The sequence below is a fragment of the Lactuca saligna genome, chromosome 7, assembly GCF_052625555.1.
Source record: "Lactuca saligna cultivar CGN05327 chromosome 7, ASM5262555v1, whole genome shotgun sequence".
Lineage (NCBI taxonomy): Eukaryota > Viridiplantae > Streptophyta > Magnoliopsida > Asterales > Asteraceae > Lactuca > Lactuca saligna.
In genome coordinates this window covers 172,188,372-172,260,460 of record NC_136423.1, presented here as the reverse complement: position 1 = coordinate 172,260,460, position 72,089 = coordinate 172,188,372, and positions in this window count along the sequence as shown.

The window sequence follows — 72,089 nt, the reverse complement described above, 5'->3', positions numbered from 1 at the left end:
AATATTCGTACCATTGTTCTGTTTTTGTATATTTGATGTGGTATAGTGTTTTTATAGGAAACATTTAATTATGACATTAAGATACCCAATGTTTGATCTATAACGATATTATTAGTTTATACAATATATCATTTTTAAATCCTTATAAAAATTTATATCCTTGGCCAAATGGTTTAATAATTGACACATTTGACTCAAAATATTTATTTGACAATTTCAGCCCCTTTTTCACATGAAATTTACATTTTCAACCCGTTCTTAGTATAAAATGACATTGTTAGTCCTTTTTATTGAAAAATGACATTTTTAAGCCTTTAAGTCATTTTACTTGGCATTTTCGGCCTAATTATATTTTAAATTAAAAATTTGATCCAAAAATACATTCATTGACATTTTCAGCCCTTGGTTTGTAAGAATTTACATTTTCAGCCCTTATTTTATAAAATTGGTATTTTCGGCCCAAATTTCATAAAATTACATTTTGACCCAGTTTCGAATTAAGTATCATTTGTCAGCCTTTATTTTTGTTCGTTTCAAGTTTTGAACTCAATCTTTGATTTAAGGACATTTTAGGCCCTAAATTTTGTATTTTTCGCATTTTGGGCCCCAAATCGTAATGTCCAAACACTTAGGCCCAATAGGCTAAAATTTACACCTTTGGTCCTTTAAAAAGTGTGATCATCATAAAAACTCTTTTTTAAACAAATTCACTCTTTTTGATCCTTTATAAAATCATAAATGTCACTTTTTGCCCTTATCTTTTGTTTTCTTGACAAATATGACCCTTAACAAGATTTTTGCCTTGATTTTTCATATCTTAATTATGTAAATACTTTTAACTTGATAATATGATGTATAAGGTGTCTTAATTCATGGATTTTCACTCATTGTTTCTTAAGATGTCGAGATGTGTTAAGATCTAAAACATTTTTACAAGATAAACCAAGAAATCGCACATATCAATCATATAACACACATATCTACACATTTTACTTGTATCTCCCCTAAAAAATCATGTAAAAACCAAAAAAAAGTGGTATGAACTCACTTTGGGGTGATGGATCGGTTTTGATGAAGGGATATGAGAAGATGATGTTATTTCCAGCCTTAGCAAGCTTTCCTTGTATGGTTTTCGAGTTTAGAAGGTTTCTAAGAGTATGATCACAAACAAGTGTTTAGAAGGAGTGTTCTAACATAAAATTGAAATTTTATCACTTGGATATGTAAGGACTTACCAATTATGGTTGAAAACTTGGTGTAGACCTCTTGAGGTACACTCTAATTCTCAAAAATTTAGAGGAAAAAAGGAGAGTTCTTAAATGAGTTTATGAAAGTATTTGAAAAGATGAAGGGTGGTGTGATGGAGCTTGGCCGAAACCATTAAGAAGAGAGGGAGGAATGGGATTTTTGCATGATGGATAATGAGTTTCTTGATACATGTGATTAGCTTGTTATTTGCTAGATAATTATGTGTTGTCATCCCCTTATTTCATCATCCACTCATTGTTTCTATATAAAAAAAATTAACATGGGCCGAGAATGAGTAATTATGGGGAAGCTTGGACCTTGTCTTGGTCCTTGCTCAAATTTATGAAGCCCATAAGAAGGTTTTCGGCCCATTGGGAACTTAAGTGTATTCACGGCCCAATTTGACATAAAAGAATGGATTTATGGCCTATTAGGGTTAATTGGATTAGTTGTGGCCCAATAAGGCCCATTAAGGGTAAACCAATTTATTTTTGACCCATTATGGCCCAAAATGTTAAGTTTCATGAAAGTGGGTCCAATTAGAGCCCATTTAAGGGTCCTAAGCTCAAAATAGTCGAATCAGAAGATTATTGGTCCATTAGACCCAATAAGGAAATCCTAGTCCATAATGGACTTAAACCGAGATTCTTAGGGTTTCTAATCCTTAGTTGACTATTTGAAATGTTTTGTATAGAGTTTTGAATTTTAATTGTAAATCTTGATTAGGTTAGTTGTAATAGAATGAATATAGTGTATAATCTCTTGTTAGAACTACAAGTATTATCATGGATGATATTTACATGATCATAGAACTTCCCGGCTAAATTGCTAGTTGTGACATCATCCCCCCGTTAGAGAGAATTTGGTCCCGAAATTCTTTAGAAAAAAAAACTAGGGTTACGAAGTAGAGAATGATTGAGTGTACTTTTGCTTCATTTGGTCTTCACGTTCCCATGTGAATTCTAGCCCACGCTTAGCGTTCCGTCGAACCTTCATAATCAGAATGCGACTTTGCTTCGTACACTTTACTTCCCTATAATCTCAACTGGTTCTTCAACAAATAGGAGATTATCCTTTATCTCAATCTCTTCCAAAGGAACGACAAGGTTTTCATCTGATAGACACTTTTTTAGATTTGAGACGTGGAACACGGGGTGTACGTTGCTTAGCTCGGCAGGTAGCTGCATCTTGTAAGCCATTGGACCAATCCGGGAAAGAACCTCGAATAGTCCAATGTATTGCGGGTTCAGTTTTCCCCGTTTCCCAAAGTGGATCATTCCTTTCCATGGAGTCGTCTTCCCTTACACTAATTGTTTACAAAGGCATATTGTGAGGACTCAAACAGGCTGGGATAAGTTTGATAAAGAGTTTAGGCATATAACTATATCAACTGTTTTAGGAAAGCTTCAACAATATGAGGGTTTGCACCCTATTTAAACAACTTATCCCAGCCTCTTTTGTCCCTATCACCCCCATAAGGCAGTATATCAAAACCATAGCCTTGTTTGTGTGCTCTAAGGCCATTTTGGTGTATTTTGGTGGGTTGTGAAGCTTGAGAAGAGGAAAGGAGCTTGAGAGTGCAAGTTAAGGCTTAAAGATCCAAAAGATTTGTTCCATTTTCAGTTCATTCAAGGTAAACATATCTTGTATTGGTCTTCTATGTGATTATTCGTCTTTGTAGTTGGGATTTTGGGGGCTTTGTAAGCCATTTTCGGATTATGAAGGGATTGAATGGGGTTTTACTTCAGATCGGGGCCTTAGGAGAAGTCTCATGGCATAAAGGTGCCAACTTTATAGCCATGAGAGCCCCATGCCTCTTGTAGGTCACTTTTTATGGCTTTTTTAGCCAAAAATCCCTTGCATGTGCATCAAATTCGGGACTTTACGTGTAAAAAGGGCATTAGGAGGCCAAATCTATGGTTTTGATGTGTTGAGACCCTTTTAGATCGATTGTATGGTGATGGTCAAGAGTGAACTCAGAGAGTTATTCTTGGGGCTTGACGAGTCGGAGCCTAATAACCATTAAATCCTTCTGTCGAAGGACCAGATGAGACCAAGGAAGGTCCCTTAATTGTTTAAGCTCATTAGAGGGCCTGGGAGTCATGGGACTCAACGAGTGCTTGGAGTAGGCTCGATGAGTCCAAGGGAATCTCCTAAGGGCTCGATGAGTTCTTCATATAACTCGGCGAGTCATAGACTGGACGTGTTCATAAGAAGGAGGTGGGCTTGACGAGTAGGGATCCAAATGAACCAAGATACTCGCGAGCTACTTGGGATCGGATCGTTAAAAGCTCGACTCAAAATCGATTTTAAATGAGCCCGAGCCGAGCTCGAGCTTAATAATAAGCTCGTTTCTTAAACGAGCTCGAGCTCGAGCCTATGTCATTAAGCTCACTTAGGCCCGTGAGCCTAAACGAGCCTTTATATAATACAATTTATTCTTATTTATATATATGAAAATAAAAACATATTCTGAGACTTATGGATTTAGGGTATTAGTAAACGAGCTTCTTAACGAGCTCGAGCCAAGCTTAAGGTTATTTAGGCATGTCAGATAAAAAGCAAGTCGAGCCCGAGCCCAAGCCGAGCTTGTATAATTCTTTACGAGCCCGAGCTGAGCTCAGTAAAAGAAAGCTCGAATCGAGCCGAGCTTGAGCTCGAGCCTCATATAACTTAAATGATCCCGAGCCGAACCTGGCCAGGCTCAGGCTCGACTCGGCTCATTTGCACCCCTATCGGCGAGTCAGATGAAGTTGGCCCTGAGGGTAAGATCAAAGAAGAACCCGTCGAGTTCTTGCTAAACTCGACGAGTGGAGACGGGGATTTGCATCGAGTTGATGGGTATGGACTCGACGAGTTGGTAAACCAACTCGGTGAGTCAGCTCAACTGGAAGTTGACTTTGACCAATTTTGACTTTGACTAGATTGGTATGACCCCGGTTAGGGTTGCATACTCAAATGAATAACTTTGAAGTATTGTCGTGTAGAGATCGAGGGGTCGTAGGTAGTCGACTTGTATGCCAAAGAGAGTTCAGACACTGCACTACATCGATGTGAGTTACCTTCCAGTAGGGGTGGGTCTAAGGCCACAATGCTAACCCACCATCAAGGGTATTTGGTGGATAATTGTCTCTGTGATAATTATCTTCATATGTTTATGTGATATGGTTACAAGATATGCTTGTATGATATGCAATGTGTATGTTAGTTGTAGTAGTAGGGATAGTTTTTCCCTGACATCGATCGTTAGGATCTAAGGGTAGCTCAATACCTAGATATGCCTGACTGTATGATTATATCTTGTTATTGTATGATAGTAGTAGGGGATTAAATAGTCCCCGATTACCGGTTGAAAGATACCGATGGCAGGTCCCGTTTGAAAGATATCGATGGCGGTTACCGGTTGAAAGATACTAATGGCAGATACCGATTGAAAGATACCGATGGCAGATACCGGTTGAAAGATACCGATGGTAGGTACTGTTTGAAAGATACCGATGATATGATATTGTATGTGATATGATGGGGGAACTCACTAAGCTTTGTGCTTACTGTTTTGGTTTGGGTTTCAGGTACCTCTTCGTCGAATGGGAAAGAGCCAGCGGTATAGCAACGCATCACACACACACACATGGTTTCCGCATTAGGTTTTTGGGATTGTACAATAATTTTCATTACTTTTGATGTCATGGGTTTGGATACAACATTATGATTTTGTAGTGTGTTGCTCTATTGATAATATTTTGGTAAAATGTTTTATAAAATATTAATTCAAAAATGAAGTTTTTGGTCTTGAAATTTAGGATGTTACAAGTTGGTATCGGAGCCCTGGTTTGAGGGATTTGGACACACCCTCGGGGGTGTCTGGAGTCAAGCTGAGGGACTAAAAGATTTTTCACAAAGAGAATAGTTTTCTGGAATTTAAAATCAAGGAAATTTGAGAAAGAACTAGGTGTGTTATGCGTGCGACCAGTCGAGCTCTAGTAAGTTTTCCCCAAGATACCTATACTTATTATGTTACGTTATATGATTTATGATTCTATGAACTGCATGCTAGATTAGGGCTAAGGATCTAGGAGGATACCTTTTCTGCCTGATATATGATTCTGAGAATTGCATGCAAGATTAGAGCTAAGGATCTAGGAGGATGCCTTAAATGCTTGTTGTGTGAGCTGTATGCTAGGACTGTCTAGTCAGCAGTAGAATAGCCTGATTAGATTATGCTTGATGTGGTTACTTAATACATGCATGATGCTTGCTTTGTGTTATAGGGGTCTTGGCTAACTTTAACTAGCTAGTGAGCGAATATGTAACAGTATTCGCAAGCAAGTTAGGGAAAGGAAGTAGGGACTCTTAGTGCAACTGATGGTAGAGAGTAGGTCGAAAGGTGCCCTAGGAAAGCATAGGACGAGATTAGTGGAAAAGTGTATTGGAAAAAGCACTTGGTGAAGTCGAAGCAATCCTTGAGGAAAGTATGGATATATGTGGAAGGTAGTATGGGTCCGTACTACTGGAAGAAGAGAAGCGTACTCGAGTCAAGGAAGGCCGATATGGAACCAGGAAACTTGGATGATGTGTGAGACCTCTCGGGAGTATGTATGATCCTGAAATTTATGTGTTTATTTTCAGTATGGTGACCACACGACATGGAGCAGGAGGATCAGGATCAAGCTTGGGGGTAGGATCCGAGCAAGTTGTTGACGGGCTACACGAGTTCATCGCGCCTGAGATCACGAGAGGTATCCATGAGTCAACCCCGATCATTTTCAGGTTAATCAAGGAGGGGATTATCGAGCTGATGGAGGATCGCCTTTGCTTATTTAGGAGTGATTTGGCATCGAGCCAGATGGGTACGCGCATACTATCCTTCAAAGACTTCAGGGGGAGTGGTGCGCCAGACTTCCATGGGGTGAAGGACCCCACTGCTGCTAGGAGACGGATCACAGACATCGAGTCTGCTCAGTTGTGATAATGTAAGACCAAATCTAAATATAATTTTAAAATCCAAAACAAAAGGAAAAATCTAAAACTTCTTTTTCTATTATTATTTTTGGAACTTTAATTACCTAAAAAATAAAAAATAAAACAAATAAAATAAGTTACGTTTTTTTTAAAGTATGTGAAGTATTCTAATACAATATCACACTGTAAATATTTTAATGTGATTTTTAGAATGTTAGATATTATACTAGATTTGTGCGATATGTAAAATATTCTAATATTGTATTAAAATATGTAAAAAATGTATTTATTTTATTTTCTATTTTTTATTTATTTTTTTTTAGAAAATATAAATTCCAAAAATAATATTTGAAAAAAAAATTCGAAATTTTTTAATTATTTTGCATTATAAAATTGTTTTTTAATCTACTAAATGAATGGCGATGATTGCATGTCACGGTCTTACAAAATTAGATCGTCTCATATATATATATATATATATATATATATATATATATATATATATATATATATATATATATATATATATATATATATATATATATATATATAAGGAAATGATCAAATGAGAACACCTAAAAGGTTGAGAACGCGAGAACAGGTATAATCATTTGTGATTCCATGTATTCATTTATGGAGAAATGATCTATTTTTACGCGCAATCAACATAAATATGTTTTTTCTCTTCAATTGAAATTAAAGGCGTAAAAATTTATCATTTCTCCATAAAAGAATACATAGAATCACAAATAAATATACTTTGTTCTCGCGTTATCAACCTTTTTGATGTTCTCATTTGATCCTAGTCGTATATATATATATATATATATATATATATATATATATATATATATATATATATATATATATATATATATATATATATATATATGATCCGGTAAGAAATTTTTTTTGGTAGGAAGGTAAGAAATTTTTTTTTCTACATATTTTTTTGACGAACAAAAAAAATGAATCACTAGATGATTCATTTGTAAGATGATTCACAAGAAAAAATTCTCAAAAAAACATCTATATGATTCATTTTTAAATAAATTAAGAAAAAATCCACTTTTATGACAATTTTAGTGAATAACAACAAAATCATTATATAAATGAATCATCGAGATGTTTTTTTGAGAATTTTTTCTTGTGAATCATCTTTCAAATGAATCATCACATGATTCATTTTGTTTGTTCGCGAAAAAAATATGTAGAAAAAAAACTTCTTACCTTCCTACCAAAAATTTCCTTCTTATTTGATCTTGACTCTCTCTCTCTCTCTCTCTCTATATATATATATATATATATATATATATATATATATATATATATATATATATATATATATATATATATATAGAATATTACCTTTTTGTTACTAAAGTGGTTGAATGTCGATCTAGATTTGGTTAGAGCCTTAGAGGTGCGTAATTGGTCTTTGGGTCGGCTCAAGAGCCAAGGGTAGCTAAGTTCCAACCCGAAAAGATGGTCCTCCTACCCTCACATGTGCCTTAAGAGTTAAAGACTTTATTTCTATCTAGAATATCCATGTCAAGGTGACCATAAAGCCCAATCCTTAAACTCTGCCTCTTATACTTTAATGTTAATGCAAAACATTTATTTAGGTGGTAGTATTTAAATTTTTTAGTCCAATTATTTTTTATATCTAACTTAGAGGCAATAAGGTATATTTTTTTCTTTATAAAGAAATTTGAGGTTTGTTTTAATATATATATATATATATATATATATATATATATATATATATATATATATATATATATATATATATTCAATAAAGAACCATAATTATTAGTTCTCCGAAGAACCCAATATTTTTTTTTCATGTTTTAGAGTTTATTATTTATCGAAAAAAAAAAACTAAAAATAACTAAATTCATAACTGAATATTGTGAATGTTAAATATATTTTTCGGATTCATCGTGTGAATTTAGATCCACATTGTGAATTTGACGATTTTTTTTCATTGAATTTGGTATCATTGGAATAAGAATAAAAAGTTATGAATTTCTGTATTATTTTTTTGATAAAAAATAAGTTCTAAAAATTGAAAAAAAAATTGATTCATTGGTTCCTTGGTTAATTATGGTTCTGTATTGAACCTCACCGTATAAATATATATATATATATATATATATATATATATATATATATATATATATATATATACGGTGAGGTTCAATAGAGAACCATAATTAATCAAGGAACCAATGAATCAATCTTTTTTTTCAATTTTTATAACTTATTTTTTATCAAAAATAATATATATATATATATATATATATATATATATATATATATATATATATATATATATATATATATATATATATATATATAGAAAGAGAGAGAGAGAGAGAGAGAGAGAGAGAGCGGTTTCGTTGATATTTTAAAATAAAATAAAGATCTTCTAATTTAACATCAGCCACATAATTCACATTTTCCGCTCTAACTCTCTGACGTAACGACGATGCGAGTCAATTATAATCATAGATGATTATGTAGTGTCGTCCGTTTCTTTCACTACCGTCAGCTTCCTCATCACCACAATGATCACCACGAACACCACTATCACTACCATCATCTCTGCCACCAGCCGACCCGCCACCTCCCTCTCTTATACCACCGCTATCTTTGCTACTAGCACATCTTCTGACATCAACTTTTATAATCATATATGATTCATCGATATGTCAATTCACACACACATACACACACACACATATATATATATATATATATATATATATATATATATATATATATAGATAATCAATTATGATTAGACATATTGGTATAAACCTGTATAATTATATATGATTATACCTATCTATTAGATAATCATTTATGATTAGGCATACCCCGCTGTTGCTGGTATGTTGGAGCATTAGCTCGGAAAATAAGAAATATCTGGTTGAGGTTGAATCTTAAGATTTCTATTTTTTTTAATCTCTAGTGAACCGTCCCATATATATATATATATATATATATATATATATATATATATATATATATATATATATATATATATATATATATATATATATATATATATGATCAAATGAGAACACCAAAAATGTTGAGAACGTGAGAACAATGTATATTTATTTGTGATTCCATGTAATCATGTGTGGGGAACTGATAAATTTTTACGCATTTAATTTCAATTGAAGAGAAAAACGCATATTCATGGTGATTGTTCGTAAATATTTATAATTTCACCACAAATGAATGCATGGAATCACAAATGAATATACTTGTTCTCGCATTCTCAGCCTTTTAGGCATTCTCATTTGATCCTTTCCCTATATATATATATATATATATATATATATATATATATATATATATATATATATATATATATATATAGAGAGAGAGAGAGAGAGAGAGAGAGAGAGTGATGTTCCGTTGAAATTTAAAATAAAATGATCTCTAGATTCAACATCAGCCACTTAACTCACATATTTTGCGCTAACTCTCCAACGTACCGACTCTGCGAGTCAATTATAATCATAAATGATTTTGTAGCATCGTCCGTTCCTTTAATCTCCGCCACCTTCCCCATTACCACCAACACCAACAACACTATCATCACCTCTGCCACCAGCCGACCCGCCATCTCCATCACTTGTTCCGCTACTGCCTTTGCTACTACCACCTCTTCTGCCCTCAACTATTATAATTATACATGATTAATCAATGTATGAACAGACATATATGTATATATATATATAATCATTTATGATTAGACATATATGTATAAACATATCTGCTATATAATCATTGATGATTAGGTATACCTTACTGTTGCTAGTATGTTGGAGCATCAGAGCATCAAATGAGAAATCTCTGGTTAAGGATGAATCTCAAGTTCTCTATTTTTGTTTTAATCTTAAGTGAACCATCCCATATATATATATATATATATATATATATATATATATATATATATATATATATATATATATATATATATATATATATATATATATATATATATATAGAGAGAGAGAGAGAGAGAGAGAGAGAGAGGATGTTTCCAAAATTTACCAAAAAAAACATTGTCTGACCACATAACTGTTTTATAATGATTGGATGGTTATATCAACGGACGTGAGTGACAAAGGTGCATCAGCTAACTTTATATCTTTTCCCAAGAAATCAATGAAGCAAGGGCATTATAGGTTTTTTGTTAGAGATTGTGTGTTTCTCATTATGTTTACATAATGTCCTTACTACTCACTTTTGTTTTGATTTTCAGGTCAAATTAGCAAGGATTGAGGATATGGCACATTAAGGATGCATTTGATGGAGCTGTGGATCTAAATTAGAGCATGAAACTAGTGGAGGATGCCATGGAATGCTTGGAAGCTACTTTAATCAAAGAAAAGTCGACATTTCGGTCATAATTCAAGAAATTCGATTGAATTAAAGTTTCTAGGATTTATTAGTTCATTTCCAGTTGAAGAAAAAAAGAAGACAAAATTGCAAAAAATGGTCCCTGTGGTATGCATTTTTTTGGGGTTTCGGTCCAAACCCCGACTTTTTTGGCTTTGTGGTCCTTTTGGCCATGTTTGTACGTAGATTTGGTCCCTAGTAAAATTAAAATGACTAAATTGCCCTTATTAGATTTATTTTCTATTTTCTTTTTTTATAAGTATTTTTATATATTAAATACAATTTCTATCTCTGTGTGTGTGTGTGTGCACCAGACAAGCCTTCATCTTCCCTCTTTCAAACCTCAATTCCGTATCAAAATTGCGACCCAAAAAAATCGTGATTTACTCATATACACACTTGAGAAATCGAGGTCCCTCTCCACACTTATAAGAACATGTTTATGTGAAAGGATAAAATTGAAGAACGGGGGAGAGTTCCCCTTGACTCTGATTCTGCTGGTGGGTCATCTTTGTGATGGGTTTGGGATGAGATGGTTAAGGTTTGGGTTTTGCATATAATTGAAGAGAAGATGACAAAGGTGACTGTTAACAAAGCTCACATCTTTTTTTCTTCACTGAGCCTTTGTAAAAAAAGGAGGATTCTCCCCTGTTCATCAGCTTCTTTACATAAACTTGCAAGACTCTCAATTTTTTTGGCTTCCTTTCTGTCAATCATCAATCGATACCTACAGAAAAAAAGAATCCAACCTTTTTTTGGTATTTCACTGAAAACTAATTGGGAAAGTAGTACCTCTGTTCTTCATTTTTCTACAGCCTTGGTGGGGTTGATTGGGGGTGAAACAAGACACATTAGGTGGTTCTTGCTCTTCAATTTCGTTTTATCCATCCCTAGTAATGGAATGAGATGGTGGTGATTCATTACTGCTGTGAATGACGGTACTAGGTTGACGTAGGAATGGTGCTGGCGAGCCTCAATCAGAACAGTGGGTGAAAAAAAACACGATCCCCTTTGGTCGGTGGGTGGATTTGTGTGTCACTGTCGATTTGAATTAGATTTTTTGCTTGGTATTCAAATTTATAATCAGAAAATTTCTTCTAGGTTTGGTCTGCAAAACATCCGAGATTGTGAAGAGGCTGCAGGTGGTGGAGGAAAGAGCTCCGACAGAAACAGTGGGGTGGGGATGGTGGTTTCCGATGGGGAAAGGGGTGGTGGCAGCGGTGATGCTATGGTGGAGTAATGGTGGTTAAAGGTGGAGAAATGAGAGGAGGGTAAGGGAGGTTTTACGGATTTTTAAAGAAGAAGAAGAAGAAAAAGAAGGGGAGAGAGAGAGAGAGAGAGAGATGTGGGCCCAAATTAATTATTTATTTTCTTTTTCATTTAAGTTAAATAAAAAAACAATAAAAAATATACCAGAAGGGCATTTTAGTCATTTTAATTTTACAAGGGACCAAATTCACGTCCAAACATAGCCAGAAGAACCACGGATCCAAAAAAAGTCAGGGTTTGTAAAACCCCAAAAAAATGCATACCAAAGGGACCATTTTTGCAGTTTTGTCAAAAAAGAAAGCAGAAAAAATCGATCGAATAAATTCAATCGAATTAGGTCTTCGATTTCAGGAATTCGAGAATAATTAGAATACTTGAAATTCGAGCAAAAATTCGATCGTGCCAGAAAAATTTTGATCATGCCAAAATAAATCCGATCGAATTTATAACTCGAATTTCACAGATCTTATACATAATCCTGCTTAACATTCCTACAACCCTAAATTTCGATGATTTGTGATTCTAGACGACAGAGAGTTGATTTTCAGAGGTTTTTTTAGTGCCAACCACACATTCGAAGAACACGATTCGAGTTTTATTTTTGTTTACTAAGATTTTCAAATAGATTTCATTTTTATTTCGTGTAATTGTATTTTAGACATGACATGCTAAAAACCTTAGATTTCAGTTTTGCAAACGAATCGACTTTTTGTATAAGTAATCATTAGGCACAATTTTTTACTATGTTCACTGTTTATTTTGATCAGTTTTATACTTAATTGAACATTTGATTTTGATTTAATTTTTGTTGGTCACTTTAATTGTTAATAAATCATTCCAGTTATCACTTATCTGATTCGTTAAGATCTGTATCTGTCTTTATTAATTAGTAAAAGTAACAAATATTAGATTAATTATGTGGTATGGTTAACTCCAATAGAAATTGATCAAATAATTCTTTATTATTCCAAGCTTGTGAGAAGTATTGGACTTTACTGAGAATTTTTACACTATGCTTAATGTTACTTTTCTAAATTAATTAAGAGCTTATTTGGTTAATTCAGGAAAAAGTAAAGTTTAATTCAAAGAGCTTGTTTTGGTTAAACATTTTAGTAAAAGAAAATTGTTAGAGCTTATTAATGATTATCAGTACCAGTTTAAACAGTACACATCTCAAGTATGGTGTTGAAGGTTACTTGTACGATTAGGAGAGTCACCGCAAAACTGAAATTGCTTTTACATTATGAATTTTATTCTAGTGTTTAAATTGAGTTTTCCTTTTATAAATTTCTATTAAAACTAGTTTTAATCAGTCAATAAATCCCCCATTTTAACTTTTGTTAATTTAGTGAGTGGTTTATGCAAGAGAGGCATAGACCTTAGAACGTGTCCATGTGGATTCGACCATGCTTTCCTATACTACCCCTTAGTGCATTAGAGTAGTATTTTTATTTATAAAATTTGTATGTTATGCATTGCGACACGCTGTTAACAGTTTTTTCTTAATATTTTGCATCTTACCTCAATTAGATCAATCATATGATTTTGCATCTACCTCTCTTTTTTCCAATTAGAACCTCATGTCACTATTTTTCAATCATACTCTTTCGATTCAGAGGACGAACAAGAAAACTTTTTGATAGATGATTCAAATTGTTCATCTGATTCATCATAGCTAGAGAAGAATGAGATGTGTTGAGATATTAATCTCTAAGATCATTTAGATCTTTCACAGGTTTAACAAAACAATTCAAGTAAAGAAATAAACAAGAGATGGAATCAACAATATGCTTAATGATTCAAATGATTCAAGCCTCAGCAGAGCTCGAAAAAGAACTTCCACTGTAGAGGCTTTAGGGTTTACAAACTAATGAAGACTATATGATTATCTCTAGAATCTTACGTACTAAGACGCATGCAGTCATATATAAATACTCAAACCCTAACAAAATAAGTCACAGATGGACAGGCCCAATCCGGATACAAAATAAGGCTAAGAGACGAGCCCAAGACGCAACACCATATACCCAACAATCTCCCCCTTTGCGTTCATTGGGGCGAGACCTCACTTCGGCTTGCTTGCACCTGCGGCACCGGCTTTCTTCACGGTCTTGAACAGACATGGAATAATAGCTAGAAGTGTTTGTCGAAAGTGAATATACCAATTGATCATGTCGTTGAAGTATTTATTATCACTCTCCGAATTCTGCTTGCACCGATTGATGATTCCCAGAACATGCTCCAAGCAGGAAGTGGTGTAAAGATGTTTGTCAGCCAAAGCAAATAAGCATTTCTGACCTTCTGCCCTGGTGAACATGACTAAGTTTCGTTTTGGTTCAATCTTTCCCATCTGCATTCTATTTAAATCACTTGCAGAACCGACTGGAGTGATAGTAGGCTTCTTTCTAAGAACATTTGCAACTTCTTGATCCAACTTGGCAACCTCCAAAATATAGCACACCAACATCCTCTTGAAATGATCTATGATCGGACCATATTCCATTTCATTGATGAGAAGAATGTTGTGCAGGATTATCCAGTCATGAGGATTTAAGTTGGGAAGATCGGCTAGAGAGATGGCATGCTCGGTTTTGTCGGATCCCCGCAAGACCTTGAATCTGATGTTAGTGAAGTTACCCTCCCGAACGGGTTTGAGGACCCGAACATTGATAATCTTCTGTGCGCTCCACGTCTGATACTGAGGTTGAGCTGTCCTCAGATAGAAGTCTATAAGTTCTCTATCGACCTTTGGGTGAGGATGAGGAACTTCAGCTATGTGGGCGAATGCATGGAAGATAAAAGCTTTTCTGGTCAAGGGTATGTCAAATTGGGAATCCACCGAATTGACCCGGTCCAAGGAGATCACAGATTCAAGCCAAAGAGTGCTGGGGGACTCGATAGCTTCTTTAACAAGCTCTTCAAGAGTCCAACGAGGAAATAGAGTTTTTCTGATTTCAAGGAGATCATGAGCCTCCTTTACCTTCCTCTCATTGGCTTCAGCCTCTCCAGCAATCCGAGCATTTTCATCAAGCTCCTTCTCCCTGGCCTGTTTCTTCAGAATGTTGGCAATAGGTTCTTTTGTTGGAATAGTGTCTAAGCCCGTAACTATATTTGGTATGTACTTGACCCGGTTGTGCATGGTCCTTTTGGGTTGCCTTCTCCAAAGCAACTTGACAAGGTAATTTAAGGAGAAAGAGAGAGCATTATGGTTTATTAATATATTATAAGAGTAATATATTAAAGGAGAAATCATATTTTTGAATTCGTATTGGTCATAAATTAATTGAGAATTAATTTAGTGGTCAAAAGAGATTAACTAAATAAAGGGGTATAAACTGTCAAATGTATGATAGTTGAGTTTTTGGTTAAGGAAACCTAATGGGCTTAAGGGGGAACGAAATTATGATGGGTAACCATCATATTTTCGTCCAAGGGCCTTATTCCAGAAGGTTCCATGGGCTGCTTGATGGCTAAGCTGTCCATTAGGGTTTAGATTGAAACCCTAGTAACCTGTAAGTATAAATATGACCCCAGGGCTTTGAATTCGGCTACCACTTGATTCTAAGAGTACCCTAGGCCGATTTCTAGCCTCTCTATCCCTTTCTCATATTGCCTTCTTGCTTGTGGGGTTTGTGAACCATTAGAGGAGTTGCATTTGTGACTCTAGGCTCAAAAGAAGAAGAAAGAGAAGATCTAAGCCAACTCTTGAAGAGGTAAACATCTAGATCTGATTCTATATGTTAATTTTGTTGTCAATATGCTAGATTAGGGTTTGTAAGTCTTGGAATCAAAGCATGTTCAATAGTGAAACCTAGATCCAAGCATTAGGGTTTGTATGAGCACATAGGAATGTTTCTTATGTATAAAACCCATCAGTGGTATCAGAGCCTTGAATGGTTTCAGTTGAATGTGATGCTTAACTGCTTTATTTGCTGAAAATCGATTTTTTGGTCCCTGCCCGACTCAACTCGGCGAGTCAGTATCTGGACTCGGCGAGTTGACCCCTACTCGGCGAGTCCAGGTCTGACTCGGTGAGTCAGTTCGTCAGAATTAGGGATTTTCGGTTTTTGGCTGCTGTTTTGACTTGGACTTGATGCTTAATTTGTTTTATAAAGTTAAAATCCGAATTTTATCTTAATTAAGTGTTTATCCTTGCCAAACTAATAGATAATTTCAAATCTTTTAATATTAGTTGTTTATGTGATAAATATGGATTATTTAAAATTATTTGGTAATTATCTAATGACTAAAATTAAGATTAGGTCAAATATAGATAATTATGAAATTAATTGATTAATTTGAATTATTTGTTATTTAATCCCTTATGGTTTTGAAAAGTTCAATTCTTGGCCTTGAGTTTTGAAATTTGAATTTATGATTAAAAGTTTAATTTTGAGTAATTTAAATTTCAAACCCTTAGAATTTTGCAAGTTTAAAATTCGACCCTATACTATTATATTATTACAAGTTTAGTTAATATATATATATATATATATATATATATATATATATATATATATATATATATATATATATGTATAACTTAAAATGTTAGTCTTACCGTTAGTAGGCCTCATTCACGAAGCCAGTCTATAAGGTGGGTATAAGGTTGCTGCCTATAAAATGGCGCTTAATGGGTGTACACTCACACCTACCGCTTGCTTGACTGGTGGAGGGTCGTTAGCCGAACGGGTAGGATAGGGCAACCCTCTCCTCATTAAAAGTATAATGTTAATTATAAAGTAACTACATGTTCACAAATTCCCATTCCTAGTTACTTTAGGGTAAAATGTGAAAATGATGCTAATCCATGGAATTATACTTCGTACCCTTGTCAAACGTTGATGGAGTGTGTGTGGTTAACCGGCACATCAATTTGGGGATGACATTAGTAGCGAAGGGTGACTCGATGTTTGTCATAGATCAATGGAGCGTGTGTGGTTTACCGGCACATTGATTAGGTGATAAAGACATTGAGTGCACCACGTTGATTCGCATGGTTATTCACAAATTTGTTTGCGATCCTCGGCATCCTAGTCGCAAATTTGAAATGCATATCGAGATTTAAACATGCCATTGAAAAGTTCAATGAATCTCAAAGATCTAGGAGTTTTCAATACATTTAAAACCTAAATTGTTTTTTCGTTTTTCATGGTGAGAATTAGTGAATCGTCATTCACTTACCTTCAAATTATTTACTTTTAGAGTACAGCATCCCTTTCTAAGTTGTAAATAATGTTGTTGGATCCTGGCCCTAATTTCTCATCTGGGTGTTTAATTAGGGATTCATTTCTAATCAAACTTTGTTCCTTTCTTGTTCAGATGTCTGCAAACAACAACAACAACGCTTCTGGGTCATTCTCATTGATGAACTTGTGTCAGAAAGTGACATTTGATGGTTCAAACTTCAACGAGTGGATGAGGTATATTCGCATGATCACACGCTACGAGGACAAGGAATATGTCCTCGATGAAAAGCTTGAGAAGATCATCCCAAATGTTGCTACTCCCGAGGAATTGGCCGTCTTTGAGGCCCACGAGCGTGATGCCACGAAAGTTCACTGCATCATGCTGGCCACCATGAACCTCGAACTCCAAAAGTCCTATGAGGACATGTATCCATATGAAATGCATCAGGATTTGCTGGACAGGTATCACCAGAGCGCGAGGCAAGAGCGCTATGAGATCAATACTAACATGATCACCGCTAAGATGGGGAGTGGAGAATCCCTAACCTCTCATTTGCAGAAAATGCAGAGGTATGTTGATCGTCTTCTCAAACTTAATGTTAAGTTTGACGAGGATTTGGCTATCGACATAATCCTCCACTCCTTGCCCTCCTGCTACAATCAGTTTAGGATGACCTACCATATGAACAAAGAGGAGGTCTCCTTGAGCAAGCTCCAAGGACTCTTGAGGACTGTTGAGAGCAACCTCAAAGACAAATCCGTTGCACCGTCCCCTGCTGTGGCCGCTCCTGTGATGGCGATAGGTCAAGGAAAGGGTAAAAAGAGGAAGGCTCCATGTAAGAGCCACCATAAAGGAAAACCCCGTGATGGTTCGTCCTCAAGTGGGACCAAAGCTGGCCCTGCTAAACCCTCTTCCGATCCAAAAGAAGCAGAGTGCTTCTATTGCCACCAAAAGGGCCACTGGAAGCGAAGCTGCCCACAATATCTGCAGGACATAAGAGATGGGAACATCAAGCCCACATTTGCAGGTATGTATTCTATTAAATCTAATAACTCATCATTTGCTACTTCATGGGTTCTTGATACAGGGTGTGGTTACCACATTTGTTCTGATATGCAGGGCCTAAAAAGAAGTAGGGAGATGGAACATGGGAAGATGAACCTGATTATGGGAAACAGAAGAACGTCACCTGTGACCAAAGTCGGTGTTTATTCTTTAGTGTTGGGTAATGGGTTAGGAATAGATTTAGAAAATTGCTGTTATTCGCCAGATATGGCAAGAAACATTATTTCTTTTCACGGGTTGTTTAGACAAGGTTTCAGATATTCTTTTGATAATAGTAATGGTTCTATTAACGTTTATTTGAATGGTGTTTTTTATTTCAATGCATTACCTTGTAATGGGATTTATGAATCTGTGATGATTGTTGATAATTTTGGAAATAATGTTTTGAATATTGATTCGTCTACTAGTCTAGACAAAGCATGCTTGTGGCATTGTCGCCTTGGCCATGTCAACAAGAAACGCATAGCCCAACTCCAAAAGGATGGAGTGTTGGAGTCATTCGACCTTAGGGACAATGACACGTGTGAGTCTTGTTTACTTGGGAAGATGACCAAGTCACCCTTTACTGGCACTTGTGAAAGGGGTGAGGGTTTATTGGATCTCATACACACCGATGTATGTGGGCCATTTAGATCCACCACAAGGGATGCTTGCCGCTTCTACGTGACTTTTACAGATGATTATAGCAGATATGGATATATCTACTTGATCAAGCAAAAGTCGGAAACCTTTGAAAAGTTCAAAGAGTTCAAGAATGAAGTGGAGAATCAGCTGGGCAGGAAAATCAAGATGCTTCGGTCAGACCGAGGAGGAGAGTACCTAAGTCTTGAGTTTCACGACTATCTAAAAGAATGCAGAATCGTTTCGCAATTGACGCCTCCACGAATGCCACAATTGAATGGTGTGGCTGAGAGACGTAATCGAACCTTGTTGGACATGGTTCGTTCTATGATGAGTCGGACTTCGTTACCAATAGATTTCTGGGGGTATGCCTTGGAGACTGCCGCCCACATACTTAACTTAGTTCCCACCAAGAAGGTTTCCAAGACTCCTCACGAGATGTGGACAGGGAAGGCCCCCTCGTTGGCACATATCAAGGTTTGGGGTTGCGAGGCTTTCGTAAGACGAGAGACTCATGACAAACTAGAACCTCATAGTGAGAAGTGTTATTTCATCGGCTATCCGCAGAAGTCTTTTGGCTACCTTTTCTATAGACCGAGTGACAATGTTGTCTTCGTTGCTAGAAGAGGAGTTTTCCGAAAAAGGGAATTGATAGGCCAAGAAGACAGTGGGAGGCAAATTGAACTTGAAGAAATTCAAGATCAAAGCGATGAAGGAACCTCTGACACTGACAATCAACTTGAGGAGGAAACTCCTGTTGAACCTGTTGACGAGTCCTTACCTCTTCGACGTTCCATTAGGGCTAGTGTTCCACCCCAGTTTTATGGTTTTCATATTACCACTGAAGGGGATACATTTATTAGTGATAGTACAATAGTAAATTTGGATGAACCTAGTAGCTATAAGGAAGCCATGGCAGGCCCGGAGTCTGCAGAATGGAAAGAGGCTATGGACAGCGAGATTCAGTCCATGTACGACAACCAAGTTTGGAATTTGGTTGATAATGTACCGGGTCGTAAGACAGTCGGGTGCAAGTGGATCTTCAAGAAGAAGACGGACATGGATGGGAAAGTGCATACTTATAAAGCGCGATTGGTTGCGAAGGGCTTTACTCAAACTCCCGGAGTTGACTATGATGAGACCTTCTCACCAGTTGCGAAGATAAAGTCTATTAGGGTGATGCTCTCCATAGCTGCGTTTCATGATTATGAAATATGGCAGATGGACGTGAAAACCGCTTTCCTTAATGGAAAGTTGGCTGAGGATGTCTACATGAATCAGCCAGAGGGTTTTGTCGATGCGAAGCATCCAAATAGAGTATGCAAGCTTGAGAAATCCATTTATGGATTGAAACAAGCATCTCGCAGATGGAATCTTTGTTTTGACGAGAAGGTTAAAGAGTTTGGCTTTTTGCGAAGCGAAGATGAATCTTGTGTGTATGTCAAAGCCAGTGGGAGTATAGTAAGCTTCCTCGTATTGTATGTCGACGACATACTACTCATAGGAAACGATATCCCAACCTTGCAGGAGGTAAAGTCCTGGCTTGGGAAATGTTTCGCTATGAAGGACCTCAGAGAGGCTGCTTATATTCTGGGAATAAGAATAGTAAGAAACAGGGAAAAGAGACTGATAGGACTCAGTCAGGATACATACTTGGAAAAAGTACTAAAGTGTTTTAGTATGGAAAATTCCAAGAAAGGGGAGTTGCCAATCCAAAGCAATACCAAGCTGAGTAAGACTCAGAGCCCGAGTACAGAGACAAAGATAGCTGATATGAGCCGAGTACCTTACGCTTCCGCAGTAGGCTCTATCATGTACGCTATGACCTGCACTCGCCCTGATGTGGCCTTCGCTTTGAGCATGGTCAGTAGATATCAAGGGAATCCTGGTAGAGCTCATTGGATTGCAGTTAAGAATATTCTTAAGTACCTTCGGAGGACCAAGGAATGGTTTCTAGTCCTCGGTGGGAGTGATGACTTAAGGGTACAAGGGTACAATGATGCTAGTTTTCAGACGGATCGGGATAACTTCCGATCGCAGTCAGGCTGGGTCTTTACCCTAAATGGAGGAGCAGTGACTTGGAAAAGTTCCAAGCAAGAGACCGTAGCTGATTCAACGTGCGAATCAGAGTATATTGCAGCAAGCGAAGCGTGAAAGGAGGCTATATGGTTGAAGAACTTCATTGGAGACCTTGGAGTTGTGCCATCCATAAATGAGCCAATGGAAATTTTCTGTGATAATGAAGGAGCGGTTGCCTTGACCAAGGAACCGAGAGATCATGGCAGATCTCGACATATTGATAGAAAATACCATTTCATCAGACATCGGGTAGAAGAGGGACTCCTCGTTGTGAAGAGGGTATCATCAGAAGAGAACCCAACAGATCCCCTTACGAAGGGACTGAGTAGGGTCAAACACTTGTAGCATGCTAGGAGCATTGGGGTGAAGGATGATATAAGTTTGGTTTAGATAGGAAATGTGTAATAGATAGTTTGTACTTGACATTTGATGAATAAATAAATTGTGTTATTTATGAGTAAAGCTACTATCTTATGTTGGTTATTTATCTATTGTTTCCATTTTGCATGTTTTGACTTCCTGAATGATATGATTATTCAAAAAGGTCCACAGTCGGTCATATTTTGGAAGTAGATATGAATGAAGACTATCATGAATTGGTTGTAGATTGTCTAAAAGGTCTTAGACATAGCAAAGGTTTGCTACAAAGTTCATGAGTGCTTATGAATATGAGTTGAGCATTGGATTAAACCCGAGTTTGCTGTATCACTTGGTGGTGTTTTATCTTAAGTGATCACAAAGCGATAACATCATATAGACTTAAAACTTAGATATATGGTTGTTGTTTGCTGGTTGGTTATACATTGATAATGTGCAAACGCATCAGTATCTTGATGTTATAAAACACATTATTGTGTGTGATCCATTAGTAAATAATAGATGCATATGAGTCGAAGTTGATCTGTTCCTTTTATTCTATGAGAATAAAAGTGATATATTGGCCACTTGATGATTTGGTTTGACTTATGTGCCGGGCCCGGTCAGAATGAAGTTGATGTGTTCAACTAAATTCTATGTCAAACAAATCGGAAATCAAGGAACTCTTGTTGGACAATAAGCATTGTCAGCATGATATCCAGAACAGAGGATTATACGATCCCTTATCTAAAGGACAAGTTAATCAGAGTTAACAGCGAAGTATAAGAGCTACGATTGCTAATCGGATTCTGAAGTCATATGTGAGATATAGTTACTAGACTTATCCGAGTGGGAGACTGTTGGAATAGTGTCTAAGCCCGTAACTATATTTGGTATGTACTTGACCCGGTTGTGCATGGTCCTTTTGGGTTGCCTTCTCCAAAGCAACTTGACAAGGTAATTTAAGGAGAAAGAGAGAGCATTATGGTTTATTAATATATTATAAGAGTAATATATTAAAGGAGAAATCATATTTATTTAATTAGTATTGGTCAAAAATTAATTGAGAATTAATTTAGTGGTCAAAAGAGATTAACTAAATAAAGGGGTATAAACTGTCAAATGTATGATAGTTGAGTTTTTGGTTATGGAAACCTAATGGGCTTAAGGGGGAACGAAATTATGATGGGTAACCATCATATTTTCGTCCAAGGGCCTTATTCCAGAAGGTTCCATGGGCTGCTTGATGGCTAAGCTGTCCATTAGGGTTTAGATTGAAACCCTAGTAACCTGTAAGTATAAATAAGACCCCAGGGCTTTGAATTCGGCTACCACTTGATTCTAAGAGTACCCTAGGCCGATTTCTAGCCTCTCTCTCCCTTTCTCATATTGCCTTCTTGCTTGTGGGGTTTATGAACCATTAGAGGAGTTGCATTTGTGACTCTAGGCTCAAAAGAAGAAGAAAGAGAAGATCTAAGCCAACTCTTGAAGAGGTAAACATCTAGATCTGATTCTATATGTTAATTTTGTTTTCAATATGCTAGATTAGGGTTTGTAAGTCTTGGAATCAAAGCATGTTCAATAGTGAAACCTAGATCCAAGCATTAGGGTTTGTATGAGCACATAGGAATGTTTCTTATGTATAAAACCCATCATCTTTGTCCTCACTTTCATCACTATCATTGAAAATCTGTTTGTCTTTGCTTTGAGCACTCAACCTTGATGCAGGAACAGTTGTTGGTTTAGGTGCGCTAAGAGGAACTAGTGAAGAAAGTGGGAGTGATTGAGATTGAGCTTTGGGAATCGGAGGAGGTTGTGATTGAGCTGTGGCCTTCGTTTCTCCCCCTTGTTTCGAATGTTCCTCCTGCTCAGGAATCCCTTCAATTTGGCTAAGCAAGGCAAGGGCGGGAGCAAGCTTCTCTGCAAGAGTGCGACTCACCGAGTAGTTAAGAATTAGATCATGGGCTTCAATGATGTTGGATAGAGCCCCGTGAACATCCGAAACACAACTCTTAACCACAGCTTTCTCAGACCGAAGAGAATCGATCTCCTTCTCTGCTTGGGAGAGCTGATGACTTGCAAGATGGAGCTCAGAAGTTTTACGAGCAAGCTCATCCTTTGCATTAGAGTCTGCGACAAGAGTTTGTTGGAAGCTGAGTAGACGATCCGCAACAGAAGACTGAAAGGACTGATTGTCTTCTTTGAGGGTTTGACGGAAGCTAGAAAAGTGTTGTTTTTCTGTTTCTAGTGAAGTGGCCAGCTTCTCCACAACCGTGCGAATTTTTTTGGTATTAGTTTCGGATGCCCCCTGCAAAGACTCCTGAAAAATGTTAGTGTCTTCAAATAGTTTTTCTACTTTTTCGGTCGCTGCAGCACAAGCCTTTGTAGAGTTGTCAATAGCAGCAGCATCGAAGCTAATTGAGGCTTCATGTGCTTTGGTGAAAGTTTCCACCATTCCCTTAATGGCGGCCTCCGAGATGTGAGATTTTGAGGTAGAGGAGGAAGCCACGAGATTATTAATCTTCTCGTGGAGTTCCTTGATGTGCTTTTTGGTGATAGGGGCATCATCATCATCATCACTTTGAACTTGGTAGGGGCTGTAGTAGATGGAATCGAAGGTCATATCTTCCCCTCCCAGAAAGGTTTCAGTTTCAGCAGAGTGAGTGGGAGATAAGGGTGTAGCGGATGGTTCGGTAGTGGAAGTGGGTTCGGGTGCTGAAGTAGGTTCGGGTGTAGGGGTATGTTATGGTGCTGAAATATGAGCCCCCGTATCAGATACGTTGGTTCGAACTTCAGTGGTTGTTGTAGTGGCGTCGGATAAAATGGGTGGTAGTATAGGAATAGTTGTGGGTGGAATGATAGTAGAGATAGTTATGGGGGGAATGGAAATAGAGGAGGTTATGGTGGGAATGGAAATAGATATGGTAATAGGAGGAGAAGAGATAGGTTCAGTGACAATAGGTACCTCATGAATGGGAGAAAGTGTTGGATTAGTGTCTAAGTCCATAACTATTTTGGTATGTACTTGACCCGATGGTGCATGGTCCTTTTGGGTTGCCTTCACCAAAGCAACTCGATTGGAGAAATAAATAAATAGAGGTTATTATGATTTATTAATATGTTATAAGAATAATATATTAAAGGAGAAATCATATTTGCTTAATTAATATTGGTCAATAATTAATTAGGAATTAATTTTGTGATCAAGTGTAATTAATTAAACTAGAGGGGCTGAATTGTAATTATGTGATAGTTACAAAATATGGTAATGGTTATCCTAAATATGGGTTGAACGAATTCAAGGAGATAAGGATCCTTGAAATCGTCCAAAGGATAAAGGATAAGGGTTTTCAAGGCTTATCTTATGGTTGCTTTGTGGATAAGAAACTAGATAAGGATAATGACTGAAACCCTATCTCTACACCTATATAAAGACCCTAAGACCTTAGAATTCGTGTACTTGTTCCCAAGGAGTCCTAAGGACGAATTCTAACCTCTATCCTCTCTCTTTATACCTTCTCCATTTGCTCTTGGTGTTTGTAAGCCATTAGAGGAGTGACACTTGTGACTCTAAGCATTCCAAAGTCAATTCAAGGAGGAATTAGGATTGTTACTGCTCCATAACAATCAAGGTAATATCTTAAACCTAATTATATGTTAATATTGATTTCCATATGCTAGAATTAGGGTTTATAGTCTTGGATTCAAAGCATATACAATAGATAAACCTAGATCCAAGCATAAGGGTTTGTATGAGCACATAGGATGTCTTATGACAAAAAACCTATCAGTGGTATCAGAGCCATTGGTTTGGTTTCAATTGTATGAACTTGATATATTAGGGTTTATTGCCAATAAACCCTAGGACGCTAGGGTTTTTTGAGATTAGGGTTTGCAAACCCTAATTTGCAAGAGTTTGAATAAGATCTTCAAATCCTTTCCTTAAACCCTTAAATTTCGAAATCTAGGGTTTGTTATAATCCCTTGATTTTCGAAATTTGCCTCCTCCCCAAGATAAGATCCTAATTTTTAGGGATTTGGATTATCCCATATCTTGTAATTATCCTCTAATTGTTATATATGGTAATTCAAGGTCTTGCATTATCCATCCATATTTTCGAAATCTATATAGATATTTAAGGGATTAGGATAACTTAAATGTATAAATGGTAATTATCCTCATTATTTAGATAATCCCTTATGATTTAATAATTAAATTAATAGTCTAATTCAAGATAATTATTAAATCAAGAGTTTTAATATTTAAAATTTTAATTTAAATGTCATAAATTCGAAATTTTAAGATAGATTAAAACTAAATTGTTTTAAAATGTTTCAAAACTTGCCCTCAAGTTTTAGAATTTAAATTTTGATTAATTGTTTAATTGTGATATAATGTTAAATTCTAAAACCCTAGTAATGTTTTGAAAAAGTTCAAATACACCCTTATGGTTTTATTAATTAATTAAGGAGTATAATTAAAAGAGATTTAATACATCCATAAAATTTTAGGTTAACCATTTAATTGAATTAAAAGTGTAATTGTTAAAGTTAACCGCATAGTATTTTAAAAGTATAAAATACACCCTATACTATATATAACATTAAAAGTCTAACATTATATATATGTATGAGTAAAAGTTAGTCTTACCGTTAGTAGGCCTCATTCACGAAGCTGGTCTATAAGGGGTGTTTAAGGAAATTTCCTATAATATGGCGATTAAATGGGTATCCACTCTTACCCACCGCACTCTTGACTAGTGGAGGGTCGTTAGCCGAACGGGTAGGATAGGACAAAACCTTCCATTATAAGTATAATGAAATACAAAGTAACTAAATGTTTTTCAAATTCCCAATCTTAGTTACTTAGGCAAAAGTGAATTGATGCAATTCCATGAAATTACACTTTGTGCCCTTGCGAAGACGTTAGTGGAGTGTGTGTGGTTTACCGGCACACTAAATGGTTCTAAGCAAAGGTAGCAAAGGGTGACTCAATGTTTGTCATAGTTCGGTGGAGCGTGTGTGGTTTACCAGCACATCGAATAGGTGACCGTAACATGTGAGGGCACCATGTAATTTTGCATGGTTATTCACACCCACTTTGTGATCCTTGGCATCCCAGTCACAAACAAGAGGGGCATATCGAGATTTAAACATGCCATTGAAAGTTCAATGAATCTCAAAGGATCTAGGAGTTTTCATAGATTTAAAACTTAAATTTCTTTTTCGTTTTTCGTGGTGGAAATTAGTGAATCGTCATTCACTTACCTTCAAACATTCTGCAATTAGGGTTACGGCATCCCTCTCCCGAGTTGTAGAATATTGTGTTGGGTCCGAGCCTTAGTATTTCATTTGGGTGATTTACTAAGGACTCAATCTATCAACTAACTTGAATTCGTTTTTCTCCCGTTTTGTAGATGTCAAAGTTCGACAACTATGGTCTTCCCAAATCCCGTGGAACAAGCATTCCACATGAAGATGATATTCCACGATTCGATCGAGGAACAAGAAATCATGCTTCACTTCCTCCTCCTCCTCCAATTATTCTTCCTAACCCACAAGTTCAAAGGCTTGAAAAGTTCAAGATCACTCAAGCCCTTTTGGCAAGTGAACATAAAGAAGGAAAGTCGGTGTGTGCACACATCCTAGGGATGAAGTCACACATTGATAGGTTAAGAATGTTGGGATCCATTGTTGTGAGGAAATGGCTGTTGATTGGGTTCTTCAGTCACTTCCTAACTCATATAGTGAGTTCGCAAGAGAGTACTATATGATAAACCACGACGTGACCCTTATAGATCTCACCTATATGCTTATTGCTGCTGAATCAACAATGGTTTGGCGTAATAGAAAAGCAAAGTTGATTGGTGAATCTGCCTTCAGGACCTCTATGGATATAGACAATGGCAATGAAAGACATGCAATGATCGAAAAGTTTGATCATAAGAGAAAGGCGATGTCTGAAGTAGTTCCATGTGTTGTTCCAAAAGAGTCAATTTTCTTTTATTGCCAAGAGAAGGGGCATTGGAGACGAAGTTGCCCTATTTACCTAAGAGATCTAAGAGATGGGAGAGTCAAAAGTATGACTACAATTCAGGTAAAATCCACTATCTAACTCCGTTAAGTTCCTATTCATTGATTCTTATACATGATGTGATAAGATTGCATTTGAATGTTTTGAAGGATCGGTGAAAAGAAAGGAAGCTTGATAAGAGAGCAAGATGAATCTAATCACAAGAGATGGATCTTGATCGCATGGACTTGAAGATTGGATTTTGAGCTTAGATAGTTATGATAGAGTTGTTAGAAATTTTCCTTTTACATAGTTTTCAATAGATTTTGCATTGTAAGGACAAATGTTTTTCCGCTGCTTTTATAAATAAAATAAATTTTGTTTGACTTATTTATTTATTTATTTATTTCCTTGCGATGAAATCGTTATGAAAATTGATGTTTGCATATTTCTACAACGAATGGATATGATTCTTAGTTATGTTATTTATGGAAATGTCGAGAATTTACCAAATAGGGAGAGTTTCGCATCGCCCAAATTTCAATTGGACTGAAATTTGGAATCACGCAACTTGGTTGCATAATGAATGAGAAACTTCATATTTGGAAATTAGACAAATTCGTTGACAAAGTGTCAAGTGAAGGACTAGGAGATCAAGTACATAAAGTTGTGTGTTGATCAAGTTCACCATAAGAGTAACAAAGATATTCGTCATGATTTACTAAAGGCTTAGTAAATATGATTATACTTACAAGATTAAGTGTAATTCTAAATTGATTAAAGGGTTTAGATCAATAGTAAAACGAATAAGAAGAATCAAGTAGGCAGAAAGATAAAAGTTTCTCCATTCTAAGAAGAAGGGAGAGTACCTTTTATGCTTTATGATAGGTCTTAATGATTAAGAACCATATCTCAATTGATCCTCTAAGTAAGTCTTAGTACAATTGTATGTTTGAGAAGAGGAATCAAGAATTGAAGAAATGAAAAAATCAAGAAGTCTATCATACTTCGTTCCAATAACAAGTCTTAAAGTTAAGATTGTGGCAATGAGTGAAAAGTATTAAAGGTTTATAACATTCATAAAATGTGGAAAGTTGTGATGTCTTGAATAAGACAAAGACCAACTTGGACCAATTTATGAAGTGTTTTGATAAAAGCTATACTAACTCTTGAATATTTGATTGTCAACAAATGTTTATTGACAAGAGAATCTTATATGTCAAGGAGTCAGTGGGAGTCTTAATGGTCTGGAAAGGTTTCAAGAACAAATCAAATAAACCTTATCGATCATCACTAGCACACGAGTTGAGGTTTACAACCTATCGTGTTGAGAATATTTTGATTCTGTGCTGTTCCATTGAGTTAATTATGCATGTGAGTCCTATGAGTACTCATTTTGAATGCATAAAAGGCAAAGCACCTTGATCAATGAAAGGTACATTGATAGGAAAAAGGTGAGATGCTTAACTACTTGGAAGACGTGGTGGGCAGCTGTGCTACCATAAGGCAAGAAATCAAGATTAAAAAAGACTCGGTTCATATGAGTTTGAATTTGTCGTAAACTTTGGTTTTAACAAATTCACATGGATAGGAACAAATACACCATTTAAATCTAAGTGTCATAAGATTTCCTCCTTCATGAAAATGATTGTGATGAAATGCTTTCACTAAGAAAGATTTTAAGAAGATAGTGATTGTAAAATTGCATTCTCGAATTCGATCATGGTTACAGTATCCCTTTCCATAATTTGAATTGTGAGGTTTGGCAATTAGTCTTAATTGTTAAGACACACATATGAACTATCTAAGGAAAAGGTGTATAAGTTCAAGAAGCCTTGATAAAAGATTATCAAAGCACTAAGTATTAGAAACATGGACTTAAGAAATTCAATAGGTATTGTCTTTCTGAAAGTTAAGATGTTTATGAATACATGTCGTAGCTAGTGGGAGCATAAGTGTTATGTTTTATAGTAATCATCATGAGAGTGGGAGCATAAAAGTTATGATTGTATGATTATTATGGAAAGTATTGCAAGTTGGCAATATTAATTATAGAAAAACAAGAGATATACCTTGCAAAGTCGTAAGGGTTGTAAAGTTGTTTTGCTATAATTAAGGGAGAGAATATTATGCTTCATTTCAAATCTAAAAGATTAGGTTGTGAAACGTTAATAGATTTAGTCAAAGGTACATAGTGTGTTCCTAAAATTTCGATTATGATTACGGCATTCCTCTTCACAATTCGAATTTTGAGAACATAGCAAATAAAACATTATGCGTCGTGTCCCATACGCTTCGGGTATAGGATCGATTGCAAATGCTTTAATGTTTGACCATTCTAAAATTTTCAAAATGTCTAGCGCATTTAGAGGGAAAAGGGACTAGAATTGGTTTTGACTAAAATAATTAAACAACTATCAAAGGACAATCCAAAGTTCGAAGAGGATTGGTCACTTGTGAGTAGTTGGAAGTATAGTATTGGAAAATATGGAAATGTTTCCATATTGGATGGACCATATCGACATCATTACAAATACAAAAGATTCTATTAAGAATGAGTTGTCATGAGGAAAATATGGAAGCGTGTTCATATTAGGAAGTAAATATTGAAAATCTATGTCAAGATTAGAAACTTTTATGCAAAAGGATGTTCAAAGGAATGTACTTTGAGTGAGAGACATCATATCTAAGGAATTGTCTTGTAACAATCTCCGATAGAGGACTTTGTAATATCATTGACAATAGTCTTTGTGACTTTGGTGCAGTGACATTACGAAAGAATCATTGCATAGTATGTTAGAATCTAGCATATTCTATAAGTAGCAAGAATTTGATATTCTTTCACTTATGAAAATGGATTTGGAGTTGTGAAATGAGAATGATTGGAAATGTGTGCAATTTGTCTATTTCACAAAAGTAAGAACCATAGGTAAACATTGTGTGCATGCTAGGTGCATGGGACAAGTGTAATAATTCAAGTAAGAAGTTGATTACCCGAAACGACAAATAATGAGTAATCAATATGGTGATAAATAAAAGGCGTTTTATTTATACTCAAAGGTTTGAGGCCATATGGGATTAGTATTATTCTTGTGTTTCACATTTGCATGTTTTGACTTCCAGAATAATTGAGTTTATTAAGAATAATCGAATTATTCGAACGGGCCACAATCATTCATATGTTGGAAGTAGATATGAATGAAGACTGTCGTGAATTGGTGTGTGGATTGTCTAGAAGAGTATTAGACATAAGCAAATGTTTGCTGCAACGTTTATGAGTGCTTATGAATATGATTTGAGCACTGGATTAAACCCACACTCACTTTGATTACTCCATGAATTGTATCACGAGTGATTAGTGAGACGATAACATCTTATATTCTTGAAACTGAGATGTGTGAGTTGTATCTTGCGAATCGGTTGCACATTGATAATATGTAAACGCACTAGTAACTTGGTGTTATAAAACATATTGTTGTGTGTAATTCGGTGAATGAGTGCAAGCAAGCATTGTATCAAATTTTATCCATTCCTTTTATCCAAAGAAGGATAAAAGCGATATCTTTTGGGCCCCTCAATGGTTTAGTGATGACAAACGTAAATGTTCGGCCGGGCTAGGGCTAATTTGATTTGTTCAATTAGTCAGTCATCATAAATCAGAAATCGAAAAGTAGTACAAAGAGAATGATTAGAAATCATATCTCATACGATATCTAGAATGGAGGAATATATGATCCCTTATCTAAGGACACGCGTATCTGATAGGATCAGAGTTGACAGCGGCTTTGGAAAGCTACGATTGCAGATCAGGATCTGAAGTCATACGCAGAATAGTTATTAGACTTATCAAAGTGGGAGACTGTTGGATTAGTGTCTAAGTCCATAACTATTTTGGTATGTACTTGACCCGATGGTGCATGGTCCTTTTGGGTTGCCTTCACCAAACCAACTCGATTGGAGAAATAAATAGAGAGAGAGGTTATTATGATTTATTAATATGTTATAAGAATAATATATTAAAGGAGAAATCATATTTGCTTAATTAATATTGGTCAATAATTAATTAGGAATTAATTTTGTGATCAAGTGTAATTAATTAAACTAGAGGGGCTGAATTGTAATTATGTGATAGTTACAAAATATGGTAATGGTTATCCTAAATATGGGTTGAACGAATTCAAGGAGATAAGGATCCTTGAAATCGTCCAAATGATAAAGGATAAGGGTTTTCAAGGCTTATCTTATGGTTGCTTTGTGGATAAGCAACTAGATAAGGATAATGACTGAAACCCTATCTCTACACCTATATAAAGACCCTAAGGCCTTAGAACTCGTGTACTTGTTCCCAAGGAGTCCTAAGGACGAATTCTAACCTGTCTCCTCTCTCTTTATACCTTCTCCATTTGCTCTTGGTGTTTGTAAGCCATTAGAGGAGTGGCACTTGTGACTCTAAGCATTCCAAAGTCAATTCAAGGAGGAATTAGGATTGTTATTGCTCCATAACAATCAAGGTAATATCTTAAACCTAATTATATGTTAATATTGATTTCCATATGCTAGAATTAGGGTTTATAGTCTTGGATTCAAAGCATGTACAATAGAGAAACCTAGATCCAAGCATTAGGGTTTGTATGAGCACATAGGATGTCTTATGACAAAAAACCTATCAGAAAGGGGAGGAGAGTCGCCTCGGATCGACTCTTTAGAGTCTGAAATTTCAGCTTCAGAATCACTCGAAGAAGCAAGAACCAGTTTACGTTTCAGTTATGTTTTCTTCTTCTTCGGTGGAGGAGATAGGGCCGCTTTTGACAACTTTCGCTTCTTAGGGGTAGGACCTTTCGCCCCTTTTGCAACCTTCTTTATTTTCCCCTTCTCTGGTTTCTTCCCCCTTATGGCCAGTTTGTCTGCATCGTTAATGGACTGAATCATCTCAGGGGTCAACTCTCTCGGTCCCGAAGGAGGAAACTCCTTGTAAGCTTTGAAGATCCTGCTCTCCTTGGATACACCGGCGGACATGGACTCTGGAATGGATCCAAAAAAATAATTTTGGAGTAATCAGTCACAATAATCTTGGTGGTATGAAACACACCAATTGAGGAGAGAGGAGAGTTGGCCACTGTAGGGACATGTTATTTGTCCATGGCCTATTTGGTGACGATCGTCCAAAACCTGGCATAAGATATTTCAGTATGCCGAGAGGAGGAGCCAAGGCTTTGGATCAACTGTTGCCACAAAATCGAACCATAATCAAGATTGATTCCAGTATACAGACCATAAAGAATAGTCATGAATAATCGACTGGCCCCGTCAGAACCTGCACTTCTTTCAGATAAACCCTTGAAGAGGATTGTGAAAAATCCGTTCCATTGAGGAGGAAGGCACAACTTCTTGAATTTAGACATCGTCGTAAGGATTTCTGTGTATCCCATGTTATAAAACATGGAAAAGAGTTGACTCATGGTGATTGAATCAGGGTTAACCCTCGATTCGTCAGGTTCAAACCCTAGAAGCCAACAGAAGCGCTGCTTGGAGATAGAGGATTTGTTGTCCAGAATGTCGAAGTAGATCCGATCAACTGATTTGTCGTAGTGGGCGGTGGAGAAAATATATAAAAGGCACTCCATTGGAACGATTTCAACCTTTGATAGTGTTGGGCTGAAGATTATTTTGAAGATTGCGTCTTTTGGGCTCGATAGTATAAGTTACTTTGCATTCCGGTTTGGGCCTGTCCAACCGAGAACCTTTTATGTTTTGTATATAAGTTTACGCTTGCATGCATATTAGGTTAACGTTTTTAGAGATCTACGAAATAGCGATTCATCTAGAGTATAACAGGTTTCTTTAATCGTTCTTGTAACCTTCCAATCCTCTACAGTTGATGTTCTTAATAGAGCTCTTCTGAGGATTTTGTTTAATCATTCGACACGTTTGATTCCATCTTGACTTGTTCTTATTATTGAGTTCATACTGTTTTATGTTTATATACTTGTTCAAGATCTAATCGATCTTTGTAGATTAAAGGTTAGTTTAATCTCAACAATTGGTATCAGAGCGGGAGGCTGTGTAATCAATACACATCTTTTCTGTGAAAAAGATTTCCATTAGGGTTTTTCCGCAATTATCAATATTTATTGAGCCGTCATCTCTTTATTGACGTATCTTGATATTTATTGTTTTGCCCAAATCTGCTTTATTACAAGTCTGATCTTTGAACAGGTTTTTACGATCATAATGGACGCGACGCAATCAAACCTTATTAATATTTCCAACAGCATCGGTTCGACGACAAAGATTCCAATCTTATACACCCATGACTATGAAGTATGGGCGCATCACTTTGAAGACTACGTGATTGGATCGGAGGATAATGGGTACCTCATATGGGAAGCTATCATCAATGGACCGTTTTCTCATTCTGCAACGTCCAGAATCATTAAGACACAAAAGGAGTACAATGATCTGCTAAAGGACGTGAAGGATATTGCACAAGATGAAAAGGACAAATTCCAGTGCAATATTAAGGCGTTAAGGTTGATCAGATTCGCCCTTCAGTCCGACACATTGAGGTTGGTCAACTCATGCACGACGGCAAAGGAAGTTTGGGATAGACTTCGTGCACTGTATTCTACAGACGAGGATCTTGAACATTCTATTCAAACTTTTCTTTTATCTGAGTTTGGAGAATTCAGGCAAGGGGCCGAAGAAACGGTGACCCAGACGTTTGATCGCTTCAATCATCTTCTCAGCAAGATGATCAAACATGATATTGAAAGGAAGCTTATCGAACAGAAGGTTACCTTTTTGAATGGACTGAGGTCTGAATGGAGAGCAGTGGTTTCCACAGTCAAAGCCCATGAGCAGTTTAAATCATACTCTTTGGCGAAACTGGTGGGTATTCTCAAGTCCCAAGAGAAGATTGTGTTGCAAGAAAAGAACGTCGTTTCTAGTCTTGGTTCGTTGGCCCTCCTATCTAAAAGTAAAGCTGTGATGGAGGATGAAGACCTCAACTTGGAGGAATATGATCTCACGTCTGAGGATTATGCCATGATGGTGTCCAATCCCAAGAGGTTCATAAAGAAGAGATTCCCTAGCAATAAAAACCGAAACTGGCAGGGGAGTTACTGCTCTGAAAAAGTGAACAATGAACCGAAGGCTGAGGAGCCCAAGAAGGAACCGAAGGTGGATGGCGATTCCGGAGTAAGCTGCTTCTACTGTGGTGGGAAAAACCATTATGCTAAGGACTGTGTCCTTAAGAAGATGGCTGAAAAGGATAATGGAAATGATGAGGAAGCCGTGTTGCAGAAAAGATTGGACGATTTGAGAAAGAAGAAGCCTACCGCTAACCCTTCTATTAATGCTCTCATTGTGCAGGGTTCGGTTAATGATGACGAGTTCGGTAGCACGGAAGTTTGGTCTACCGACTCAGAAGACGATGAAGTGAGGAAGCCTACCCATGGAAAGGCTTATGTGGCTAAGGAGGAAAGCAGTGGAGGAATATGCTTCATGGTGACTGATGTATCTCAAATGAGGGGATACAACACCAATGGAGGAAGTGATGGACCGAAGGTACAGGAGGACATGTGCTATACGGCCAAACCACTCAGCCAGCAGTTCAATGAACTCGATGAACTGATAAAGAAGGTACAATCTGTTTTTATTTCATCCAAAGTACCACCATCCTCATATGAGAAAGAACTAAAAAACGTTAATACAAGAATTTCTCATATAGATAGTAGCTTAACTCAAACTCGAGTCACCAATTCTAACCTAACTGATCAATTAAGCAGGGTGGCGTCGAAGAGTGAGGAGTGGAGAATGTGGATCGAGTTAAAGGAGTCGGAATTAGTTAAAGCTAAAGATGAAAACATTTATTTGCAAAGAGACAATTTAAAATTGTTAAAACAGTGGAATGTTTTTTGTTTAATTGCTAAACGTTTGTATTCTAATATTACTCAGCTTCACTTGGATTGTGAAATAGGCCAAAAGATCCATCGCATGATTTTGCCCTTCCTAGAGTTTAAGGAGGATGAAATCGATGCCGAAGCCTACAATTGTGAGAGTGTGATATCGTCTGATGATGTCAATCCGACCTACATGTATGGACTGGACAAAATTGAATCCTTCATTAAATCCAAGGACCACAAGGACATGCTTAAAAACCTTTTGGATGAAAATGACAGACTTAAACTGAGAACCGAAACCATGCAAAAATTTGACTCTCTAAACGCCAACGTAAGCTCAGAAAACAAAATTGATGTTGAAAATGCATCTGAGCTTAACGAGGACGAAAACATGAGTGAAATTTCTGTAGAGGACACGGTTGACTGCTCAGAATTTATTAAAAACGAACCTGAAAACCACAAGAATCTTATTTCTGAAAATTCAGTGGAGTTCGCTCGATTGTCCCATCAAAAGTCCCCAATATTAGTTGAGAAAGCAGTTGTGTATCAAAAGGTCAGGACCACTCCGAATCAAGTATACAAGGTGACAGGAGTAACCGAACATCAAACAGCTGAACTCACAGCTATTGTAAACGAAGACAATGCTGACGGCTGTGATGAGTACTTCTGGGAAGCTCCAATAGATAATGCAAACGAAACCATTGGTTTATCTGAAAGAACCTCCTGGAAGAGCAAAGGAAGATACATACCTGAACCTTTGAATAAGCCGGACAATTTCGATGAGCCAAGCACCAGTGGTACGAAAGATATTCCTCAGGAGGATAATCGTTCAGCAAAAGAAAACGCTACCTCTACTCCCTCAGCTCAAAGTGGAACTTCTACATACATTCCCTCTGCTCCCTCGGCTCAAAGTAAAACTTCTGCAGTTCAAAAGGAACCAGCCAAGGAGACACCGAAAACAAAAGCGAATGTTCATCATCAACCTAAGCAGATGAGGAATAGGAAGAGAGAAAGGAACCAAAGATACAGGAAGAACCTTTCTGAAAGGAAACAATTCTAGCATTCTCAGAATGCATACTTCTCACACCAAGACAAGAATCTGAAGTATGAAAACAATCCTGTAGGAAAGCCTGAAAGTCACAACAACCGAAAGCCAAGGTTCGGTTCACGAGAAAATATCAACCGAAGGCAAAGGTTCGGTTCTGAAAAAGACTTCAACCGAAACCAAAGGTTCGGTTCCAAGGACAGCTCCAACCGAACGCAAAGGTTCGGTTCTGAAGTCAAAAGAGAACAAGACTCTAAGGTCAGTCCCTCCAACGATCAAAAGCAAAAGGGTCACCTAGAGTCTCCAGCCAGGAAGTCCTCTCAATCCAAATCCTCTCATTCTACTTCTTCTCGTTTTTCTAATTCCTCCACTTCCACCGATTCATCTCCATCTTGCTCTAGAGCTAATTCCGCTTGTTCTCAAAAATCTCATTCGTCAGCTGAATAAAAGGGAAAGCAGAAGGTCAATGAATCCAAACCAGAGTCCAAACCGAACACACCCAATCCTAACAAAATAAAAGTTTTTACCATTAAAAGGAAAGATGAAACAACTCTTATAAAACGAACATATCTAGTTGACATCTCTCTTACTGTTCCCGTTTCCATGAAAAGCTCACGTGGACCCAAGAAACTTTGGGTTCCTAAATCTGCCTAATTTTTGCAGGTTATAAGTGACGAGCAATTCGACGAAGAATGGTACATCGATAGTGGCTGCTCACGTCACATGACAGGGAGGAAAGAGGAGCTTAGGGAATACAGATCTCTTGAAAATGGTGGCAACGTCAAGTTTGGAAATAATTCTTTCGGCACCATAAAGGGATATGGGATGATAACAAATGGGGACTTTACTATAAGGAAGGTGGCTTACGTGGAAGGACTCCAACACAACCTCATCAGTGTATCTCAGCTTGTTGGAGGTACAGGTCTCAAAATCTCATTCGATGATGAAGGTTCAGAAATCATAGAGAAAAAGACAAAGAAATTGATTCTCAAGTCAGAGCGAAAAGGTGAAATGTTCCCCTTAAACCTTAAACCCATCAAAGGAAACCCAGCTATATGCTTGTTATCAAAAGCTCAATCCGACGAAAGCTGGTTGTGGCACCGAAGATTCTCTCATCTCAATTTTAAAGATATCAACCGACTTGTCACTGGAGGTCATGTTAGGGGTCTTCCATTGCTCAAGTTCGACAGAGATCATTTGTGTGCTGCATGCGAAATGGGGAAGCAGAGTCGTCAAAGTCACCCATCTATAATCAACACAAAAGTTGTTGAACCACTCGAATTACTTCATATCGATTTGTGTGGTCCTTCATCTATCGAAATCATCGGTGGTAGCAAGTATATTCTTGTTATTGTTGATGACTTTTCACGATTTACATGGGTATTCTTTTTAAAGCTCAAATCTGAAGCGACTCAAAAGCTGAAAGTGTTTATCAAGCAAATTGAAATACAGCTCAAGAAGGTTGTCCACAACATCAGGAGCGACAATGGTCTTGAATTCAAGAACAGGGGGTTTGAAGAGTTTCTTGCAGAAAAGGGAATTAGTCACAATTTCTCAGCTCCCTACACACTGCAACAGAACAGAATAGTCGAAAGACGAAACCGATCTTTGTGTGAAGCTGCTCGAACTATGCTAAGTTTCGCTTCCTTACCTCTTTATTTTTGGGCTGACGCTATTTCGGCTGCTTGTTTTACACAGAACAGGTCCTATCTCAACAAGCGATTCACGCTCACTCCATATGAGTATAAACAACAGAAAGTCCAATGTGAAATTTTTCCATGTGTTCGGCTCAAGGTGTTTCATCTTTAACTCTAAAGAACACCGCAACAAGTTTGATGTCAAAGCCGACGAGGGAATTTTTCTGGGTTACTCGCTCACATCCAAGGTGTACAGGGTCCTAAACAAGCGTTCGAGAAGGATTGAAGAGACATACTATGTGACCTTTGACGATAGCTATGTCAAGAAGCTACAGGCCAAAGAAGACACCGCTGGGGAAATCTTTCCTCTAACTGGCCAGGACACAGTCTCGGTCGCTAATTTATACGAGAAATTTCTGGAGCTCTTTGACGAACCGGAGAAAGCTTCACTCTCCGAAGCAGGTGCAGCAGACAACAAAGTTGATAATATGAAGCAGATTGTCGAAGATGCTGCAAGAAGAATGCATGAAGGAGAATCGACCTCTAATGACTCTCCATCCAACAACGCTTCAGTCCAGGGGGAGCCAAGCTCTCATGTCGAGGGGGAGCCAAACTCTCATGTCGAAGGGGAGCCAAGCTCACAAGTCCAGGGGGAGCCAAGCTCACAAGTCCAGGGGGAGCCAAGTTCTACAACTTCAACCGAAGGTCCTTCACCAACCGGAGGTGCTTCTCCAACCGAAGATACCTCTCCAACCGAAGGTGCTTCAACGCCTGGCAGCTCAGCACCACAAGAAACTCCTGAACCTCATGTTTCTCAAAGCTCATCAATTGAGGGGGAACATAATGATATGACGCTCGATTATGATAGCCAATCTGAGCCAGAAGAAATGATTAATGCTGAACTAGACCCAACCTTTGATCCGAATTACCCTCCTCTTATCAAATGGACCAGAGATCATCCTATTTCTCAAGTAGTTGGTGATGTATCTGAAAAGGTTCTGACCCGATCACAACTGAAGGCAAAACAGACATCCTTATTTTCAAAGGTTGAGTTTTGTATGTTTAACTCATTCGTATCAAAAGTTGAACCGAAGACAGTTAACACTGCCCTAGATCACTCTGATTGGGTTCAAGCACTGCAAGACGAACTGAACGAATTTGAAAGGAACAAAGTCTGGCGCCTCATTCCAACTCCTCCAGATGCTTCGGTTGTTGGTCTCAAATGGGTTTTTAGGAACAAAATGGACAAGGAAGGTAATGTTATAAGGAACAAGGCTCGTCTGGTGGTAAAGGAATACTGTCAGGAGGAAGGGATAGACTATGAAGAGACTTTCGCTCCAGTAGCTAGGCTAGAATCTGTTAGAATATTTTTGGCTTGTGCTGCTCACAAAAACTTTGAGGTTTTCCAAATGGACGTCAAGTGTGCATTTCTCAATAGAGAACTCGAAGAAACTGTGTATGTGGAGCAACCTCCTGGGTTCGTGAACAAAAAGCATCCAAATCATTACTATATTCTGGATAAAGCTGTGTACGGCCTCAAACAAGCTCCGAGAGCCTGGTATGAAACGCTTACAAAATTTTTAAAGATGTCTAAATTTAAACAAGGTTCGGTTGACCCAACCTTCTTTCGTAGAAAGGAAGGTAACCACCTTATGATAGTTCAAATCTATGTCGATGACATCATCTTTGGCTCCACGAATCCCAGCTTAACAGCTGAATTCAGAAAGCTGATGGAGACTAAGTTTGAAATGAGCTCAATGGGTCCTATTAACTTTTTCCTTGGTTTAAACATAAGACAGGGACCCGAAGGCATCTTTATTAATCAGGAAGCTTACACGAAGACTCTCCTAGCAAAGTTTGGCATGATGGGAGACTCAAAAGTCAAAGTCCCAATGGCATTCGACACCAAGCTTACCCCATCTCTAGACAAACCGGCTGTTGATATCACGCTCTATCGTCAAATGATAGGCTCACTGATGTATCTAACTGCTAGCAGACCTGATATCATGTTTTCTGTGTGTTATTGTGCTCGATTTCAGGCAAACCCACATGAACCTCACATGCTTGCAGTGAAGAACATCTTACGCTATCTCAAGCGAACCACCTCCTTAGGTCTATGGTATCCATCCAACTCAGGCTTCTTCGTTTAAGCCTATTCTGATGCTGACCTTGGAGGATGTGGACTCGACCGTAAAAGCACAACTGGTGGCTGCCAATTCCTCGATGGGAAGTTATTTAGCTGGTAGTCCAAGAAGCAAACCTGTGTGTCACTATCTACTGCTGAAGCGGAATACATTGCCGCTGCATCCTGCACATCACAAGTGATTTGGATCCAGAGTCAACTTCGAGACTATGGACTCAATATGAAGAAGATCCCACTATATTGTGATTCTGAAAGTGCAATTAGGATCTGTCATAACCCAGTACAACACTCTAAAACCAAACACATAGCACTGAGGTATCACTTCATCAAAGATCACGTGGAAGATGGAAACGTCGAAGTACACTTTGTTAGAACCTCTGATCAATTGGCCAATGTCTTCACCAAAGCTCTTCCTGAAACGACCTTCAATAAAATTCTACAAGGCTTGGGTATGATGGTTGCAGAGTCGGTCCCAAATTCTCAAATCTCCATTTAAGAATCAAGAACCGAACGAGACAGACCGCTCTGTTGCTCTCTGCTCTGGCGCTTTAACGGAACCGAACGAGACATACCGCTCTGTTGCTCTCTGCTCTGGCACTTTAACGGAACCGAAGCAAACAGACCGCTCTGTTGCTCTCTGCTCTGGCGCTTTAACGGAACCGAAACAAACAGACCGCTCTGTTGCTCTCTGCTCTGGTGAAATAAAGGAACCGAAACAACCAGACCACTCGGTCTCTCTCTGCTCTGGTGAAATAAAGGAACCAAAACAACCAGACCGCTCTGTCTTTCTCTGCTCTGGTGTAATAAAGGAACCGAAGCAACCAGACCGCTCGGTCTCTCTCTGCTCTGGTAAAATAAAGGAACCGAAGCAACCAGACCGCTCGGTCTCTCTCTGTCCTAGTTATTTAAAGGCACCCACGCAAACAGCACGCTCGGTCTCTCTCTGCTCTATAGTATTACTGAACCGAACGAGGCAGACCACTCGGTTCCTCTCGATTCTGAAACTGTCACCGAAATACACAGATCGCTCGGTCTATCTCTGCTTCCTAATTTTTTTTATGTTGTACAAATTTTATCTTTCTGTTTTTATTTATTTTTCAGAAAAATCCCAAAATTACAAAAACATTTTATCTTTCTGTTGTATTTATTTTTCAGAAAATTCCAAAAACATTTTATCTTTCTGTTTTTATTTATTTTTCAGAAAAATCCCGAAATTACAAAAACATTTTATCTTTCTAGTCGGTGTACGTTTTGCACAGGTGAATACAAGCATCTCCTTCTGTAGTGTTTACCCAGGTATGTTTTATCTTTATCAGACTAGTTAGACGTCCCTAGAAGCATGTTGCTGTATGTTGTCGCAAGCCTCTATGACCTCGAGCATGCCTTAATGATTCGATCAACACCTATCGTTTCTTCCCAATCAGGCTATTCTCTCACACTCGGTCTAGAGCTACCTTCCTCTACTCATCTGAAACATGAGTTGCTCTGCTTTGTCCCTATTCTGTAGCAGAAGGTACGTTCGGTCTCTTAACCCTCTCCTCATCTTCTTCATTTACCTTCAATTCCCCAAAGTAACCCTTGATGCTTTCGGTCTTTACCACTGAGGCTTATGGTTGCACAACATCTGTGTTTATGATCTTAGATTCGTTTACCACGTTCTAAGTGAAACCCAAAATCCAATACCTAAAATGAATTGTGTGATCTTTTATGAAATTGTCTCCACCTAAGACATTTCTTCCCAAAGAGGTCCAGTTTAATTTTTCTTTGAGATTTCTGTCTATACCATTCACGTCACGAAATACTTCCCACCTACCTGTTCAACAGATCGCATCGGTCTCATAGGTATCTCTACCAACACTCAGTTTTATGTTAAGACTTGATGTTTGGTTTGAGTTCAGCCACCCTTCAGCCCATTATCAAAAGATGCCTTTCATTGTTTGTTAAAAGACAACTGATCGTATTTCTCGGGAAACCACACAAGCACTTCAGGTCACTCTTGGCTTTGAAGGAAGCGATTCTTGCCCGGAATCTTCCGCTTTCTGTCTTCTTAATAGACAACACTCACATCCCAAACACCTTTGATTTATTTCTTTATCTTTCACACTCTTATGCACGAAAATTAATTTTTTCCAACATTCTGATTGCTGTTTGGTATGTGGTTTTAAGTTTCAGTTGTAACCAAACAAGGGCACAAGGAATTTCAAACGGTACGAAAATGATTTGGGCGCGTGCGATTGATTCGTTTCACACCCACGTGTGCTGACGTATTCCTGGGATACACCATAACTTCCAATCGCGCTTTTTCAGGCGACGTTTTGGTTTCTTCATCGTCACGATTTTCTCTCTCCTGTGAACGGTATAAATAAGGCGTGATCGTGTTCTTTGGCATTTACCTCTCACAAATTCTCTCTCTGAAAAAGTTTCCACTGTTCATCTTCTTCCACAACTCAACAATGGCGACTTCTTCTTCCGCACAAGATCAAACTGCCTCCTCCTCTTTGCTCTCAATCAAACCTAATCAAAATTTGATCATAGAGATGACCCCATTCCTATATGACTCATACATGCTACACATGGTGGAATGCCTCAAATATTCCCCATTGTTGTTAGGACCAACGCAAGTGGAGGCCGTTCCCATGTCCCTGCTCTCCCAAGTCTACACAACGGCCAACTACGACAAACATAAAGACCGCATCTTCTTCACCATTCACGACAAGAAAACCTCGGTGTCCAAAACACGGTTTTGCTCTCTTCTAGGGCTTGCCGTCGACTCCTCCGTCATCTCACCAGACTTCATCACCACTGCGCAACTTTTTTCAATGATGTATGAAATGGGGTATACGGATGTTCTTACCACCATTGCCAAAGTCAAGAAATCCTGTCTTCCGTCTCAATGGAACGGATTACTTACCCTTCTTATTAAGGGTTTAGCGGAGAGATGTGGTGGTTCTGACACCACAAGCAAAGGGTTTCTGACCATCATGTATGGTCTTTACAACGACATTAATCTAGATTATGGCTCCATAATCTGGGCTCAAGTCGTTCAGAGTCTCAACACAACTGCCAGGTACTCCGAGATATCATGTGGCAGGTTTTGGACACTTATTACCAGAAGGGCCATGGATTCCCTTGACATCCCGGTAATGAAGGATGCTCTTACGGCTTCAATTGCCTCTTACCACACCAAGAAGATCATAGTCTCCGATCCAAGTAAGTTTCTTCACTATGGACTGATCCCTGAGTCCATGTATAGGTGCGTCATGCCACACAGCAAAATCATGGCTGACTACAGCACCAGAACACCCTTGCCTCCTAGGGTTCTGACCGAGGAACAACGTGCTGCTCTTGATGCCCTCGATCAACCTGCCAACCATGGCAAGAGGGCAAGCAAAAAGGAGAAAGCGGAGAAGAAAGAAACTGAACCAAAGAAGGAGAGAAAGAGAAGATCCTCCAAACGTAAATCTGAGGCAGAGGCACCTTCTCAGTCAAAATCCAAAAAGGTCAAGAAGATGGCTAAAAGAGCCAAAGGGTCTCCTTCTTCTGAATCTGCTCCAAATGTCCCATCAGACACAGATGCTGCTGCTCCACAAACTGAAACAACACCTGTTCAGTCTCCTCAACAACCATCTTCTCCAATGGGCACTCATCTACCCTCTCCACCAGCATCTCCTCAAATTCCCAAATCACCCTCTCCACCTACATCTCCCCAACTTACCAAATCACCCACTCCTCCTACTTCTCCAAAAATTCCAACCCCACCCCAATCCCCAACACAGAAGGTCACACTTTCTGTTCCTATCACCATCCCTCCAACCACAACAGAACCTACCATTCCCTTCTCTGTTACTCAACCTTCATCCTCTATCTACACGCCTATTATCACCGAATCTGTTACCATCACCTCTTCCCAACCACCAGTAACGGTCAATGTATCTGATACAGGGGCTGCTACTGTGGTTGAAACCCCGGTCATCAACCTTCCCCCATCTCCTTCTCCCTCCTCCAACTCCGGTGCTACCTTGGGGGGCGATGATGAAGAGTTCGACTCTATCTATTATAGCCCCTACCGGATTCCTACAGACACAGATGCCGATACCCCTGTTTCTAGTCAGCAGATTCAGGAAATTCACACCAAACTTGACAGTCTGCTGGCTGATAATAAAGCCTACGGGGGTGTTGTGCTCAAAGCCTTCATTGAGTCTGCGATCAAGACGTACACTGACGCCTTGGATCGTTCAACTGACGCCATAGATAACTCAGCTGCTTCATGCTCAAAAGCCACCAAGGAAGTTTCTGAGGTTGTTCACACGACTTAGATCTTTCTTGATTCTCTAAAAGCTCACGCTGACTCTAGTGCGGTCAAGTTTCAAGCGTCCGTAGACTCTTTCTCGGCTACCCTTCAGGGTGAAACCACCAAATTTGAGGCTCTGCGCGCTGACCTCAAAACTGAATCCACTTCATTTCTCAAATCTTTGGATTCACGTTTTGCCTCTCTGGCAGCCGAGAGCACCCTAAAGGAAGATCTTGTCAAGCACCAGGCAACCATCGACCTACAAAAGATCCAACTAGCCCAGGTACAATAGGAAATTTCTTTGCTACAGACTCAGCGGGCAGTTCTTCAAAGTTGCGCTGGTGATGTCAAGAATATGCTAACAAATGTTCTTGACACCCATGATCCCTTCCTAACCCTCACTATCAGACAGCATCTCCAGGCGAAACTCCTTCCTGCTATTAATATCTTAAGTGAAACGAAGGGTGTCTCGGAGAAGCTTGTTCTTCCGCGACAAGGGGGAGAGGAAGGTGTGTCCAAGACAGAACCGAAGGTTAATGTAGCTTTGGGTTCTGGGAAACAAGTCCTTGTTGAGAGCGAATCAGATTCAGATGAAACTATCACTGAAGCTCTTCAACGCAAGAAAAGGGACAAAGAGCTTGATGAAACTCTAAATATAGCTCGAGAGGCCGAGGCCAGGGGAAGAAAGATCAGGGAGGATGAGGAGGCTATTCAAGCCAAGAAGACTCTGTTCCCAGATTGGGACAGAGACACACTCATCACTCAATTTATTGAGTTTCCTTCCATATATTAGTTGGAACCGATTGCATCCTTTGAGTGTGAAAATACAAAAGACTCGCAGCTCGACATGCCAATCACGCGCAAAGCTTTCACATTTCATTGCTTTGATGTCACTACCGATGTCCCTCATCCGAACCTGAAGGTTGACAGAGAGCTAATAGATTTCTATCTGAAATATGGTCAATCGCGGTACTTGACATGGAGCGCTCAGAAAATCATTAAAGTCAAGATACTGAAACCGACACAGGCTGGGAAATTTGTGAACGTTAATTTCAAAATCAATAGAGGAACGGCCAACACAGAACATCTATTTCTCTGGCAGATCTTCCCAGTCTGAATCCGCATGATTGGATTTTGCTATACAACATTCTTCTCTCCAACCAAAGAGAATATGAACCAATTCTTAAACATCTTAAAAGAATGTTGGCTTCCTACGTCCATGAGCTCGCCACTATGGATCAGGAAATAGCAAAAGTTATGAACAAGAAACCGACCGTCAAGCCCACTTCCAAGACAGGAGATGTTCATAAAATGAAGATAGGGCAAATTGATTCTTCCAATCTGACGGTTATGTTCACCAGAGGCGACAAACATAAGTTTCTGTTTGCTTTGGTAGACAAACATCTGTTTTCTACAGATTGTCTGGAGCATATTATTAATATCATTCACCGATGCAAACAGAACTCAACAGTAGACAAGAAGAACTTCACTGACATGCTTCGTTGGTATATCACCTTCAGGCATCACATTCTGGCTATAATACCGAAGATTTTTGAGACGGTAAAGAAGCCCTCTGCTGTGAAAAGAGAGTGAAGGTCTCGCTCCAAATTGACGCAAAGGGGGAGATTGTTGGGCTGGAGATTATTTTGAAGATTGCGTCTTTTGGGATCGATAGTATAAGTTACTTTGCATTCCGGTTTGGGCCTGTCCAACCGAGAACCTTTTATGTTTTGTATATAAGTTTACGCTTGCATGCATATTAGGTTAACGTTTTTAGAGATCTACGAAATAGCGATTCATCTAGAGTATAACAGGTTTCTTTAATCGTTCTTGTAACCTTCCAATCCTCTACAGTTGATGTTCTTAATAGAGCTCTTCTGAGGATTTTGTTTAATCATTCGACACGTTTGATTCCATCTTGACTTGTTCTTATTATTGAGTTCATACTGTTTTATGTTTATATACTTGTTCAAGATCTAATCGATCTTTGTAGATTAAAGGTTAGTTTAATCTCAATAGATAGAGCAAGAATGAGTGGAGAGTATTTGAGACACTCCACTATCGGATACATAAATGCATCATAGGATATTGGGTTGAGATCTATGACAAGGCTTTGTTGTGGTTGGATGGGAAGAATGGTTGAGCAGGAAGAGGTTTCATGGATGGAGGAGGAATCTGCCATTGTTGAATGCTTCAAGAAAGAAGAGAAACAGTATCAAAAAAAATTGTCTGTGAGGTTTTAAGAGTGCGATGAAGAGAAGAAATGGTCGGGGTATATCAGTTATGGATGAGAGAGAAAAATTCGCCCCCAAATCTTCTCGAAACTCGGAATGGTGCTTGATGAGATTGAAAATTGACAGTTAGCGTCCCCGATGATTACGCATGAGAGAGAATACTATTCCTTTTTGCACGCGCGCCCGTCAAATCCCTATTGAAGTCGTTACTCTATCGGCTGAGTCAGCACCTTATCTGTTAAATAGCTGTCATCCAAACAAGAGATAAGGACGAAACCGAACCAAACTTTTGGAAAATTAAAGATTTTCATGCATAGAGTGTCAAATGATAAGGAAATAAAACAACATCTATGTGGGGATATGTGATGTCAATGTAGACACAAAACAGTGGATCCCAGGCACGAATCTCTTCCTTCAAAGTCAATAGAGACTTTAAAGTGTCTGTATGGATTCCCGTTGAATTACGATCAATCACTTGTTAAGAATTGTTTAAAGGCATCTTTTGATAAGGCTTAAAAAGGTGGCTTTCGCTTCAGTTTAGAATCCCGGACCTTGACATAAGATCGAGACCAAATGAAGTACCTGTGAGACCGATGTGGTTTGTTGAACAAGTAGGTTGGGATGTATGTATAGTGACTTGTTGGAGATGTTTGTTTGTGAAATCTCAAAAGATTAAAACTGGATTCTAAGGGAAGAAATGTCATGATGATTAACAATTTGATAAGAATCACACAAAGGAAAGAGATTTCATGATACAACTACAAATGTAATTGTTTACCGTCACTTCATGTTAGGTATTGAATTTAGGGTTTCACTTAGCACGTAGTGACACGAGGCTAAGATCATAAACACATAGATTGTGTAACCATAGACCTCAGTGGTTATTTCTGAGAGTCTCAAGGGTTACTATATGGGACCGAAATATGATGGAGAAAAATATTTGAGGTGGTGAAAAGAAACCAAAGTACCTCTGCTAAAAATAGTGACCAAGCAGTAAACTCTTAACCCATATGAGAAAAGAGTAAGGTAGCTCATGATTAGAATAAATGTAGTAGCCTAATTGGGAAGACAAGGTTTGTATATACCTGGTCATTAAGGCTTTATTCAAAATCAGTTGAGGCTTTGGACAACATGCAGCAACATGCTTCTAGGGTTGCTTAACTAGTATAAAGTGTGAGAATGATACCTGCCCCATCGATATTTAAACAAGAATAGAAGTAAAAGAAAGAAATTTTTTTTTGGAGATTTGAAATTTTTGAAAAGAGAAATACCAAACAAAACAAAAACAAACAAAAACAAAAAAATTTGAATCGAACCCGAAATGGACCAAACGCTCGGTTCATTTCGGTTCCAAAAAAAATATTTTTGGATTTTTGGAAAACAACTGTACATAAGTATACAACCATAGAAAACACCTTTTTGAGATGGAGCGAAAACATGTGCAATGGGATCGAACCCGAAATAGACTGAGCGTTCGGTTCATTTCGGTTCCCATGTGAACCGAACCCGAAATAGACCGAGCGTTCGGTTCATTTCGCTTCCAACTATTAGCATTGAGATAGTGTTTTTGGTACCGACTCCGATTCCATCATTCCTAGACCTTGAAGGATTTTATTGAAACTAGCTTCAGGTAAGGTTTTGGTGAAGATATCGGCCAGTTGATCAGGGGTTCGAACAAAGTGAATTTCAACATTTCCATCCTCCGCAGGATCCTTAATAAAGTGATACCTCAGTGCTATATGCTTGGTCTTGGAGTGTTGCACTGGGGTATGACAGATCTTAATTGCACTTTCTGCATCGCAATATAGTCGGATCTTTTTTCATGTTGAGTCCATAATCACAGAGCTGGCTTTGGATCCAAATGACTTGAGATGTACAAGAGGCAACTGCGATGTACTCTGCTTCGGCTGTAGAAAGAGAAACACATGTTTGTTTCTTTGACTGCCAGCTGACCAACTTCCCGTTAAGGAATTGGCAGCCTCCTGTGGTGCTTTTCATGTCTAAACCACATCCTCCAAGGTCTGCATCTGAGAAGGCTTGAACGAAGAAGCCTGAGTTTGATGGATACCATAGACCGAGGGAGGTGGTTCGTTTCAGATACCGGAGTATATTTTTCACTTCAAGCATATGTCGTTCAGGAGGATTCGCCGGAAACCTAGCACAATAGCATACAGAAAACATTATATCAGGCCTGCTAGCAGTAAGGTACATTAAGGACCCAATCATCTGGCAGTACAGCGTAATATCAACTGCCGGTTTTTCCAAGGAGGGTGTGAGTTTGGTGCCGAATGCCATTGGAACTTTGACCTTTGAGTCTCCCATCATGCCAAATTTGGCAAGAAGAGTTTTGGTGTATGCTTCCTGGTTGATAAAGATGCCTTCGGGTCCCTGTCTAATATTTAAACCAAGGAAAAAGTTAATCGGACCCATTGAGCTCATTTCAATTTAGTCTCCATCACCTTTCTAAATTCAGCTATTAAGTTGGGATTCGTAGAGCCAAAGATGATATCATCGACATAGATTTGAACAATCATAAGGTGGTTACCTTCCTTCTTACGAAAGAAGGTTGGGTCAACCGAACCTTGTTTGAATTTGGACATCTTTAAAAACTTAGTTAGCGTTTCATACCAGGCCCTAGGTGCTTGTTTCAGACCGTAAACTGCCTTGTCCAGAATATAACAGTGATTTGGGTACTTTTCATTGACAAAACCAGGAGGTTGCTCCACGTAAACCATTTCTTCAACTTCTCCATTCAGAAAAGCGCATTTTACATCCATTTGGTAGACCTCGAAGTTTTTGTGTACAGCATAGGCAAGAAATATTCGAACAGATTCCAGCCTTGCAACTGGAGCGAAAGTCTCTTCGTAATCAATTCCTTCTTCCTGGCAGTATCCTTTCACAACTAGACGAGCTTTGTTTCTTATTACATTGCCTTCCTTGTCCATTTTATTTCTAAAGACCCATTTGAGACCAACAACCGAGGCATCTTGAGGAGTTGGAATGAGACGCCAAACTTTATTTCTTTCAAACTCATTAAGTTCGTCTTGCATAGCTTGAACCCAATCAGAGTGATCAAGAGAGGTGTTTACTATCTTTGGTTCAACTTTTGAGACGAAAGAGTTAAACATACAGAACTATACTTTTGAAAATAAAGAAGTTTGCTTTGCCTTCAGTTAGAGATCGGGTCAACACCTTTTCAGAGACATTACCCCCAACCTGTGAAATATGATGATCTCTAGTCCATTCGACAAGAGGAGGGTAATTTGGATCATAGGATGGATCCAATTCAGCGTTCACCATCTCTTCTAATTCAGATTGACTGTCATCGTCATAAAACATATGAGCATTCTCCCCCTCGAGTGATGAGCTTCCCGGTGTGGCTGATGTTTTTGGTGCTACAGGAAATTCGGGTATGGTTGTGCTCTCGGGCTGTGAAGAGCTCTCTGGCAGTGTTGAGCTTTCGGGTGCTACAGTACCTTCGGGTGCAGTAGAGCTTTCGCGTGCTGCAGTACCTTCGGGTGCAGTAAAGCTTTCGGGTGCAACAGGAATAGAGTACTCCCCCTCAATTGGTAAGCTTGGCTGTTTTGAAGAAGATGGATTCTCCCCCTCAACTGAATCGCCTTGTTGAGGAGGTTTGTTTGGAACTTGCTCTCCTTTACCCATTCGTTCAGTGGCATCTTCAACGATTTGCTTAAGATGGTTGATTTTGTTGTCTGCTGCCTTGGCTTCCGAGAGAGTAGCTTTCTCAAGTTCATCGAATAACTCCACAAACTGCTCAAACAAATTAGCAATCGAGGCCGTGACATGACCAGTTTGAGTGAAAATTTCTCCAATTGCTTCTTCAGTAGCCTTTATCCTTTTGACGTAGCTGTCATCGAAAGTCACATAATATGTCTCTTCGATCTTCCTTGAACGCTTATTTAAGACCTGATATGCTTTTGAAGTAAGAGAGTATCCCAAAAAAATCCCTTCATCGACTTTAACGTCAAACTTGTTACGATGTTCTCTAGAGTTGAAGATGAAGCATCGTGAGCCGAATACATGGAAGAATTTAACGTTCGACTTCCTGTTGTTGATGATCTCATAAGGAGTAAGAGAGAAACGCTTGTTGAGATAGGACCTGTTCTGCGTGAAACATGCTGCAGAAATAGCGTCAGCCCAGAAATATAATGGTAAAGAAGTGAAACTTAGCATGCTTCGGGCCGCCTCACACAAAGATCGGTTTCGTCTTTCGACAATTCCATTTTGTTGAGGGGTGTAGGGAGCTGAGAAGTTGTGACTGGTTCCTTTTTCTGCTAAAAAGTCTTCAAATTCTTTATTTTTGAATTCCAGCCCATTGTCGCTTCTGATGTTGCGGACTACTTTCCTCAGCTGCACTTCAACCTGCTTGATAAACATCTTCAGCTTGAGAGTTGCCTCAGATTTTTGCTTCTGAAAGAACACCCATGTAAAACGTGAAAAGTCATCAATAATAACAAGAATATACTTGCTACCGCCAATGCTTTCGATAGAAGATGGACCACACAAGTCAATGTGAATTAACTCAAGTGGTTCAACGACTTTAGTGTTTATGATGGATGGGTGACTTTGACGACTCTGCTTCCCTATTTCACACGCAGCACACAAATGTTCTCGATCAAACTTGAACAATGGAAGACCCCTAACATGACCTCCTGTGACAAGTTTGTTAATATCCTTGAAATTGAGATGGGAGAGCCTTCGGTGCCACAACCAGCTTTCATCAAAATGTTCTTTGGATAATAGACAGATAGCTAGGTTTCCTTTGATAGGTTTGAGATTGAGAGGAAACATCTCGCCTTTGCGCTCCGATTTGAGAATTACTCTTTTTGTTTTCTTATCTATTATTTCCGAACCCTCATCATCAAACGAAACTTTAAGACCGGTACCTCCAACAAGCTGAGATACACTAATGACGTTATGTTGTAGTCCTTCAACATATGCGACTTTTCTAATTGTGAAGTCTCCATTTGTTATCATCCCATAATCTTTAATCGTGCCATATGAGTTGTTCCCGAACTTGACTTTCCCGCCGTTTAGAAGTGATCGAAATTCCCTCATCTCTTCCTTCCTTCCTGTCATGTGACGTGAGCAGCCACTGTCAATATACCATTCTTCATCGAACTGCTCGTCACTGATAACCTGCAAAAATCAAGCAGATTTAGGAACCCAAATTTTCTTGGGTACACGTGAGCCTTTCACAGGAACAGGAATAGTAAGAGAAATGTCAACGAGATATGTTCTTTTTATTAAAGTTGTTTCATCTTTCTTCTTAATAGTGAAAACTTTAATTTTATTAGGATTTGTTATAGTCGGTTTAGAGTCAGGTTCAGGTGTTTGGGCCTTGGAATGCTTTTGATCACTCTTGACTGAGGAAACCTTCGATTTTCCTTTCAAATCTGTTGAAGATTTTGGATTTTGAGTTTGAACAGAATTGGATTTAGAATGGGGTTGAGAAGAATTAGAATGAGAGAATTTAGATTGAGAAGTTTTCTTGACTTGAGGTTCTAGGTGGCCCTTTTGTTTGTGGTCATTAGTGAGACCGAACCTTGAACCTTGGTAACTTTTTCTCTCGGAACCGAACCTATGCTTTCGGTAGCTGGTGTTCTCTGAACTGAACCTTTCCTTTCGGTTGTTAATACTTTCTTGCGGTCTGACTGCTCTTTTCTCTGACTTCCTGTCATGATCAGAAAAATGGGCATTTTGAGATCACCGGAACTGTTTTAGCTCTGAGAGATTCTTCTTGTATCTCATATTCCTCTGCTACTTTTGATTTTTCACCTATCTGGGTTGCCTGTGAATATTTGCCTTTTGTTTTGGATTTTGAACAACAGGTTCGCTCTTTATAGATGAGGTTTCATTTGTGGAGGTTACTTCTTCTACAGGAATTTCTTTAGTGCCACTTGTACTTGGTACGTCAAAGTTTTCAAGCTTGTTCAACGGTTCTGGTACATATCTTCCTTTTGTTTTCCAGGACGTTCGCTCTGATAAACCAACTGTTTCATCGGCATTATCTATAGGAGCAGACCTGAATAACTCATCGCAGCCATCTGCGTTATCTTCGTTTACAATGGCAGTGAGTTTGGCTGTTTGATGTTCGGATACTCCTTTGACTTTATATACCTGATTTGGTTTTTTTCTCACCTTTTGGTACACAACAGCCTTTTCCTCAAGAATTGGGGACTTATTTTTGGACAAATGAGCAAACTCCACAGAGTTCTCAGAAATAAGATTTTTGTGGTTTTCGGGTTCGCTTTTAACAAACTCAGAACAGTCGACTTCATCCTCTACAAAAATTTCACTCATATCATCGTTCTCATTAAGTTCAGATGCGTTTTCAACATCAATTTTATTTTCTAAACTTAACTTGGTATTCAATGAGTCAAATTTTTGTATGGTTTCGGTCCTTAGTTTCAGCTTATCGTTTTCATCCAAAATGTTTTTCAGCATATCCTTATGGTCTTTGGACTTTATAAAAGATTCAATTTTGTCCAGACCATACATGTAAGTGGGATTCACATCATCAGACGAAACAACACTTTCGCAGTTATATGCTTCAACATCGATTTCATCCTCCTTAAACTCAAGGAAGGGCAAAATCATGCGATGAATTTTCTGCCCTATTTCACAGTTCAGATGAAGTTGAGTGATGTTAGCATAAAGACGTTTAGCAATTAAACAAAAAACATTTCTCTGTTTCAAAAGTTTTAATTTGTCTCTTTGCAAATAAATGTTTTCATCTTTGGATTTAATCAGCTCCGATTCCTTCAGCTCTATCCACATCCTCTGTTCTTCACTCTTGGAAGACACCCTGCTTATTTGGTCAGTTAGGTTAGAATTGGTGACCCGTGTTTAAGTTAAACTACTATCTAGATTTGAGATTCTTGAATTTAAGATTTTTAATTTTTTTTCATACGAATCTTGTGGAACTTTAAATGAAACAAAAACGGATTGTACCTTCTTGATCAATTCATCTAGCTCATTGATCTGCACGCTGAGAGGTTTTGCTGTAAAGCATAGGTCCTCTCGCTCCTTGGAGTCTTCATTCCCACCATCCATATTGTATCCCCTCATTTGAGATACAACTGTCACCATCAAACACTTCCCACCGCTTTCTTCACCTCTTGCAACATATTCCTCTCCATGAGATGGTTTCCTGACCTCATCATCCTCTGAGTCGGTTGACCAGACCTGCATGCTGCCGAACTCATCATCCGTTACCCAACCCTGCACAATTAAAGCATTTATTGAAGGGTTAGCAGTAGCTTTCTTTCTCTTGATCTCTTCCATCTTTTTCATCAACAAGGCCTCTTCATCTTTTTCCTCATGCTTCTCTGCAATTTTCTTTAGAACGCAGTCTTTGGCATAGTGGTTCTTTCCTCCTCAGTAGTAGCAATTCACACCTGAATCTCCTTCAACTTTCGCCTCTTTCTTTGGTTCCTCTGTCTTCGGCTCCTCCGTAACCTTTTCATAACTATAGCTTCCCTGCAAGTTTTGGTTCTTATTGGTAGGGAATCTCTTCTTGATAAACCTCTTTGGATTAGACACCATCATTGCATAATCTTCAGAAGTAAGATCATAGTCTTCTAGGTTCAGATCTTCATCTTCCACTGCATTCTTGCCCTTTGATAGGAGAGCCAAGGAACGCAAGTTTGACACCACATTCTTTTCTTGCATGACAATCTTTTCTTGGGATTTCAGAATTCCCACCAGTTTTGCCAATGAATAAGACTTGAACTGCTCATGAGATTTAACTGTAGACACGACAGCTCTCCATTCAGATATTAGGCCATTTCAAAAAGGTGACCTTTTGTTCAATCAACTTCCTTTCTATATCATGTTTGATCATCTTGCTAAGAAGATGATTGAAGAGATCAAACATCTGAGTGATAGTTTCATTAGAATTCTGTTTAAATTCATCCAACTCAGACAAAAGTAAGGTCTGAATGGAATGCTCCAAAACTTCATCCGTGGAATATAACACTCGCAACCTGTCCCAAATTTCTTTAGCGATACTCCAGGAACTCACTAACCTAAACGTGTCAGATTGAAGAGCAAATCGGATTAGTCTCAATGCTTTGATATTGCATTGAAACTTCTCCTTTTCATCTTGAGCAACATCTTTCACATCTTTTAATAGATCGTTATACTCTTTCTGAGTTTTAATGATTCTAGATGTTCCTGAGTGAGCAAATGGTCCATACACAATAGCTTCCCATATAATATACCAATTGTCTTCAGATCCGATGACGTAGTCTTCAAAGTGATGCGCCCAAACTTCGTAATCTTGGGCATAAAGAATAGGAATCTTTGTTGTTGATCCAATACTGTTGGAGATGTTGATAGGATTAGATTGAGAATCGTCCATGCTTGATCATTTAACCTGTTTGAAAGATCAGACTTGTAATATATAATATTAGGCCAAAACGAATAAGTAATGAGATACGTCAATTATGGAGTGAGGACTCAATAAATATCAATTAATGCACAATAAACCCTAATAACTTCTTTCATAGAAGAGATGTGTATGAATTACATAGCCTCCTGCTCTGATACCAATTGTTGAGATATTAACCTCTAAGATCGTTTTAGATCTTTCACAGGTTTAACAAAACAATTCAAGTAAAGAAATAAACAAGAGATGGAATCAACAGTATGCTTAATGATTCAAATGATTCAAGCCTCAGCAGAGCTCGACAAAGAACTTCTGCTGTAGAGGCTTTAGGGTTTACAAAATAATGAAGACTATATGATTATCTCTAGAACCTTACATACTAAGACGCATGCAGTCACCTATAAATACTCAAACCCTAACAAAATAAGTCACGAATGGACAGGCCCAATCCGGATACAAAATAAGGCTAAGAGACGAGCCTAAGACGCAACACCATATACCCAACAAGATGATCGGATTTGGGAAGATCAGCCTAGGGACAAAGGAGCTGCAAGTAAGAGCAAGACAAGGAGAATGAGACATATTGTTCTTTCTAATTTCATGGTATCAAATGTTAATCCATGACTCGACATTCAATTAGATTTGTTCCTTGTTATTAGAGGTTAAATCGAATTTCAACTCTATTTCTTTGTCTCATCGAATGTCGCTAATGGAGGCATTAGTGGTGTGTTTCATTTATTTTACAATGGTGAAGATAGGTTAAACTGAAGGAGATTGATACAACAAGAGAGATATTCAAATATGTGGGGTAAGCGATCCAGACGTCACTGGATAGAAATGAGTTCGGTCCTTACGATGCTCAACATCACCTCTCCTAAGGCACTCCAAGGTACACATCTCATCTCTCTATCAATTCTAGAGCTGTCTTTCCATTTTGAACATTGATCAATACTATGTAATTTATTCCTTACTCTAATTTGAATTTTGTGTTCCGACTTATAAAACTATAAGGAAATTATAGCTTCCGCATCATGAACCCAAGGCTTAGGTTCAATCGGCAGTGGGTTTTGGTATTCGGAGTTAAAAAGTTATCCGTAGTCAATCCAAATTTTAAAGATAAGATTCCAAATATTTTGAACATATTTTGTCTTCTAGGAAGCTTTGTTTCCTATATTCCAAAAGTTTGAATGGATATTTAATTTTGATGTATGCATTTTGATATAGTTATCGTTGATATTTCATTTCAACTGATATTATATATTTTTAATGGTTGAATAAGACTACAAAGCTTGTTGTAATCAAATGAAAACTTTTATATGTCATTCTAATTTTGATGTTGACATTTATAGGTATATCATTATGAGAGCAAAGTTAAGCCCCCCAATTATGGTGTGCTTTAAGAAATTACCCACACGAGGATAATTAACATGGTTAAAAGACAAGGAAGAATTTACTATGTTTATGATTAAAGACCAATTATGGAGAATATGTGTAACACCCAGTTCCAGGTAGATACTATTCTAAATCTGTGATTTAATTGCTTGGAGTTTTACACCTTGGTCATGATGCGAGAACTTATGTGTCACATGATCACGATGGAAGAAATGTATGTGTTTTTGGGACTCACGACGTGATCAATTATGGGTCATCATGTGAGACCTGTTGCGAGCCAAACCCTAATTTTGAGGACTTTTCCTATATTTAAAGGAAGTAAGGGCTAGGGTTAGCTCACCCTCATCCTCAATCACCTCCTAATGCTCTGCCTTGAAACCCTAATCCTCCATAGTTGATTTTGAGCTCCATTTGGGTGTTTTCTAGCAAACAAAAAGAGGAGGAGCATTTGGTGCAGCATCTCAACTTGCAAGCTTCTCCATTATATTTTCTCACATTATGGACCCTTATGAGTATTCAAAGTTCCTTACTTTATGATTCTAAATGCTTAGATATAGGTTTCCCATGGGTTTCCTATCGGATAAGGTGTTTAAGTCCGTAACTATATTTGGTGTGTACTTGAACCGACCCGGCATGGTCCATTTGGGTTGCACTTCACCGAAACAATTTATATGGATAATATTTTGAGAATAATGTATTTATGATTTATTAATATATTATTATTTGTAATATGTTAATATGAAAGCATATTATTTAATTAGTATTGATCAAGAATTAATTTTGAATTAATTTAGTGATCAAATGGAACTAATTAAATTTGGAATGGAATGGGCCAAGTTCATTTAGGATGTGCTAAGATTGCATGGATAGTCCATGGAGTTTGTAACCCATGGATACTATGGAAATGAAAGGTCATGGGTATTAGGGTTTACATGAATGTAACCCTAATCCTCCATACTATACAAAGAGGTCTTTGCCACTTGAAATGGTACTAGTGTGTGTGAGAACATAAGGGTGGCCGATTTCAACTTGGTGATACTATTCTCTCAAGTTTCCAAGTTGGTTTGGTGATTTGTGATTCCACTTGAGGCACCCACATTATTGGTGCTAGGCTCTCATAACTCCAAGCAATCAACCACAATGAAAAGGTATGTTATTCTATCAAGTTTTATATTACAAGTACCTGATAACATGCTCGTTAGGTTGAGAACCTTGGAAAATCAAATTTACATTTATAATAGAGAAAACAAAAATCCAAGGTTTCTAGGGTTGCATGTACACCATAAGAGTGTTAGAATGCTCAAAACGCATCTGTGGTATCAGAGCCCAGGCTTGTTTTATTATACTTGATTCAAAATGCGTGAAAAAGTTGAAAATTTGTTCACTGATCAGTGGACTCGCCAAGTCCATGGGGGGACTCGACGAATCCAAGTGTAAATTCAACCTACTCGTTGATTAGGTTCTTGCACTCGACGAGTAGATGGCCCTGTGTGCATATTTTCGAGTTTTGATGCTAGAAATGGACTAGAATAATTACCCTAAACTATTTTGGAGTTGTAAAACTTGTTTTTGATGTGGTAATGATTATACTAATCCATTTACAACAGTTATTATCAAAATTTCAAGTTTTATATATGGTTATATCATTCTTGAAATTATTGATATGAATGTTCATGCTTATGAGTTTAGTAGATCATAGGAATTAGTTGCAAATTGTTTGTTAGTGTAATTCTTGATCTAAATGCAAATTAATGGAGTCCATAACTTGTCCGGAGTTCCAAAAGTCTTTTCTTTAAAGAACCATTAAAACTCATAAATTTACTGAATATGAAAATTCTTGAATAGTTTCAAAACTTGCCCTCAAGTCTTGACTAGTGGAGGATTGTTAGCCTGACGAGTAGGATAATGACTATAATTCTCATTAAAAGTATAATGATAAATATGAAGTAACTAAACCTTTTATAAATTCCCAATCTTAGTTACTTTTGGAAAATGTGAAATTGGTGCTAACCCATGAAATTACACTTTGTACCTTACCAAGTCGTTGGTGGAGGGTGTATGGGTAACCGATACACTAACATGGACTAGTAAGTCTGACAAAGGGTGACTTAATGTTTATCATAGATCGGTGGAGCGCATGTGGGTAACCAGTGCATCGATTAGGTGATAAAGATTAAGGGTACTAAGTTAATTTTCATGGTTATTCATACCTTGTTTGTGATCCTTGACATCCCTGTAACAAACTTGAGAGGGCACAATTGAGATTTAAACATGCCATTGAAAAGTTCAATGAATGTCAAAAGATCTAGTAGTTTCAATACAATTAAAACTTAATACCTTATTTCGTTTTTCATGGTGGAAATTGATGAATTGTCATTTGCCTACCTTCAAATATTTTATAGCTTGGATTACGGCATCCTTAGTCCAAGGTATAAAGTATTGTGTTCGGTCCTAGCCTTAATATTACATTTAGGTGTCTAATTAAGGATTCCATATCTAATCTAAACTTGTCTTTCTTCTTTTCAGATGTCTTCCATGATGGGTTTTGAGCATTCTAACACTTCCTAAGTGTACATGCAACCCTAATAACTAGGGCTCTCAAATCGGACAGTCGTGCCGTGTTTTTGTATGACACGACAGGACACGACAAGGTTTTGTACAACACCAACACGACACGACACAATGTCGTGTTTTTTTCAATTAACATGAAAACGAACCAATTAAAACACGACCACACGACACGACACGACAAATATAATATTACATAACTATTAGTGTATTTCATTCATACATAAAGATATATAACACGATAAAAACGAAAAACACGAAAAACCTAACAACCATATGTTTAATCGTTTCAATTTCGTGTCGATTTATGAACACAGTCACGACACGACACAACATTGTGTTTTTAATCTTTACACGAAAACGAAATGGACACGAATTTGAATTTCGATTTCTTCCAGATTTTGTTTCGTTTTGTGTATTTTTGTCGTGTCGTGTCATAAATTAACACCCCTACTAGCAACCTTGGATCTATGTTTGTCTAAATATCATGCAAAGTTGAATTCCAAGGTTATATTCCTATCTAGCATACATGGGGAACATTTTTTTAACTTGAATGAAAGATAGAATAACTTAAATTGTTGTAGATTATGATCCTTAAAACCTTGTGAGCCTAGCACCCCAAGTGTGATGCCTCAAATGCGTCACACAACACCAAATGCAAAGGAGTAAACTTTGAGAGAATACACACACTTGAAAAATCGGCCTAGCCCTCACTTGTACTTGTGTAGCCGATTTTGGTGGATAATGGGTTCCTTATATAGTGTTGACACAGCTAGGTCTACACCATGTAAACCCTAATGTGTCATAACTCTTCATTTCCATGACCCATGGGTTTATAACTCCCATGGAGCATCCTATGGGTTTAACCCAACTTGATAATCCATGGAGCTTTTTAGCCTACTATACAAGTTATGGATGATTTACATAATCAACCCATATATTTAATTAGTTGTGTTTTGATCACTTAATTAATATTAATTCTTGATCAAACTAATTAAATAATACTATTAATATATTAGAACTTATAATATATTAATAAACCACAAATGTTATTTCTCTCATTTAGTCTATCCAATTACATGGTGCCATGCAACCCAAATGGACCATGCCGGGTCGGGTCAAGTAGATACTAGAAATAGTTATGGACTTAGACACCTTATCCAACAGTCTCCGACTTGGATAAGTCTAATAACTATAACTTCCAGTATGACTTCAGGAACCGATCAGTAATCGTAGATCTTTCAAGGTCTCTCGGAACTGAGAAGATGATGATACGCCATTTAAGATAAGTGATCATATAATCCTTTGTTCTAGATATCAGTCGAACAATTACATGGAACAATGTCTTACTTATTGTCCAGCAGTTTGTTTCCCGATTTCCGATTTGTTTGACAAAGAACTTAATTGAACACATCAACTTAGTTCTGACCGAGCCCGGTACATAGGTCAAAACAAAATCATCGAGGGGCACAGATATCAGCTTCTAATCCAAGAAGGAACAGATAAACTTCGACTCATATCTTTGTTCTACTACTCATGAATTGTACACAAAGGCATGTTTTATAACATCGAGTTACCAATGCGTTTTCGTACAATCAGTGCATAACCAACTCATAAGTAACAAATCATATCTCTAGGTTTGAAGACTTATATGATATTACCGTCTCACGATCACTCGAGATAAATTCCATGAAGTGATTCCAGTGAGCATGGGTTGAGTCTAGTGCTCAGAACTTATGAGCTCTAATGATTGTTGTAGCCATGTCCAACAACTTAGACCTCTACAACCAATCATGATAGTCTTGATTCATACCTACTTCCAACATATGACCGACTGTGGAGGTTCGAATAATATGATATGCCAATTATAATTATTCTGGAAGTCAAAACATGCAAAAGAAATATAGTAAACGATCGACAAGAGATAGCAACACTTTACTCATAAATAAAACACCTTTTATTCATCATATAATGTCAATTACACTTTACAAATTTCGAGGTTATCTAACTACTAAATATAATATCATCCTTGAGCCCTATGCTCCGAGCATGCTGGAGATGCTTAACCCGAGTCAGTCCCTTCGTGAGGGGTTCTTCTGGATTCTCATCCGATGATACCCGCTTTTTCACGAGGAGTCCTTCTTCTATTCGATGTCTGATGAAATGGTATTTTTTGTCGATGTGTCTGGATCTCCCGTGATCCATTGGTTCCTTGGCTAAGGCTACATCACTTTCGCTATCATAGAAAATTTCCATTGGCTCCTTAATAGTTGGTACAACTCCAAGGTCTCCAATGAAGTTCTTCAGCCATATCGCCTCCTTTTCTGCCTCGCTAGTTGCTATATACTTTGATTCGCAAGTTGAATCAGCCATTGTTTCCTGCTTGGAACTCTTCCAAGAAATTGCTCCTCCGTTTAAGGTAAAGACCCAGCCTGACTGAGAGCAAAAATTATCCCTATCAATCTGAAAGCTAGCATCACTATACCCAATAACTCTCAAGTCATCACTCCCACTGAGGGTAAGGACCCAGTCCTTAGTCCTCCGTAGGTACTTGAGGATATTCTCTTACCGCAGTCTAGTGTGCCTTACCAGGGTTCCCCTGATACCTGCTAACCATGCTAAAGGAAAATGCTACACCAGGTCGAGTACACGTCATAGCATACATGATCGATCCTACAGTCGAAGCATAAGGTATTCGACTCATTTCTGCTATCTTAGCCTCAATACTAGGGCTTTGTGTCTTACTCAATCTGGCGTTACTCTGGATATGTAACTCTCCTTTCATGGAGTCTTCCATACTGAATCTCTTCAGCACCTTATCCAAGTAGGTACTCTGACTAAGTCCAATTAGTCTTTTACTCCGGTCTCTCAAGATTCTTATCCCTAGAATATAGGCAGCTTCTCCTAGGTCCTTCATAGAGAAACACGTCCCAAGTAAGGACTTAACTTCCTTCAGAGTTGGGATGTCATTTCCTATGAGTAGTATGTTATCCGCATACAATACCAAAAAGCTAACTATACTCACACTAGCCTTGACATACACACAATATTCATCTTCAATCCTAGAAAAGCCAAAATCTTCGACTTCCTCATCAAAGCAAAGATTCCATCTGCGAGTTGCTTGCTTTAATCCATAAATGGATTTCTCAAGCTTACACACTCTATTAGGATACTCTGTATTGACAAAACCCTATGGCTGACTCATGTAAACATCCTCAGCCAATTTTCCACTAAGGAAAGCGGTTTTGACATCCATTTTCCATATTTCATAGCCATGAAATGAGGCTATGGCTAACAGAACCCTAATAGACTTAATCTTGGCCACAGGAGAAAAAGTCTCATCATAATCAACTCCTGGAGTGTGTGAGAAACCCTTTGCAACCAATCGTGCCTTATAAGTGTGTACATTACCATCCATGTCGGTCTTCTTCTTGAAGATCCATTTGCACCTTACAATCTTACGACCTAGTACATTCTCAACCAAGTTCCAAACTTTATTCTCATACATGGACTGTATCTCATTGTCCATTGCCTCTTTCCATTTGGGTGACTCAGGGCCTTCCATGGCTTCCAGGTAATTGTTAGGTTCATCCAGACCTTTCAGTGTCTCATCACTGATAAGTGTATCACCTTCCGCAGTAATATGGAATCCATAGTAATGCTCAGGTGCATTCCTAACCCTTGTGGATTGCCTTAGAGGTACATACATGTCAATTGGCTCAACAAGAGTTTCCTCCTCAATTTTAGTATTAGGGTTTGAAGTTCCTTCACCACTTGACTCTTGAATTTCTTCATGGTTAAGTTGCCTCCTACTGTCTCCTTGGCTTATGCACTCTCTCTCTCTCTCTCTCTCTCTCTCTCTCTCTCTCTCAAGACAACCCTCCTTGCTACAAAAACCACATTTTCACTAGGTCTGCAGAAGAGGCAACCAAAGGATTGATGTGGGTAGCCGATGAAAATACACCTCTCGCTTCGAGGCTCGAGCTTATCATGAGTATTGCGTCTCAGGAAAGCCTCGCAACCCCAAATCTTGATGTGTTCTAGTTTAGGTAATTTACCAATCCACGTCTCATGAGGAGTTTTGGCAGCATTCTTTGTAGGGACCATATTAAGGATATGGGCGACAATCTCTAAGGCATACCCCTAAAATGAGATTGGTAGTGAAGCTCGAATCATCATGGAACGAACCATGTCCAACAAGGTTTGATTAACAGAATCAATACACAATACACTATTTCCTAAGTTATGAACCACATATTCAGTTTCATACACACCATCACAAGGTAATGCTTAAAAATAAAGAACATTATTAAACAAAACATTAATCGAACCAACTTCATTATCAAATGAAAAGGTAAAATCTTTTTTATACAATGCATGAAAGGAAATAATATTTCTTGCCATTTCTGGCGAATAACAACATTTATTCAAATCTAAATTAAACCCACTACTTAGCGATAAAGTATAAATTCCAATCTTGGTGACAGGTAAAGCTTTCCTATTCACCAAGATTAAGTTTATTCTTCCATGCTCCACATTCTCACCTCTTCTTAATCCCTGCAAATCAGAACAGATATGAATACCATAACCGGTATCAAGGACCCAAGAGTTAGAATGGGGTGAGTTATTAGATAAGAGAGTGTAAATACCAGCATGGTTGGGTTTAACTTTCCCATCCTTAACATCTTGCTGGTATTTTGGGCAGTTCCACTTCCAATGTGATTTTTCATGGCAATAGAAGCATTCAGCCTTTGGGTCAGAAGAAGGAGTGACGAAACCTTTCTTGGTTCAACCTGAAGAAGAGCCATCAAGGGTCCTAGCCTTGGTACCCTTCGAAGAGCTCTTTCTCTTCTTCCCTCGACCTTTCCTGATTACCAAGACAGGGGCGGAGTTTGGAGGTGGAGTGTTAAAAATCGACTTACCCTTAAGACCTATTTATGCGGTGTTGAAGAGTCCCTAAAGTTTGCTGAGTGTGACCTCTTCCTTATTCATGTGATATGTCATGCAGAATTGATCATAGCACGATGGTAAGGAGTGCAAAATGATATCTATTACAAGCTCCTCATGGAATTTCACATTAAGCTTCAGTAACCAATCCACATACCTTTGCATTTTCTGCATGTGGCTCGTGACGGATTCCTCGTCCTTCATCTTGGTTGTTATCATGAAGAAAATGATTTCATACCTCTCTTGTCGAGCACTTTGATGGTATCTTTCCATCAGATCTTGGTGCATTTCAAAAGGGTAGAAGTCCTCATAGGACTTTTGGAGTTCCGTTGTCATGGTGGCTAACATGAAGCATCCTACTTTTGTAGCATCCATTTCATGTGCCTGGAAGTTAGCGATCTCCTGGGGAGTTGAAGTGGTCTCATCAATCTCCTTAAGCTCCTTATCGAGGACATATTCTTCATCCTCGTAGTGGGTAATCATCCTGGTGTTTCTGATCCATTCATTGAAGTTGGATCCATCAAAAGTGACTTTCCCACACAAGTTCATAAGGTTAAAGGAGCCATTACGATTAGAGCCAGAAGCAGCATTGTTTGAAGACATCTGAATGAAGAGAACAAGATTAGTTTAGATATTAAGAGAGTCCTTAATAAAACACCCAAATGTAATATTAAGGCTAGGATCCATACATAATATATTATAACTTAGAAGAGGTATGCCGTAATCCAAGCTATAACATATTTGAAAGGTAGGTGAATGACGATTCACCAATTTCCACCATGAAAAACGAAATATAATTATTAGCTTTTTAATTGGTTATTAGAAATTCCTAGATTCTTTGAGATTCATTGAACTTTTCAATGGCATGTTTCAATCTCGAGTATGCCCTCTAAGTTTTGTGACTAGGATATCGATGATCACAAACCGAGGTGTGAAGTAACCATGCAAATCACTTGGTACCCTTAAATTTTATCACTTAATCGATGTGCCGGTAAACCACACACGCTCCACCGATACTATGATAAACCCTAAGTCACCCTTTACATACCTTGTTAAGTCCAAGTTAGTGTGCCGGTTAACCACACACGCTCCACCAACGATTTAAACAAAGTGTAAAGTGTAATTTCATGGATTAGCTCCTTATTCACATTTTTTCCTAAAGTAACTAAGATTGGGAATTTAAATAAAAGCATTTAGTTACTTTAGTTTATTCATAATAACTATTATGAGAATTATAATTCCTTGTCTGACCCGTTCGGCTAACAACCCTCCACCGATCAAGGAAGCGGTGGGTGAGAGTGGACACCCATTAAGTTGTCATTTTATAGGCAACAACCTTATACCCCCCTTATAGACCGGCTTCGTGAATGAGGCGTACTAGCGGTAAGACAGCTTGATCTTATATATATATATATATATATATATATATATATATATATATATATATATATATATATATACATATATATATATATATATATATATATATATATATGTATGTATGTATATATATTAACTTATAATACTATAAAGTATAAGGGTTGAATTTTAACTTTTAAAATTCTAAGGGTTGGAACTAAAGTTTTAATCAACACTTTACTTGTTCCAAAACTTGAGGGAAAGTTTTGGAAACTTTCAAAACTTTTCATTTCTTATAACTTATGAATTAATTAAGTAATAAAAATGAAGACTCTTCATTTTTTATAACTCTTGTGTTATTTTAATGTCTATAATAAAAGTGTGACTTTTGGTTATCCATAACTTGAAGACAAGTTATGGACTTCATTAAAACACAATAAGATCATGAATTAAACTACCATGAAGGTTACAAGCAATTCCTATGATCGTCTAATCTTCATAAGTTCAAGAACATGAATATGAACACTTTCAAGAATCAAAACTTACACTTAAAACCTTGTAACTTTGATAATTGCCATTGTAAATTGATTAGCATAAACATTACACCATCTAAAACAAGTTTTCAAGTACCAAAACAGTTTAGGGTGATGTTTCTAGTCCATTTCCAGCAACAAAAGTCGAAACTCTGCTGTCAAGGCCTCCTAATCGTTGAGTGCATGAACCTACTTGATGAGTAGGATGAATATACACTTGAACTTGTCGAGTCCCCCCATGGACTCGGCGAGTTCACTGATCAGACAACAAACAGTTTCAATTTTTAACACAGTTTTGCACAAATAAGAAACAAACAAGCCTAGGCTCTGATACACCGATGGGTTTTGAGCATTCTAACACTTCCTAAGTGTACATGCAACCCTAATAACCTTGGATCTATGTTTGTCTAATTATCATGCAAAGTTGAATTCCAAGGTTATATTCCTATCTAGCATACATGGGGAACATTTTATAGCTTGAATGAAAGATATAATAACTTACCATGTTGTTGATTATGATCCTTGAAACCTTGTGAGCCTAGCACCCTAAGTCTGATGATTCAAATGCTTCACACAACACCAAATGAAAAGGAGTAAGCTTTTGAGAGAATACACACACTTGAAAAATCGTCCTAGCCCTCACTTGTTCTTGTGTAGCCGATTTTGGTGGAGAATGGGTTCCTTATATAGTGTTGACATATCTAGGGTTACACCATGTAAACCCTAATGTGTCATGACTTTTCATTTCCATGACCCATGGGTTTGTAACTCCCATGGAGCATCCATGGATCATCCTATGGGTTCAACCCAACTTGATAATCCATGGAGCCTTTTAGCCCACTATACAAGTTATGGATGATTTACAAAATCAACCCATATATTTAATTAGTTATCTTTTGATCACTTAATTAATTCTAAATTAATTCTTGATCATACTAATTAAATAATACTATTAATATATTAGAACTTATAATATATTAATAAACCACCAGTGTTATTTCTCTCATTTAGTCTATCCAATTGCATGTTGCCATGCAAACGAAATGGACCATGCCGGGACGGGTCAAATACATATCAGAAATAGTTATGGACTTAGACACCTTATCCAACAATTGTTTGGTTCCCTTCGGCATGTCTCTAGGATGATTGCGTAATACGTTCAAGAGTCAAGAGTGACATGACTGGTGAGACAGTCTACTGAGTACATTATGGATGTGCCAATTGGTGATTGTTCAAACACTGAGTGGGGGAGAACTGGTTTTCCAGTAAGGGGATTCGTAATCCATTCATGGGCGGTCAGAGAAATGGTTATGGAAATCTACGGTGCAGACGCATGAGCCCTGAGTTAGTGGAGGATGAGGCGAGGTGCCAGACAGGAAGATGTATGAGATTGTGTGATGCGTGTATGGGTTCAATTTAGTTAGTGGGGTAATTTTTAGGTAAATTAAGCTAGAATAATAACCACAAATATATGGAAAGAAAAGGATATATTTGATAAACAAACTAGACATATATCTTGTAAATCTGAAGACAAACTAAGACCAATTAGTTTGAATTCGATCAACTCAAGGATCACGTCCAAAAGATGATAATTTGTGAACTATGACTCTAATTCAAAGTGAAAATAAGGGCTCTTTGATTAAAATTCGTGTTATCTTTCCCATGCATAAACTTGGCTTTATATGAAGCCTTTATTACAAACTTGGTGGTTACAAGCCAACCAACCAATTATTCATTAAAACTAGTAAATGAAATTTAAGGAAACTCTTGAAATAACACAAAAAAAAAGTCCAAGAGACTTGAGAATGAAAAAAAACATCTATGCTTCATTAAGGAGCCATAAGAAGCATTAAAGAGCTATAAGAAGCATTAAAGTGCAACCTTAATCCACCAAAGAGTGCTAAAAACGGCTAGGAGGCTTTATGAAGTAAAAAGTAACATTTTTAGCACTTATGAAGCCTTAAACATGTTGCCCTAGCCTTCATGAAACCTTAATTCAATTTTTGGGTTACGATGCACAACCCAACCGTTGAGCCCAAACCACCTTCTAGCCCACTAGTAATCACTAATCCATCATCTTTTGGGCTTTCATGATCCATGCATGGATCATTCCCTCCCCCCTTTGAATGGAATTGTCCTCAATTCATCAATTCCACCATCATCAAGATAAGGTGAAAGATCTCCAACATTAAAGGTAGCATGCACTCCATGGTCTCGTCCTAAATCTACCTTATACGCATTATCATTGACATGTGACACCACTTTATAAGGACCTTCAGCTCTAGGCATCAACTTGTTTTTCCTTTTGTTAGGAAAATGTTCTTTCCTCATATGCACCCATACCAATCCACCATCTTGAAAGACACGTGGTTTCCTATGCTTATTGAACTTCTGTTTGTACAACTCATTCACGGCTTCAATCTTCTCACGAACTTGTTGGTGTAGTTTCATCATGGCCTTCAACTTGTCATTAGCATCCTTGTAGACCAATTCATCCTTTGGCAATGGAATCAAATCCAAAGGCATGTAAGGATTCACACCATACACCACTTTAAAAGGAGAATGACCTGTTGCATAAGTAGGAGAACGATTATAGGCAAATTCAGAATGTGCAAGTTTGATGTCCCAATCTTTTTGAGTTTTGCTAACCAACCCCCTTAACAAAGTACCCAAAGTTCTATTAGTCACCTCCGTTTGCCCATCTGTTTGTGGATGATGGGATGTACAAAAAAGTAACTTAGTACCCACTTTCCTCCACCAAGTGTTCCAAAATTAACTTAGAAACTTGGAATCCCTATCAGAAACAATTTTTTTTAAGAATACCATGCAAACGAACCACTTCTTTAAAGTAAAAATTAGCCACATTAGATGCATTATTGGTTTTATGACATGGCACAAAGTGAGCCATTTTTTAAAACCTATCCACCACCACCATTATGGAATCCTTCCCCCTTTGAGTCCTAGGCAAAGCTATAATGAAATCCATGGACACATCTTCCCAATGACGAATAGGAACCGACAAAGGAGTGTAAACACCATGCTTAAAAGTTGTTTTTTCCATGTGACATGTAACACACTTACCCACTATGTTGGTTACATCCCCCAACATCTTTTGCCAAAAGAAATGTTCCTTAAGTACCTCCAAGGTTTTGGTAATGCCAAAATAACCAGCCAAACCACCACCATAAGCTTCACGAATCAACAACACCCGTATTGCATGTTTTAGGACACAAAGGCAATTACCTTTGAATAGAAAGCCATCTTGAATCACAAATTCACCATTAGGACCACCTGCACATTTCAAAAATGTATCTCCATAGTCCATATCATATTGATAATGGTCCTTTAGAGTTTCAAACCCCAACAAACAAACATCCAAAGTCACTAACAATGAGTAACGCCTCGAGAGTCCATCAGCCACCACATTGGTTTTTCCATCCTTGTATTTGCATGAAAAATGAAACGATGGCAAAAACTCCACCCACTTTGCATGTCTTGTGCTCAACTTTTGTTGCCCATTGATGTACTTCAAAGATTCATGATCAGAATTCAAAATAAAATGATTTTCACGCAAATAATGACTCTAATGATCTAAAGCACCAACAATAGCATAAAACTCCTTGTCATAAGTGCAATAATCCAAACGAGCACCACCCACATTTTCAGAAAAATAAGCAATAGGATGTTTGGATTGGATCAAAACTGACCCAATACCAACTCCACTAGCATCACACTCCAGTTGAAATGGTTGAGAAAAATCAGGAAGAGCCAAAATAGGAGCATCAAACAACAATGCCTTGAGTTTCTCAAACGCCTTTTTAGCTTCTTCTTCCCATGCAAAGACTCCTTTCTTTAAACAACCTGTTATGGGACTTGCAATGGTGCTAAAATCACGAACAAATCTTCTACAGAAAGAAGCAAGACCAAGAAATGATCTAACTTCAGAAATGCTAGTAGGAATAGGCCATGACTTGATTGCTTCAGTTTTGGTGTCTTATTATTATTGCACAGAACACACTTTTATTGACTTATACTATTAATGCAATCGATGATGTTGTTGCTTGTTTACTATTATGCACTGGTATGATACTGTACAGGATGTCATCCGCCCCCGAATGTTTTTGCCAATTCGGTTTGGGGGTGTGACAGATTGGTATCAGAGCATTGTTTATAGTGCATTGAGTATATCAACCCATAAAAGATATTCAAACTATAAACACATCAGGATTAAAATACTCCGACCAAGAGTTTGTACTTTTAAATAACAAAATATTTAACCAAAGTATACACACCTACATTCATAGTAAAATCAGTGTCATACTAGGACAGAACAAAAGTATTGTGATTGTTGGACAACACAAGTAGGCTTGGGGACATATAATCAGATCTAGGAGTGATATAGCCTGATCAACTATATCTTTCTGAGAAGTGATTAGCATGTTCCTTAGAATGACTGTGGTGTAACAACAAGTCTAAAAACTTACCAACACTACTACAATGAAAATTGTAGAGCAGAACATAAACTTAAAATACTATATGAGTATTTTGTGTTACTATAATTACTTATTTGAGAACTAAAAAGGACTTTACTAGTAGGTCAATAGTTGCTTAGTGGATATGCTAAGGTTATATGTGACTAAGGTGTCATAAACTTAGAATCTGTGATCTTTTCTTTATTTCCTATTCCTTGTTTGGTTGTGGATTTAGAGTTAGGGTCACTTATTTGAAGGTCTATTCTGTTTCGGTTACATGTGACTGGTATTCACTACGCAAGTATTGAAGTAACCGGTAAGGGTCACTCTATAATTATATTAAGTAGTATGTCTATTAACTATGTTCGTTATCCCTATTCTCGCGTAGATAACATGGCTAGATTCCATCCCCCTGGCGACCCGTACTTCCCAACCAATGCAATGGTGGATGGCTTAACGCAGAGCCAGAAGAGAATCAGGCAATCCTATTGGGCGATGACTTCGCAGAGAACTTTCCATAGAATTCTGACTCCGATCAAGAAGTCAATAATCTACCTTTGGTGGCTCCAATCCCAAATCTTAACCCTCGTCCGACATTTCAAGGCCCCACACCTCTGTGGGCAACAAAGTTGAACAGATGGAGTCACGAGCAGGGTGAACCCTTACCCTACAACGGAGATAGAAATTTCTACAATCTTAGTGAGGGAGTCTCAGTAGACAGGGTCTTGCCTATCCTGTTCGCACGGTTGCTAGAATTGATGTGTAGGGTAGGGAAGTCGTCAACCGAATTATGGAAGTTGATGTCGATGCAGGAGTCAACACAGTTCACATTCGCCATCTGGAAACTGCTCATGCAAGAACTCATAACCAGAATTCGGATCTGCAGAGAGAACTTACTGCAACCTAAGATGAAGTCAGAGGACTTCGAGCTCATCAGGCAACGTTTAAAAGGCGCATGATAGACATGGAGCACTGTCTGGCAAAATCAAGGACTCATTCCAGTGGTTCTCGTCACAGATAGAGCCTACTCTACTTTATCTTTTGGATATAACTTAGGTCTATGTAAATGCTTTAGTTTTAATTTACTGTCTTTGATAAGACTTTGAACTTGTTAGTCTATTAAGGTATTGGTGCTGTTAAAATTTTCTTTATATGGTTTAATGTAAGACCTACTTCTAGGTCATTTTCCCCGAACTTCTTACATCATTAATGCCAATATTATTGACAGACATCTAATCTTATGGGAAGTCTTTATCCAAATGCTTTCATCCTTTTATTCTTAGATCTTCATTTAATTCATACACTCATCTGTTTTCTTGGACTATGGCGATTTAGTCCATGGACCACTCTCATTATAATCACAATTGATTCTTACTATCATCTTCATCATTGTAAACTATTAGTTGAACAATGCTTCCACAAAGAGGGATGAGACGCAACCCTTCGATAACTCCAACTAAACCACCACCTTCTCCACAATACAATCATGCAGCTCTCCAAGCTGCAGTATCTGTAGATGTTGCGGTAGCCTTAGCTCAGTTTAGTACGAGCGGTACTAGCAGGGGTGGAACAGTTGTACATTCTACTCAAGGTAATGTTCCAATGCGCTCTAAAGAGAGATCGTATAAGGACTTCACCAACTGCAAGCCCAGGTCCTTAAACGGGACTGGTGGAATCATTTCCCTCTCTCAATGGTTCGAGAAAATAGAGTCGATCTTCGAGATCTGCTCCTGTCAGGAAGGGAGCAAAGCTAAATTTGCTGCCTGCACCTTAGCGGACAGAGCCTTGACGTGGTGGAATAGCCATGTCAAGTCACTTACTTTAATAATGGCTAATGCTATAGGTTGGGAAACTCTGAAGGAGCTCATGATTGAAGAATACAGCCCAAGGGGAGAGGTTCATAAACTCGAACTGGAACATTGGAGCCT